General features: G+C 38.8%; 2 protein-coding genes across 5 annotated transcripts; one reads left to right on the forward strand and one right to left on the reverse strand.

Moving 5' to 3' along the window:
* Positions 1-1,205: 1,205 nt before the first annotated feature.
* GJB7 (gap junction protein beta 7) lies at positions 1,206-18,282 on the reverse strand. Its single transcript, XM_058734651.1, has 3 exons — positions 18,172-18,282; positions 3,229-3,386; positions 1,206-3,102 (listed from the first exon to the last, which is right to left on the reverse strand). Exon 3 carries the CDS (start codon positions 3,073-3,075, stop codon positions 2,212-2,214), a length of 864 nt encoding a protein of 287 aa, XP_058590634.1. The 5' UTR covers positions 3,076-3,102; positions 3,229-3,386; positions 18,172-18,282; the 3' UTR covers positions 1,206-2,211.
* A 22,364-nt stretch (positions 18,283-40,646) lies between these two features.
* SMIM8 (small integral membrane protein 8) lies at positions 40,647-52,851 on the forward strand. Of its 4 annotated transcripts, none has more exons than XM_058734654.1 (3): positions 40,647-40,745; positions 50,125-50,282; positions 52,388-52,851. In XM_058734654.1, the coding sequence occupies exons 2-3, from the start codon at positions 50,148-50,150 to the stop codon at positions 52,544-52,546; spliced, it is 294 nt and encodes a 97-aa protein (XP_058590637.1). In that variant the 5' UTR covers positions 40,647-40,745; positions 50,125-50,147; the 3' UTR covers positions 52,547-52,851. The 4 variants fall into 4 exon arrangements, with proteins under 4 accessions (XP_058590637.1, XP_058590638.1, XP_058590636.1 ...); XM_058734655.1 differs by having other exon boundaries at positions 40,700-40,756; XM_058734653.1 differs by lacking the exon at positions 40,647-40,745 and adding an exon at positions 40,752-40,882.
* Positions 52,852-53,254: the final 403 nt, after the last annotated feature.

Raw genomic sequence — 53,254 nt, forward strand, 5'->3', positions numbered from 1 at the left:
AAATTAAGAAGACACCTGTTCAGTGATCCGGGAAGCCCGATGAGGTGAGGAAGGTTTAAGAAAGAACTATGGTTGATTGGTAACTTGGCTTTTACTGGATGAATATCCCTGAAAAAAGGGACTGAATTTTTGGGTCTTACCTTCTTCATCTCTAAGGTTAATGTCTGCTCTCTGAGCACCAGTGTTGTGGGGGGGAGTCAGGTCAAGTGAGGTGACCAGTGAGGACCAGTGGAAGATACTCCACCCCATCTTAACATCCATGCTCCCGCATGAAAGTGGAAATTTTCTTACAGCCGGAATTATATATCTCTGAAGGTGCATAATGCAGTGTCTTGTTCCTGCTGATCATAGCTCAATAAAAATTAATTTATTGATAAGAGACTAAAGATGCCAAATTTAAATGCCAGTTTCTCTCAGTCAAATGCTTTGGGTCCTCACAGATGCCAAGACTACCTCCAGAGTATTCTTATAGGAAACTCATTTTATAAACTAAGCTTAAAGGGGAAAAAAATCATTCCCCTTCCTGTCTAAACAACTTCATTCACAGCTCTTGCTCCCATTACCTCGTCATTTCCTCTTAATGCAAAGTGGAAAGAGCAAAAAATGCACATGTCCCACCAATCCTTTTCCCTACAGCAGCACTGGTCATAACTGATGTGAAGTCTGAGTTCCTCAAAAATATTTTTGGCTACAAACTTAGAGGGAAAAATCATCTTGCCTCCATTTCACTTCTGTGCACTAAAACCCTATTTTCTAGATTTTATGCCATGATGAAGGCCTCAAAAATCTCAAACCTCTTTAACCCCCATCGCTGTCAAAAACGTGTTTATATTCCTTTAAATCCTTTAGTGGTTACCTGCATTTGCAAAGATTGGCTGTTTTCATGTCAAATGAATGTAAGCTCAGGAGTGCAGCAGTGAGGGATCTGGGATATAAATTGAAAGAAGGGGAAAACCTGCATGAATTGTAGTGACTTTATGCTGAAGAGGGCAGGACCATGGAAGACATGACATAATCAGTTTCAGTTAAAATTACATTTTTATGTACTGATTTCTCATTAAAAAAATTCCCAGTGGACAAGAATGATTTCTGAACTATTTTTATGAAGCAGGGCTGCAAGTCCTGCTCTAAAATTGTCAGAAAAGTTTTATTTCACAGAATAATTGTACCCGTGCAGTCAAGTAACAATATCAAGGACAGCCAAATAACACAACAAAACCACTGCATTTTTATTCTGGAGAAATGCACGTCTGTTAGAGTGTTAAATACAAAGATAATATATGATTTTTTTTTAAATAAGAAAGAGCTGGTCTCCAAATAAAGTAATAATAAGCATCCTTATTTTTTTTTTGCATTTTTCAAACCAATGTAACAGCATAGTACACATTTTATTATCCATTCTAGAGAGAGATGTACTAGTAAATTGTAGGCAAACTATGACATATTGTATAACACACTGTGAATTCCTGATCATAAAAAGGTCCAAAAAATACAGAAATTTACAAAGTATTCAATGTTCAGTGGTTAAAAGAAAAGGGTTAAGTAATTATCAAGTGGGTATGTTCCTTTTCTGGGTCCTATCTGCTCCCTGTCTGTGTAGTTGGTGGGACCTGCCTTCTGGTATGACTGGAGTGACCCTTTCAGGTATCTGCTAGGTTCAGGCTTAAGTGGGACATGTCCCCAGTAATATTTGTATTAACTTGGAAACCACAAATTATGGCTTTCTTCCCTCTCCCCTAGTCCATTTATATCCAGGGAGACCTAAACTGCAGAGGCCTGGGCTCTGTGGTCATTTCCCCAGGCCAGGCCTTCTCACTGAGTGTGCTTCTGTTTGCCTTGGCTACCTGCTACTGTGCCCTCACCATGCTCTTTCTCTGCAAAGATTGTGTAGAGCTGAGTGAGGGGAGCCTTGGCTGCCACTTTGGAAAGATTGCCAATGCCTCAACCTCAGCTTGGAAGCCATCACGTTTGTCAGAAATGTCACTTTCTATATTTTCCAGGTGACAGATCTAAGCGTTTAAGAGAATGCCGTTCACTGGATTTTTTCAGACTAATTTGCAATTAACTATTCAAACACAACTCACATATCCACTTGAACCCTATGACAATGAGATCTCTGTCTAGTGTGTACAACTGAGCACATACTGAAAATATTTTTTAAAATTTTCCCAAATGACATTAAGGCTGACACCCTTTGTTTTCCAACACAGCTTAGGTCTTGCTTAGGAAGGATGCAGATTCTCCTTGCCAACCCTCTTGTGAATCACAAAGCAGTTTTGTTTTACCTTGGGAGGGAGGGGGTTCAGGGGTGTGCAGTGTGCTAATGGCTGAGTCTGAGTGGAAATTCTGGAGCAGCGGAGGAGCCCCTATCCCACCACATTCAATGTATCTGAGGTTGTGGCACTCACACACTGAAGACTTGAGTGTCTTAGAGTGTTTTTGGAGATAGCACTTAATAAGGCACTTGAGAACCAAAAAGCTCAGTTCAATGAAATTCAACACAATGCACAGGCATGAGGTAATAACCAAGAAGAAGATGAAGATCGTTTTCTCGGTGGGTTTGGATATGAAGCAGTCCACAGTGTTGGGACAAGGCTTCAAATCACACTTCATAAGGTACGGAACACTAAAGCCATCATACAGCTTGTAAAATAAAACCAGGAAGCCAATTTCAAAACCAGTTTTAACAATGAGACTGATCAGGTAAGTGTACCACAGACCCCCATCCATCACACCTAGGCTGACATAGAGTTTCTTTCTGTGCCTTTTCTCTCTACTGTCACAACAGGCTACATGTAGAACCACAAGAAGTGAAGGCATAGAGACCATTATCAGCTGTAAGGCCCAAAGTCTGACCTGGGAAATGGGGAAGAAGTGATCAAAACACACATTTTCGCAACCAGGCTGTTTAATGTTGCACTCAAACTCTTTCTGCTCATCTTTCCACACATGCTCTGCTGCCACCATGTAGACCAGCAAACGGAAGATGAACACAACAGCCAGCCAAATCCGCCCAATTCCAGTTGAGTATTTATTTACTCCAGTTAGGAGGTCTCTGAGGAACATCCAACTCATGACTTAGGCTCAAAAGAAGGTAAGAGTCTGCAAAAGAAAACAATTTCATCAAGATTCATTTATTTTCATTTTATTGATCATTTCCACTGTCTTACTTGATTATGAATTATGGACAATAAAGTCGAATTTCAACTCTGGTTGTTGAGGACTCACATTCATACAAGGAGATGACACAATTGGTCCACAGATGTAATTGATTCCTTGCCCAGTTAAGTTTGGAATTTAGTTGGTGATCCCACACACACTATCTCATTTTCAAAGAAATCCTTCCAGCTTATTGCTTCTAAGGATGGATGGGTTCTGTTAGTGATCTAGAAAAAAAAATAGATATGAATCCCAAGGTGACATTGGCACCTTGAAATACCCCTCACATACCAGCTTCTTGAAATTGTAATCTCTACTCACTTTCTCTAGTTTGTTAATGCCCCTCCCCAATCCTTAAAGGTTATTTCCTTCCCCTAGCTCCTCTCATGTCCTGTGTCCCATATCCCATACTAACAACTGAGCTCACCTACAGTCCCATAGTGAAAAGTGAGGGTCTCCAATATGAACTTCTTCAAACTCATGTTTCCTCCCCCCTGCAGGTCTACTTACATCAATGCCCAACTTAACATGCTCTACACAGTTTAGAGGGAGGGGTCAGCCTCATCTTGCCTCAAAATGATCATTCCAACTCTACACCCCACTCTTGATTTATCCATTTTCCCTGCTTCTGTATCTTCAACCTTCACTGGTTCCTTCATCTCAGCATATAAATGTGCTTAAGTTGTATCCCTTATTTCTACTATTACAACTATCATTTACTCTTCAACTCACTGAGTCTAGTTTTTCTGCTCATCATTGCATGCTAAAATTAGCACTACCACTGACCTGCCAATCTTCTGGACACTCTGGATCTCACTTAATTTTTCTATGATACTGTTGCCTGCTCTTGTGTTCTCGAAACTCTTTGAGCCTTGACATCCAGGATCATCTTCTTTCTATTGTTTCTATCTTCTCTATTGTTCTGATTCTCTTGATTGTACCATCTTAGTTTTCTTTGTCTAATTCGTAAAAGCTCTGTCCTCTGCTCTTTTCTTACTCCATATGCTCTCCCTAGAAAATCTCATTCACTCCCAGGGATTCATCTACCATTTTCAGATTTCTGACTCTCAAATATTTGGCTTCTCACCAGATTTCCATATCTCACTGCCTCTTGGTTATCATTTAAATATGCCACAGGCCTCTCAAACTTGAAGTATCTATAGGTGAATTTATTATCTGCTCTGCTCTTTGATTTTATTGCTTAATGGCATCACCAATACCCAAGCACCCAAGTTGGAAATCTCATATTCATCCTGGACCTCTCTCTCTTATGACCCTTTAAAATTTTTTTTAAATATTTATTTACTTATTTTGAGAGAGGGGGGTGAGGAGAGTACAAGCAGGGGAGCAGCAGACAGAGGGGGAGAGAGAGAATGAGAGAGACAGAGAGAGACAGAGAGAGAATTCCAAGAAGATTCCATGCTGCCAGTGCAGAGCCCAACACGGGGCTTAAACTCAGGAATGGTGAGCTCATGACCTGAGCCAAAACCAAGAGTCAGACACTTAATCGAGTCACACAGGTGCCCCTTTTATGACCCTTCTTAATTATTCACAATATTCTTCTGATTCCTCCCTCCAAATATCTCTCAAATTCATCTCCAGGTCACTGCTAAAATCTCTCTCACCTGTACAGCCTTCTCACAGCTTTCTATTTCCAGTCTTACCATCTCTTCCCCTCTCCTCCTAATATGTCCTTGATGCTATTTAATTATCTTGTACCTCTCTCCATCTCTTTTGCCCTTTTCTATATAAAAGTTGAAAGGAAACTAGAGAGCCTTCTTTTTTATTTCAGTGATGTTGTCTTTCTGGCACACTCCGCTTCCATCTTTTCTTATAATTGGATTCCCTGATTTATGTTTGTTGGGCCCATTATATACACAGCATTCTCTGTTCAGTGCTTTTGAGTTGGTCTCTCCCAACTACCCTGGAATGTGGGGGTTTTGTTTGTTTAGTTGGTCGGTTGGTAGGTTTGGTTTGTTTGTTTATGGTGGTGGATGTTTTGTTCTTTCAGATGAGAAAGCACACTCTGAAAAATGAAGCCACTTTCCCAAGGTCACAAAATAAGATGCAGAGGGTTCAAATCTAATTTCCATCACTCTAAAACAGAGCTTCTCAACGGTGGCACCATTGATATTTGGGGCTGGATAATTCTTTGTTGGAGCAGCTATCCTATGCCTTGTAGGTTGTTTAGCAGAATCTCTCGCCTCTACCAGCTAGATGCCAGTAGCACCACCTCCCCATTTTGGACAACTAAAAATGTCTTCAGACATTTCCAAATGTACCCTGTGGAGATGAGACAGAATCTCTCCAAGTGAAAACCACTTCTCATAACTCTCTGCTATAATCAGAAGATGTGGGCTAGAGCTCCAGGTCTGCCACTAATATACTTTGTGATTTCTTAGGTGAAATTCTTGCCATTTTAGTTCTTGTTTTCTATTACAAAAATTAATTACCTTTTGCTTTCTCTCTAACTCAGCTGAAAGAGTATCATGGAAATGATCATGTGAGAGGAATGAGGAGGTTAAGAAAATTGGGATATTGTTAATAGCAGCACACCTGTTGGAGCATGGCACATTACCTCTTACAGGGGAAACAATATGTAGCAAGCCCACACGCAAAAGCCCTGAGGAGATGTATGAAGGTTAAGAGATGTTTTCAGAGAAAACAAACATACATGTACACAGTGGTCTATTGAGCAGGGAATAAATACTTCAATGTCCTTGGGTTTTCAGAACACAAACAAAATTGTATTAAATAAAAAGGAGTCTCAAATCCACCTGAAAGGTCAATGTCTCCATGAATTATTAAAACAAAGTCCCAAAGATTAAAAAGGGAAAACAAAAGGTATTATGTTTTCCTACAACATGTGTCATTGGGAATTTGTCCATATTATTTAAAAGGATATTTATGTAATGTTACAAAACATTTGAAAGTACCCTGCTGGTCATTTTAGAAAAGGGAGGAAGGCAAGAGTAGATCCAGACTGTTTTGCTAAAAGAAAAGCAGTAAGAAAGAAACTGCCGTTTGAATAGAGTTAGAAGACTGACACCATCAAATGTGTAAGAATCATGAATTTCATTTGACTGATAAATGTCTATCCTATTTTGAAATTCTCTGCTGATAGAAAGGCAGTGGCTTTTCTTAGGAGGGAAAGGTGTTCTAATATTAGTCCAGTTTTAACAAAGGTGGTTTAGTATAGCAGATAAGAGCCTGGGCACAGCATTGAACTCCATGGGCTCAAGCCCAAGTTCAGCTGTGATGATAATAGTACTAATCACGTGGGGCTCAAAACAGAGTCTGACACATGGTAGTGATCAGTAAGCATTATTGTTATTATTTTGTCATCAAAAGCCTTTTCTTGGTATCAAATTGGAAGGCTTTCCAATTGCAAGTTAGTATGTTTTTTTCTCTAACTTTTTTCCTTGAAGGTGGATAAGTTAGGAATCTTTATATAATAGCCCTTTAAGCATTTGAAAGCAGTCATTAGTTTGAAGTCATTAGCTCATCATGTTTATCTCTTAATAATAATTCATATTGTCTATTTTTAATAAAGGTCTTTAATTTATCCCTTTTCTTAAGTCACTATGGATTACTCCCAATTTTTAAAGAGTTTCTACTTGCCAATTCTAATGTACCGATTTTCCTATGACTTTCTCTTTTCTCTTGAGAACTAGCAGTTAAGCGCACAGGAATTTCATTTGGAAAATTCAACTAATTAAATATTTTCAGAAAGTAAAATATTCAATATTGCCAATATCATGAATAATTTTGGGAATTGAAGATTTCCCCCAAACATTTCATCTAAATTAAAAACGGAGTCTGGTAAGTTTTAATATCCAGAATACGTAAAGAACTGCTAAAACTCAACAACGAAAGATAACTCAAACATGGACAAAAGATTTGAATAGACATATCTCCAAAGAAGATATACAAACGGCCAATCCATAGGTGAAAGGATGCTTAACGTCATTAGTCATTAGGAAAATGCAAATCAAAGCTATAAGAAGGGGCGCCTGGGTGTTCAGTCGGTTGCGTGTCCAACTCTTGATTTCAGCTCAGGTTATGATCTTAGGGTCGTGGGATCAGACTCTGCGTCAGGCTCTCTCTCTCTCTCTCTCTCTCTCTCTCTCTCTCTTTCTCTCCCTCTCTTCCTCTCTCCCTCTCTCCCTCTCCCTCCCTCTCCTTCCCTCTCTCTCCCCTCCCCTGCTCATGCTCTTTCCTTCTAAAATAAATTTGTTTTTAATGTTTAAAAAAAGCTACAATACTTACTAAGATGGGTATAGTTTTTAAAATATAAAATAACAAGTGTTGGCAAGGATGTGGGGAAATTGGAACTCTTGTACAAAGCTGGTGGGAATGTAAAGTGGGGCAGCCACTGTGGAAAACTGTTTGGCAGTTCCTCAAAAAGCTAAACATAGCATTACCATCTGACCCAGCAATTCTACTTCTAGATATATACCCCAAAATTGGAAATAGGAACTCAAAGAGATATTTGTATGACAGTTTTCATCACAACATTATTCTCAATAGTCAACATGTGGGAAACAACCCAAGTTACATCAAGAATGAATATGCAAAATGTGGTATACACATACAAAGGAATATTAGTCAGTTAATGAAGTTCTGATCCATGCTACAGTGAGAGTGAACTTTGAAGACATTATGGTAATAAAATATGTAAGATACAAAAGGACAAATATTGTGTGATTCCACTTGTATGAAGTCTCTAGAACAGTAGAACAGGGAAATTCATAGAGATAGAAAGTAGATTAGAGACTACCAGGGGAAGGAAGGAAGGAAGGAAGGAAGGAAGGAAGGAAGGAAGGAAGGAAGAAAGAATGGTGAGCTTTTGCTTAGTAGTTACAAATTTTTTGGGGGGTTGAAAAAGTTTTGGAAATAGTGCTGATGGTTGTACAATACAAATCATGTAATTAATGCCACTGAATTGTGCACTGAAAAATGATTAAAATGGAAAATTTTATGTCATATGTATTTTACTACAATGAATAAAGTTCCCCCAAAAAGTAGGTGGAAGGAAACTATTTAGAATAGAAGGAAACAATAGGGGTCCAAATAGCCTGAACATTTTAGGAGAACTGTGTTGTATAGGGAGTAGAAACAGGGACAAAAGAAAGAATAGTAATATAATATAATAAATATAATACTCATCAATGAAATAAGTTCTTATATGATTTTATTTTGTATGATTTTTGTTGTCCATATTTTTTCCAATAAGATTGTACAAAATTAAATCTGAAAGATCTAATAAAAAATAAACACTAATAAATCAGAGAGCTATCACTGTTCGATTTATAGAATGGATGTTTACAAATCAAACCATATCTGCAAGGTTACTATGTAAGAAAATCATGTGGTGAATCCTTTTCAATCTCTCTTACCTCTACGTATGTGTCTATAACTCCCAAAATTATGTATGTCCAGTCCACACCTGTCTCCTTGTCATCTCTACTAGGATGCCATCTCATAAATTCAAAATGTTTGAAAGTGAACTCATGGTGTTGCTTACTCCACCCTCCATCTCCCTGCAAAAGCACGGCACCTCAGTAGATTGTACCACCATGCAACTAGCATTGAGCCAGAAACTTCGAAGTTGTTTTTCACCTTCTCCCTACTCCAAACCCCACATCCAATCTATATTGAAGCCCAAAGTTTCTACCTTTGAAATATATCCCCCAAATTTTCACTCTTTCATCTATACTGCTTCCACCCTAATCCAAACCTTCCTCATCTCTTGCCTGGTATACCATAAAAGCTTCTTATCTGTCTCCCCTTTTCTCATTCTTGACCTCATCCAACCTGTTTTCCATCAATAACTAGATTAACATTTAAAATGGAGATTATAGGGGTGTCTGGGTGGCTCAGTCAGTTAAGCGTCCAACTTCGGCTCAGGTCGTGATCTCACAGTTTATGGGTTTGAGCCCTGTGTCAGGCTCTGTGCCTGACAGCTCAGAGCCTGGAGCCTGCTTCGTATTCTGTGTCTCCCTCTGTCTCTGCCTTTCCCCCACTCATATTCTGTCTTTCTCTCTCTCTCTCAAAAATAAATAAACATAAAAAAAATAAGATGGAAATTATAGGGGTGCCTGGGTGGCTCAGTTGGTAAGCATGCAACTCTTGATTTGGGCTCAGGTCATGATCTCATGGTTCGTGAGTTTGAGTCCCTCATCAGGCTCAGAGCTGACCTCGCAGAGCTTTCTGAGGGTTCTTTCTCTCCCCACCTCTCTCTTCTACTACTCTGCTTGTGCACACTCTCTCTCAAAATAAATAAATACACTTTAAAAATTTTGCAAATAAATTAAATGGAGATTATATCAGAAAGAAGTCAAACTTTCACTATTTGCAGACGGCATGATACTTTCTGTAGAAAGCCTTAAAGACCACCAAAAAATGGCTAGAACTGATACATGAATTCAGCAAAATTGCAAGATATGAAATCAACATACAGAAATCTGTTGCATTTCTATATACCAATCATGAAGAAGCAGAAAGAAAAATCAAAGAATTGATCCTGTTTACAATTGCGCCAAACATCCTAAGATGCCTAGGAATAAGCCTAGCCAAAGAGGTAAAAGATCTGTACTCTGAAAACTATAGAATACTTATGAAAGAAATTGAAGGGGACACAAAGAAATTGAAAAACATTCCATGCTAATGAATTGAAAAACAGACACTGTTAAAATATCTATACTATCCAAAGCAATCTATTATATGCAATCCTTATCAAAATACCACCAACATTTTTCACAAAGCTAGAACAAACAATCCTAAAATTTGTGTGGAACCACAAAAGACTCCGAATAGCCAAAGCAATCTTGAAAAAGAAAAACAAAGCTGGAGGCATCACAATTCCAGACTTCAAGCTGTATTATAAAGCTATAGTCATCAAGACAGTATGGTACTCATTGAGGAGGGCACCTGTTGGGATGAGTACTGGGTGTTGTATGGAAACCAATTTGACAATAAATTATATTTAATATAAAAAAAAGTATGGTACTAGCACAAAAACAGACACATAGATCAGTCAACAGAACAGAAAACCCAGAAAAGTACCCAAAGCTATATGGTCAACTAATCTTTGACAAGGCAGGAAAGAATATGCAATGGAAAAAAAGACAGTCTCTGCAACAAATAACGTTGGGAAAACTGGACAGCAACATGCAGAAGAATGAAACTAGACCACTTTTTTACACCAGTCACAAAAACAAATTCAAAATGGATTAAAGACCTAAATGTGAGACAGGAAACCATCAAAATCCTAGAGAGGAACACAGGCAGCAACCTGTTTCACCTCGGCCATAGCAACATCTAACTAGACACATCATTGGAGGCAAGGGAAACAAGCAAACTTGAATTGCTGGGACTGCATCAAGATAAAAAGCTTCTACACAGCAAAGGAAACAACCAACAAAACTAAAAAGCAGCCTACAGAATAGAAGGAGGTATTTGCAAATGACATATCTGATAAAGGGTTAGTATCCAAAATCTATAAAAAATGTATCAAGTCAACACCCAAAAAACAAATAATCCAGTTAAGAAATGGACAGAAGACATGAACAGACATTTTTTCTAAAGAAGACATTCAGATAGCTAACAGACACATGAAAAGATGCTCAACATCACTCATCATCGGGGAAATCAAATCATAACAACGATGGGATACCACCTCACACCTATCAGAATGGCTAAAATGAACAACACAGGAAACAACAGATGTTGGTGAGATGCAGAAAAAGAGGAGCCCTTTTACACTGTTGGTGGGAATGCAAACTGGTACAGCCACTCTGGAAAACAGTATGGAGGCTCCTCAAAAAGTTAGAAGTAGAACTACCTTATGACCCAGGAATTGCACTACTAGGTATTTACCCAAAGGATACAAAAATACAGATTCAAAGGGGAACATGCACTCTGATGTTTATAGCAGCATTATCAACAATAGCCACATTATGGAAAGAGCCCAAATGTCCATTGACGGATGAATGGATAAAGAATATGTGATATATATACACAAAGGAATATACTCAGTCATCAGAAAGTGAAATCTTGCCATTTGCAAGGATGTGGATGGAGCTAGAATGTATTATGCTAAGTAAAACAAGTGAGTGAGAGAAAAACAAATGCCATATGATTTCATTCATATGTGAAATTTAAGAAACAAAACAGATGAACATAAAGGAAGGGGAAAAAAAAGAAAGAGGGAAGCAAATCATAATAGACTGTCTACTATAGAGAACAAACTGAGGGTTGGTGGAGGAGAGATGGGCATGGGATGGGCTAGATGGGTGATGGGTATTAAGGAGAGCATTTTTTATGATGAGAACTGGGTATTATATGTAAGTGATGAATCACTAAGCTCAATATTACACTATATGTTAACTAACTAGAATTTAAATAAAAATTTGAAAAAGTGCACATAGAAATATAGATTAAAAAATTAAAAATAATAATGAAAATAAAATGGAGAATATATCATCTCGTTCTATCATTTCTCTGCTTAAACCTCTAACCCGACTTCCCATTGCACTTAGGGTAGGAAAAAAAGGGAAAATATTTACCAGACGATGAAGCCTTGCATAGTGGTGCCCTTGCCTGTCTCTCCAACCTCATCTTGCACATCCCCAAGGTACAGTGAATTCCAGGCATGCTCCTCTCCTTTCATTTCCTCCTTTAGATCCTACATCCATTTTGTTCCTCCTACCTGAGATGATCTTGTCTCCCTCACCTGAATGAGAGAGGCTTTTTGTGACCCCACCAATCTAAATTAGTCTTCTTTGGTATTCTTGTTTACAATATTGGCATCTTTTCGTTCGTGCCATTTATAACTTATAATCACTTATTTATATGACTAATATCTGAAGATACTGTGTGTTCTATAAGAGAAAGGACTAGGGATGCCAGATTGAGCAAGCAAATAAAATGTAAGCTGTCCAGTTAAATTTGAATTTCAGATAAACAATGAATAATTTCTTACTGTGCCATCCAATATTCAGGATTACTTAAACTGAAAAAGTATTCCATTATTTTTTCTTAATTACTTTTAATGTTTATTTATTTTTGAGACAGAGGGAGACAGAGCACAAGTCGGGGAGGGGCAGAGAGAGAGGGAGACACAGAATCGGAAACAGGCTCCAGGCTCTGAGCTGTCAGCACAGAGCCTGATGCAAGGCTCAAACCCACGAACCGTGAAATCATGACCTGAGCTGAAGTCGGAGGCTTAACTGACTGATGCACCCAGGCGCCCCAAAAAGTATCCATTAGTTATCTGATATTCAAAATTAACTGGACAATCTATATTTTATGTGGCAACCTAAACAAGTACTTTGATTGTCCTCTGTTGTGTACTCAGTGCCTAAGTAACAGTGCAAAATTCAGTAACAAATGGGAACACAGCTTGCTCTAAAGCTCAGAAACATTTGGAAAACTCAATCATTCTTCTCCTTATACCCAGCCTCTCTATCTCCACCTTAATTAAATTGCTATGTTCTCCACAAAACTATGCAGTCTGCTCTGAGGTCCCCACTTCCTGTAACTTCTGGGTGGACCTGAGATTCAGACCATCTTGCTTCATCTCTGCAAGAAAAGTAAGTGGGAGATACCCCCAGACTTTCTCCTAAAATCCACTCCACGCTTTTGACTGCTAGATTAGAATGCTGTTTCCATCCTGTTATTCTTCTGCTTGGGAATACTCTCTAGCTTCCATGAGACTTCTGGAATAAGTTTCCGAGTCTCACCTTCATGTTCAAGATCTTACACTCTTGTGTCTACCAACATTCACCAATACCCACTTTGGTCAGATGGTTCATCCTCCCACCCACCTACCTATGTCTTCCTGTCTCAAGGCCTCATGTTCTTCTCGTCTCCATGCACTTGCTCATGCTGTTCCTCCCTCCTCCCTGCCCTACCTCACTATTGCCCTCCAAGTTGTGATTTTTCTCTCTTCATATTTGTAGCCCTTAAGCCTTAGCACATATTTTAGCCCTTGGTGGCTCTCATATAGACTTTGGTGTTTCTCACCAAAGAACCTTATGCCTTGCTTTAACATGCCTTAAGACCATGTTTGTTACTTGTTTTGTATACTCCAAAGTGCTTAGCATAAAGTGGCTGTTTAGTAAATGTTTATTAGCTGCATGTAGCTAAAGAAACAGCAAAGTTGTAGGTGCCTAATCTGTGTTGCACAGCAGTAAACAAAATAGACAGCGCTCCTTCTCTCAAAAACTTACAGCATAGAGGTTAAATAAGTATGTTTTTTTTTTGTTACCTAAATATGCAATTAGAAATTATGACAAATATATGCTCTAGGTGCAAGAGCAAGCTAGGTAGAGAAGGACCTCGCTCTCAAGGAGCTTATATTCTAGGGAGTGAGAGAAACAAACAAGAAACAAATGCATAAGATAATATCAGATAATGATGAAAGCTGTGAAGAAGCACAAGCAGAGTAATGTAATTATGATGGGTCCAGGAGAGCTTCTTTCAGTTGGCCATGGGAGGCCTCTCTGATGTGGTAACCTTTGGATCGAGCCCCAAGAGACAAGGAGTCAGCTCTACATGAAGATATGAGGAAGAACGTCCTAGGAAAATGGAATGGCTGGACAGAATGAATTTGAGGAACAGAAGGCCCATGTGACTAGACCTCAGTGAATGAGGGATGGATGGCCTGAGATGAGGTTGGAAAAGGAGGTCCAGCCAGGTTACATGGCACCTTTGGAGTGGGCTTTTCCATGCTATGTCACTATAAACAAGAAGTTCACTCTTGGGAGGGTTCAGTTTCCCCATCTGTAAAGGGGGATACTAATATTCTCCAAGCTGACTTCATGAGGTTTGTTGTGAATATAAATCAAGATGAAATATAAGAATTTCATAAAGCACACACACACATAAGAAAAGAAAGAAATAGCAAAGTTGAATGTTGACTCTCAGGTGAAATATTCAGTTTCAAATTTTTTTGCTCTTTGACATAGAATAAGTCACTCATACAGTCTTTGAGGACCATAATTCTTTCCATTGACCACGTTAAGAAAACTGAGCTGAAAGATGAGAAATTAAAGTAATTTTCATATCACTTTGCTATTATACTTAATACTAATATTAATAGAAAATATCCATTCATTCCTATTTACTCAACAAATTCAAATGTTAAACTTACAGCAAGGTTTTGGTTTTTTTTTTTTTTTTTTTAGGATTGGCATCAGTGTTGATTGATTCAAATATTTCATAATTCTGTTAAAAATCCCAAATGAAATGTGTGTGGGTGCACACGTGCACATGCACTATTGTAATGAGGAGTTGGAAGGCCCTAGTAACATTGATGAATTGTTTTAACTCTTACCTTCATGGCAGAGATCTAATCATCAAAATGCAGACTTTGGAGAAAAATGTGTAAATGTAAAAAAAAAAAATTTTTTTGAGAAAAAGAGAGCGCAAGCAGGGGAGAGGAGCACAGCAGGGAAGAGAGAGAGAATCTTAAGTAGGCTCCATGCTTAGCGTGGAGCCCAATGCAGGGCTTGATCTCACGACTGACCATGAGATTAAGAGTTGGATGCTTAACATACTGAGCTGCTCAGGCGCCTCTGTAAGTGTCAAATTTAAAATAACTATCCCCTGTGTGCCACATATTTCAGAGTCACAACCAAAAGAATGCATAGAGGAAAAAAATTTGTACACATCACAGTCTACTCTCTTAGAAGGAACTTGCATTAGTATAGCTATGAGTAAATAGATACAAATGAATAAGTTCATTTGAAGCAGTTAGGATATCATCTGATATATAACAAATATGAATTTAAATATCATCATTATGAACTTAGTGAAAGTTGAAGGACCCAAAAAGACTTGACTAAAAATCTTCCACCAACTATACTAAGTTTCTACTAACTGATCAAACAACAACAACACCATGAAGAATACAATCACGGGCCTCCATAAAATGTGACATCCTGGGTGGAGAGCATAGTCAGACTAAAGTAACTCAGAATTTGGAGACAAATACCTCCTTTGAGTGTGAAATGAGTAAAAAGCCTCATGGGAAAGGATTAGCAATTTGTAGAAGAAACCTATCCCAAAGAGACCATCTGTCCCATATTCCTGGGAGCTGGAAAACACTAGAACGTTAGTAGATATAAAGGTGTAAAATTATGTAAGACCTCAAACATAAAGGTGAGAATTAGAAACTTATTTTCCCATATAGTTCCCCACAACCAGAGGGTACCTGAGTAAAATGGGTAGAAGCTAATCAACCATGTGGTCCTGCACTGGCATAATGATATGGAAGCAAAGTTTAGCAGAAGAGTAGAGCTCTGTGTGAATGATACGTGAACAGAAACCACATAGACCTTCTCAATGTCTACATCAGTCTATATACAGGGAAAATATCATCTGTACATGTGTAAAATACTTCATCATTTTCTTCTGCAACCAAGGATTCTGGATTTTCTGGAATAACCCTATTGCAAGCATGCTAAACTGATGTCAGAACTAATGAGAACATGTACAAGTTTTGGGTTGAGAAAATGAGTTACAATAACCATATAGTAGCAGCAAGGATAATTAATAATGTGACTTTTCTACATCCTGATTAAATGTCTGTTACAATCATTTGATTCTCCTTCTTCCAATTAACCAAGCAACCTCTGAGTAATAATTTTCTTGCTGAGGAGATTCCTTAAACTGTGCAAGGGTATTCTCCTGAGATTACATACAAGAGTTCCAGTCCCTGGAGAGGCGCCTTACAAATCAGGCTCCTCTGGGTTTGGTTAATGAATCCCTTAAAGCTGATTCAACTTGGGGTGAATCATACACTTGAGCTTTTGAGCCTTTGGGACTGAACACCAGCCCACCTGTCCTTCACTTATTACAGGACGAACCTTTATGCCAACAACTTTCCTGACATGAGTCTTCACTACTTGTGTGGTTCAGCCATCTATAAGCACATGCCTTCTCTGTGCCCTGAATGGGCACAAAAACACTAAGGAGCCCTGGCACTGTTGGGAGCCGGAGTCCTGCTCTGAAGTTATTAAAAAGTGCTATTTTGCAAGTTGAGTTTGAGGGGCACTGGATTTCCAATATCCTTGCAGACCACCATGACAAGCCATGAAAAAGCTGCCAGCTTCATAGGCAGCCTCTTTCACGTCTCAGTAATAACAGTGCCTGTCCTTGGATAGTGCTTGAGCGTTTCTGAAGAGTTTCACAGCATCTCATGTAACCCTCACCTCCATCCTCTGGGTTGGTATCGTCTGTGGTATGGCCCCCAATGTAGTGATGAAGAAATGGAAACTCAGAGAAGGGGGCTTGTGCAAGACTCCTCCAGAAACTCAGTAACAGAAACTCCTCAGTAGAAAACTCAGCAGCAGAACCCAGATCCCGAATGACTGGTCTCCAGCTCCCCCTCAGCAGGCTGGATTTTCTGGTTCATTAACAACTCTGTGCTACCTTGTACACAAATTATTTAACCCCTAAAGAATAGAATTTCCTCTCAGATTCTCTTTCCACCACCTGCTGACTCTTGCACCACCTGCTGACTCTTGCAAATTCTGTAAAATGCCCTATTTGAATACAAGGCATTTTCACTCGTAACAGTAGCCTATTTGGAAAATCCCTAAAGCAGAGTGTTTCTAAACCCAGGATCCATGACCCCTGAAGGTCTGTCATTAGATTCTCAAGGATCTATGAGAAGTTTATATGTGTGTATTTTGTATTTTGTTTTTATGATCTTAAACAAACAAAACAATGCTGGATGACTAGTTCATAACCAAGGACTAGTTCATAGCCACAGTATTTCAGTACTCATATTTACCAGTGTTTGGCAAACTATACAGCCTGCAGGCTAAATCCAGTTTTCCACCTGTTTTGTAAATAAAGTTTTGTGGGGACACAGCCATGCCCATTCATTTACTATGGTCTATGGCTGCTTTCATGCTAAAATAACAGAGTTGACTAGTTTCAGTAGAGATAGCACAGCCCTCAAACCCTAAATTAATTACCATCTGGCCTTTGTAGAGGTCATTTGCCGACCTCTGATATTTATGTCGTATTTGAAATCATACTGGAACCAAGTTGCAAAACTTTCATTATCTGGGCTTCCAAGAAACAACACATGATGGGTCCTGCTCAAGAGAAAGCTATGTGAAGGCATATTGACAGCACAGCGTGAATGAAGCCTGCTGGCAGTTTGAATGGAGACAAGTGAACAAGGAACAAGCCATTACCCAACCCACAGTGGGTCCACAGCTTCAAAGAATCTGGGCTTCTGCAGTCAGTATCTTATTCTCTTAGTGAGTAGTAATTTAATTTTAGCCAAACTGTGTCGTTTGTCCACTAAACTTGAATTAATTTTAATTTTATTGGTTTTGTGATATTTGATTTTTCTTTTGTAAATACAGTTGCATAAGAGCTATATGTCTAAGGATTAGCCTGTGGCTGTAAAATTATTTCACATCTAATTTTAGGTCTCATTACATATAAATAACAGTATACTAAAAAAATAAATTGTCAACATTGAGGGTACAGGAACAATGCTGAGTAAAACAGTATCCACACAGGCCGACACCTGTATATATATATACCTCTTGCCAGGTATTTTAATTTCCTGTATGAACAAAGGTATTGACATTTTTAGAGGGTCCTCTCTTCGGAACAGTGCAAAGGTTATCCTGAAGCCACACAGAAGGGGCCACTGAGAGGTCCTGGGCTGTTCCACTATGCCCTCAAATTCCACTCATTCGCATTCTGTGCTCAAGCCAGGTGCTCTGACTTGGCCACAACCACAAAGCCCCCAAGTCACTCACACATTCCAAATGGGCCATTTACTTAGAGGCAGCTTATCCAGAAAGGGTGTCTGTGATGCAGCACAAAACTGGATAGCAGTGCATTTAGTTTGTAATAATTAGGATTACTTCTCTCACCAAAACTTTTTGGAAAGAGGTAATGACTACCCAATTACAAGAAATGCCATCTTCCCTTGCATAAACAAATCCTATTATAAGAGAAATAAGCTTAACTTACCCATTGGCACAGATGTGAAGATTAAGAAGAGATCCAGTCAGTTGTTCATTTGATTAAAAAAAAATCATGAGTTGATTATATTATTTCCCTGAGAGGAAGCTAGTGCTTTAAGCTCAGGCAAATGGAGTCTAGTGGTTTCCAAGGTAGCATAAGCCAAACAGGTGTAACCTGATCGTTTGTTTTGGCTCATAACTTAGATGAGAACTCTTGTGTCTCTGCTGTTCACGATATATGTTAAAAGAGAATCGAAACTGGAAAAACTAATTCGAAGCCATTCACATACACACAATTCATTGAACATCTCTTTTTATAAAACCTTGTCATTATTTACACAAAGAAGTTGGAACAATGAGAGAAAGGTTTTCATCTCTTTAAAGGATTGAGTTGATTGAGAATAATTTAAGTCAGTCTATCTTTGATGAACTTACTTTAACTTTACATCATATACCCTATTCTTAGCAATCCAGAAAGTAAGAAAGCATAGTAAAAATCACTCTCACAAACCCAGAAAGCATCAATAACAGACTCTTTGTAAGTACATAACAAACAGATGAGAGAAAGCAGGGGAGAGGCAGGAAGAAGGGGAGAAAGAGAAAGTACTTTATCTTTTTATTTCTGGGTACAAATTTGGTTACAATTAAAGATATGTGGAAATTAAAATATCATTTTTCTCTTGGAAGAAGAATAGCTTAGAAACAGAATTTCACATTTGGAAATGATATTAAATTTATGAAGTTTAAGGCCTTCATTTTATTTACTTTTTAAAAAAATTTTAATGTTTATTTTTGAGAGGGAGAGAGACAGCGCGTGAGTGGGGGAAGGGCAGAGAGAGAGGGAGACACAGAATCCGAAGCAGGCTCCAGGCTCTGAGCTGTCAGCACAGAGCCTGACAAGGGGCTTGAACCCACAAACCGTGAGATCATGACCTGAGCCAAAGGCAGGCGCTTCACCAACTGAGCCACCCAGGTGCCCCAAGGCCTTCATTTTAATGATGAGAAAACAGAACCACAGACAGCAGCCTGTGTCAGGTCCCAGAGCTAGGATAGAGAGTGTAGGAAGTACCTGGGAATGAATGCCAAGTCTCAGAGATCTTTCCTTTACTCTGTGATAGCCACCTCTGCAGACCATGTGAACTTCCGTACAGGTTCTCTCTTACTGCTCTTAGCATTTGTGGCCTTTAAAATGATCCCATATATTGATATATTCAATCCAAAATTCAAAGAAGAGTGCAGTTTATTTTGAAAAATCATCTATTTTCATTATTAATTATATTACTGGATAATTACTGGATAAATCTTCTCTATACCCCCAAAAGCAAATCTGGTTTGGTTTGGTTTTTACAGAGATCTCAGGATCCCAGAATAGTGGCCCAGTTTCCAAAGGGTTACTATCACAGTAAGATCCCAGAGTCTTGTCTCTGGAATCGGTCACCCTTTTCAGTTCCCACTCCTTTGTTTATAATTAGCGCTTACCAAGCTTTATCCATACTCTTAAAACATTAGCTGTTTGTACTGAGACACCTTCTTCCAGGAGCACTTGGTTTGAGGTAGTTGGTTTTTAGGGCAACCTTCAGGGAGGCCTTACTGAATCCTTGAGCACTAATGATTCAGAGGATCCCAGTCTTCCAGTAACGTTAGCACTAACCCAAACAAAGGTAGGATTCACAGTTCCCTACACAAAGGTCCCCAAGGATCTTGCTCAAGGATCTTGTAGCACCTTACACAGAAGCCAGGGGAGGGAGAAATTGCCAGGGGCAGGGAGCAATCAGGAGAGGCTCTATAGAAGAGGTAGGACATGGGATATGGATCTTTATGGAATAAGAGATAGGAACAGGGGTGTGTTCTGGACAAAGTGTGTCTGCTGAACCCTATACCTTCTCAGTTACACTCATGACTTTTGGCTATGCTTTTGACAAAGACATTTAATTCTTCCACCACCATTGTTCATTTAGAAGAAACAAACATAATAAAAACTGCAAAAAGTGAGCTGTCTTGTTGAAATAACGTCATTTCAAAGCCCAGGTTGGGGAGAAATAAGAGAAGGCAGAACTAGAAAAAGAGTGTAATGAATACCATAAACCTTGTTCACCTCTGTTTCTGTTTCAGACTCTGAGTTCAGAAAAACCAGAGTTGGGATCTTGAGTCTAGTTTTTACTTAACTTTGTGGCTTTGTTCAAGATGCTTGAGCTCTCTGAACCTCCATTTCCTCATTTGCATAATAGAAAGGCATTCCCTACCTCTGTGTTCTTATGATGGTTAAATGAAATAATAACTGCTCAAAAAAATGGTAGCCACCATTATCTTTGTCTACTGAAAGCGGCACTGACCTTGGATTATGAAATTTCCTGTCCAAAAAAAATGGTGCCAGAAATGAGAGACATATGCATAGAGTTGACAACAAAAGTTACCTTTCATGTTGGGGGGAACTTGGCTGCACATCTCTGAACAATTTCTGTACCATTTGCGAATACAAGACACCTTACATGAGGAAAAAAGTAATTCTCAGTTACACCAGGAGCTTGTAGGAGATTTATAGCACCTAAGACAACTCCAGGAACATACTAAGTATTACTTAATAATGATTGGTGTTGGCAATATCAAGTGCTTCTGAAGTTTCCTGTTCCAGTAAGAGTGGTTTGAGGGGCTCTGTGCTTTCAGCTGCTGTCTCTTCTGGTGCTATAAGTATTTATTACTCTTCTGACTGATGTAGGAAAGGATCAAAGTAAAATGCCCCATGGGTACAGAATATCTCAGGGGTGTAGGAGAGGTCACATTTTAGCACCATTTCTTTTCTTTTCTTTTTTTTTTTTTTTTAATTTTTTTTTTAACGTTTATTTATTTTTGGGACAGAGAGAGACACAGCATGAATGGGGGAGGGGCAGAGAGAGAGGGAGACATAGAATTGGAAGCAGGCTCCAGGCTCTGAGCCACCAGCCCAAAGCCTGACGCGGGGCTCGAACTCACGGACCGCGAGATTGTGACCTGAGCTGAAGTCGGACGCTTAACGACTGAGCCACCCAGGCGCCCCTTAGCACCATTTCTATATCTAAAATGAGTTTTCAACATTTTTCAAATGAAAATGTGAACATTGCCTCCTTGATTTTAACCTCTCTTTAATTAGCCCTTTCTGGACCCAGTGGCAATACAGAATTTGCCCCACACCACAGCTGGCTGTCAGCAAGCCACAGCCCCAGACCCCATCGAGATACCATGTCTCCTCCCATGTCATTGAAAGGGTTCATAATTTCAATATTTGCATTTAAAGCATCAAATACTTTCTAAGCATTTGCCATGTCCAAGAAATGTTTGTGAAACTGTTTTTCTAAGGAAAAAAACCTCACCTATCATGAGTGTAGCTACTGCTCTCAGAACTTTCAGAATTTGACAGGGCTCAAAGTTGATAGTTGCCTGTGCCTCTAGCTCTAGTTAATTTTTCTTGTTGTTAAGTCAACAAATAAAAGGCCATATTTTACTTATGAGCATTTTGTGCACCTTTACTTAAGAAAACAAGTGCACAGAATTGGAAAATATTTAAATCCAACTGATATGTTCACAATATATACAATATAAAAGTTATTACACTTGTGTGACATATAAGCCTAAATTTTTATCTCTCTTCCCTTTTATTTGAATCTTCTTTAAAAGAAATAATATGAATAGTTTTGTGTGCATATAGATGTTAATGCATATATTGGAGATTAAACAACAAATTTTATCTCTTCTCCACCAACTTTGGCTAAATAATTTAATTGCTTGCATAACCCCCAGAATATTATTTTAAAAGTTAAATTTTAGCTGGATGCATAAATATAGGCAAAAAAAAATCTCATTTCTATAGAAAATATATATAAATTTGTAAATGTAACCTGGAGATTAATAATGTGAAATATACATGCAAATGTGAGTAAAGATCTCCCACTCCAGGATGGTTGGAATAGGTTGGACTCATTGCAACTATAACTTCATTATGTGCTTGGGAATTGTTAGCTCTGATTATCTGGCAATAATGTGAAAGTATTGGGTAACAGTGCCCAGGCATTTGATAAATGCTATTGCAATTTGAGTTTGAAAATTTGAGGTTCACATTTGAAAAACAATCACATGTTAAAAGTAGTAGCATTATTGGAGAAAGGGGAACTCTTTTGCACTGCTGGTGGGAATACAAACTGGTGCAGCCACTCTGGAGAACAGTATGGAGGTTCTTCAAAAAATTAAAAATAGAACTACCTTACGACCCAGCAACTGCACTACTAGGTATTTATCCAAAGGATACAGGTGTGATGTTTTGAAGGGACACATGCACCCCAATGTTTATAGCAGGGTCACCAACAATAGCCATAGTATGGAAAGAGCCCAAGTGTCCATTGACAGATGAATGGATAAAGAAGATGTGGTATATATATACAATGGAGTATTACTTGGCAATCAAAAGGAATGAAATCTTGCCATTTGCAACAACGTGGATGGAACTAGAGGGTATTATGCTAAGCGAAATTAATCAGTCAGAGAAAGACAAATATCATATGACTTCACTCATATGAGGACTTTAAAATACAAAACAGATGAACATAGGGAAAGGGAAGTAAAAATAATATAAATACAGGAAGGGGACAAAATATAAGAGACTCTCAAATGTAGAGAACAAACTGAGGGTTTCTAGAGGGGTTGTGAATGGGGGGATGGCTAAATGGGCAAGGGGCATTGAGGAAGACACTTGGGATGAACACTGGGTGTTATATGTAGGGGATGAATCACTGGATTCTACTCCTGAAAAAATTATTGCACTATATGCTAACTAACTTGGATGTAAGTTAAAATTTTAAAAAGTAGTAGCATGATTTCTTCAGATCATAGGTTAGTCCAATGGGGTAGATGGGCAAAAGTATTAATATTTAACATTCGTAATTATAGAAGATGAAATAATTAGGTCAAATGCTTCCTCCAGTGTTTACCTAATCTTAACAACAACAACAACAACATAAAAAAGTACCTTAGTCAACTATTTTTGTGGTTCAGATGAAGTACACACACTTCAAATCCCATTCAGGACTTAAGGTCTATGGATTGCACCACTCTGCATGTTGCCATAACAGCTCAGCAGATGGTGTTCTGTAAACACGGACATAATATAGCCATCCGTTGTTCTAAGTTTTAATGCCCAAGTACGCTTAGATTTTTCTTCTTGTGGTGAAATAAACACAGCTAACTTTGCACACAGCCTTTATATGTTTGTACATAGAATTAAGACTATGGCACCCAAAGTCAACACTTTGTAGCCAAACACTGAAATCCCAGAGATTTGAACATATTTAGCCTTTTGGAAAAGTGAAGAGGTAAACCCAAGGTGTATAATGGCCTTCCCTCAGGCATTTGAGAGAAAGTAGAAGGATTAAAAGCTAATCCAGCGGGTTTGTGGGAGAAGTGGGGAGTAGAGGGAGGCAAGGCTTTATTCACTCCAGTCTTCTGTGAGGACAATGTATTTCAGAATGCTCTCACCACTCTTTGTCCTCTGAGAACTTTGAGAGTAGGAAAGAAGAGAGGTAGGAGCAGTATATTTGACTGGACATTTAGAGAGAGAGAAGGAATTTGGGGAACAATTATTGTTCTCTTGCCCCTTCCCTCAGGAAGCCCTACTGAAATGAGACAGTTAGGGGACATGGTTTGATGCGGTACTGAATCTCCCTAAGACCATGTGTATGAATTTATATAAAGGGCAAGGATTTCTTAGTCTAGGATTATTCCAGAGTCCACATTCTTTTCTGTTTTTTAAATTTCAGCTATCTTATTTATTTTTTTTTAAATTGAAGTATAATTAACATACATTGTTATATTAGTTTCAGATGCACAATGTAACGATTCAACAACTCTATACATTATTCAGTGCTCATCATGATAAGTGTACTCTTAATTCTCTTTATGTATTTCACCCATCCCCAACCTGCTTCTCCTCTGGCAACCACCAGTTCTCTATATTTAAGAGTCTGGGGGTTTTTTTTGGTCTCTTTGTCCTTTGTTCATTTATTTTATTTCTTTTTTTTAAAAAAAGTTTATTTATTTATTTTGAGAGAGAGAGAGAGAGAGAGAGAGCGTGTGCAAGCATGAGCAGAGGAGGGACAGAGAGAGATGGAGACAGAATCCCAACCAGGCTCCACGCTGCCAGAGCAGAGCCTGACACAGGCTCTGACACCAACCGTGAGATTATGACCTGAGCTGAAATCAAGAGTCCAACACTCAACCAACTGAGCCACCCAGGTGCTCCTGTTTTATTTCTTAAATTCCACATATGAGTGAAATCATATAGTATTTGTCTTTCTCTTATTGACTTATTTCACTTAGAATTGTACCCTGTAGCTTCATCCATTTTGTTTCAAATGGCAAGATTTCATTCTTTTTATGGTTGAGTAATATTCCACTATATATGTATGTATGTATGTATGTATGTATGTATGTATAGATAGATAGATATAACTATCACCTCTTCTTTATCCATCTATCTATTGATGAACACTTGGGTTTCTCCCATATCTTGACTATTGTAAATAATGTTGCAATAAGCATAGGGTGCATATATCTTTTTGAATTAGTGTTTTCATTTTCTTTGAGTAAATGCTCAGTGGTGGAATTATTGAATCATATGGTAATTATATGTTTGATTCTTTGTGGAACCACCATATTGTTTCCAAGTGGCTACACCAGTTTACATTTCCACCAACAGTACACTAAGTTTCCTTTTTCCTAGAGTCCACATTCTAAATGAGCTACCCTGTGGGGTGGAGGGGGGTCTTTAATAATATTTAAATACAAGGTATATTTACTATGAAGCTTAAAAAGCCCTTCCTCACCTGCCCAGTGCCCTCCAATGCCCTGGAAATGGCCCTAGCAGTGTGTTTTCATAGACATATATTTCTATAAAATTTGCAAATTTAAGATATTTTAACTGATAAGATAATCACTTGAGATTGCAGTCTCTTTCTATTAGAATTTCTCCTTTGTTGCACTTCCCCTCTTGTCAGAGTTTGGAGTGGCCATGGACATTTTGAGGATCCAGCTAAGGGAAAGTTGTTTTAGGTTTAGTTTTGGTTTAGTGAAATAGATTTGTGTGTTTCACATTCACTTTTGTTTAGAGTTATTACAAAGTGTTCCAGTGTAAGGATGGCTTTCAAGAATCATCCTATTGCCCCTTGTGCCCACTCACCCATTGCTATAACAAAGGTGCAGAGATTGTGGTCTCATTGCAATTTGAATGTGTCTAGTGAAACCCAGAATTAGAGGGATCTGGGTTATGGAGCAGAAATAAGGTTTGAAATATATCAAGGCAAAATTTTGGTCTGGGAAACTCTTCTAAATATGGTGAAACTTCATGGAGGCTTTCTGCAAAATTGGCAATAACCTCCAATGTATATGCTATTAGTAGAAAGTAATTAGAAAAATGTTTTTGTAATTTTTTAAAATTTTATTTATTTTGAGAGAGAGAGAGAGAGAAGGAAGGGCAGAGGGAGAGAGGGAGAGAAAATATCTGTGCTGTCAGCACAGAGCCGGTGCAGGGTTCCATTTCATGAACCATGAGGTCATGATCTGAGCCAAAATCAAGAGTCAGACACTTAACTGACTGAGCCACCAAGGTGCCCCAAAATTATCAATAATAAAAAGCAAATTTTGAACCACTATGTTAGGTAAATGATTGGATTGTCTCTGTTTATTCTCTGCAGAAAATTTAACAAAGTTATTGTCATATGGAGAGGCAACAGAAGAGTATGCAGACAATATAGTTTTCTGAAGGAATTCAGTCAAGTGGAAGCCAGAGATATTTCTAGGCTTACACACATGATTACAGCATAATGAGAGAGGATTTTCTCATGGGATAAACATTGAGTCAGTGGTGTTCCTCACTCCTACTGGACAGGTGGAGTGAAGGACTTAAGAATTTTGTGGGGACTGTTCAACTGACCCTGAATCCAGGGCCATTTTTTTGTTGTTGTTTATTTTGCATATAAAGATTCTCCAGAGAAGAGGTGATCATTGGACAAAGGGAGAAGATAACAGGTGTTTGTACAACTTTGTCACCAGAATTAAATGTTCTTATCAATTCAAAGCAAGGGAAGGAAGGTACTGAGAAGTCAAAGATAGAATCAAAACGAATAGAAGAGTACTCCTCCTTTCAACTATAGCAGATTAACTTGTAGCAAATCAATCACCTAGCTGAGAACAGCTAGAAAGCTAAATACAATACAAAAATAAAACAAGACAAAATTGTTTGAAGGCATCAGACAGCCACCAATGTAATCAGGACTTGAGGAGCCAAGATCCCTGAAAGAAAGGAAACTCATTGGGGTAGTCAATATCCAACTTTTCTGTTTCCCTTAGGCATGTACTGATATGGAAGCAGCACAGATCAGGAGAAAGAGAACTGCAAGGAAAGTAGATATTAGGAGACTGAGAACCTTACATAGAGCTACCAGCATTGCATAGTTCTAGGGAGTTAAACTTGGTCTTCAGGGTTTGCCAAGATATAGAGGTCCTGCTATAGACTCCCAGGCTTTCAGTAAGAAAACAAGAAATAGACTAGGCTTTTAAAGGGCTGAAACTTAACTCTGAATCAGATCAATTCCTTATTAGATGAGGATAATATGATTCTATTTTAATGGAGTCTCAGAAGCTTAAAAAAAAAAACAACCTCTCTGGAAGGAAATAGTATTACCAAGAACTTCTACAGTATTAAATACACAATTTCAGGCATTGAATAAAAAATTACCAGGCATACTAAAAGATTTGAGAAAAATGAGAACATAAAGCAGACCCACAGGTATTCCTAAAATTGGTGTTAGTAGATACAGACTTTAAAATAGCTATAATTAATGTGTCCAAGGAAGTAGACAACAAGATGGAGAATTTCATCAGTGTACTAAAGTATATTAAAAAATCAATTAGAATTTCTAGTTAATATTCAATATCTAAAATTAAGAATGGACTAGATGGCTTTAACAACAAATTAGCTGTTTGGGGGGAAAACCTCAGTCTTTCCTCCTGTGTGTTTCCTTTTCTGTCTCTCACACACTTCTGATACCTGATGTGGGTTTTTTCCCCACTAAGCAGTTCTCTTTGACACCAGCTGGGTGTCCTACAATTCAACAAAGGCTGATACTTCATACCTGGAGATGATATCAGATCCCACAGGTTAAGGACTCAATCCCACAAGACTGCTCCCACTTGACTTCAGATGCCATTTCAAGTCCAGATCGTCCCCTATGCTACTGACTATCTATAAATCTGAGGTTCCTGCAAACCCCTCCTTGGATTTCATTTATTTGCTAGAGTGGCTCACAGAACTCAGGGAAACACTTATGTTTACCAGTTTATTTAAGGATGTGATAAAAGATACAGTAAACAGCCAAATGGAGATATATATAGGGTGAGATCTGAGAGGGTCCTGACTGCAGGAGCTTCTGTTCCTGTGGAGGTGCAATATATCACCTTCCTGGTATGTGGATATGTTCACCAACCTGGAAGCTCCCTACTATTGGGATTTTTGTGGAGGCTTCCTCATGTAGGTATTATCAATTATTAACTTCATGTATAGGCCTTTCCTCCTCTCTGGAGGATGAGGGATAGAGCTGAAAATTTCAAGCCTCAATCACTTCTTGATCTTTGTGGTGATCAGTCCCCATCCAGAGCTCACCTAGTATCACCTTGTTAGAAAAAAGATGATCCTAGTGCTCTTATTACTTAGGAATTTACAAGGGTTCAGGTGCTCTGTGCCAGGAACTGGGGGAAGTTTTATATATATATAGACATAGATATAGATAGATACATATAGTTTCACATTAGCTGAAGAGAGATTTAGCAATCTGAAAACAAGTCAGTAAAAAATATCCAGATTGAAGACTGAAGCACAGAGACAAATGAGGATAAAAAAAGAAAGAAAGAAAGAAAGAAAGAAAGAAAGAAAGAAAGAAAGAAAGAAAGAAAGATTTGGAACCTAAAGAAAAGTTTTAACATATACTTATTAGAGTCCCAAAAGGAGAAGAAAGAGAAAATGTGAAGAAATAATATTTAATTATTAGGCAAGAATCTCCTAAACCATATGAAAATTATCAAGACACAAATTTAAGAAATTTTATGAATCCCAAGCAGGATAAAATACATAAGAAAACATACTTAGGTATATCATAATAAGACTATAGAAACCCAAAGACAAAAAGAAAATCTTAAGAGCAGCCAGATAAAAAGATGCATTTCTTTTAAAGAACAAATAAGAGTGATTGCTGATCAATTAATATTAACAATGAACTCCAGAAAACAATAAAATGACACACAAAAGTGTTGAATGAAGTGACAATGTAATACTCTAAACCCAGTGAAAATAATCTTATAAAAAACACATCCCCATCTCTTTTTCCTCAAAGAAAGAACAAAAATATTTAAATAACTCTGAAGTAGCTTTGTACTGTGTCTGTTTGGCCGGCTGAACTACATTTCCCAGAATGCTTTCTTTTATGTTCCTGATTAAGGTGAGCTTCCAGAGAGATACTTGGGAGATTTGGAAGGTAAAAGGGAAGCAACAGCTACTGTAGCTAATATGCTGATTCCCCTTGCTGTTGTGAAGTAGCAGCTGGACCCACAATCACTTCACCTTCTCCAGGATCCTTCTTCAACTTCCCTAACTCCTGGGCCAGGTATGTGTTTATCTCTGTGACTGAGGGCTGAGGCTTCAGCAGGATGCCCCTGTCACCAAGGTCAGAGGCAACAAGAACAAAGGTTTCAGTGTTCCTTGTGGGTTTCCAACTCATGTTTGTGAGTTCCAGCCTGCTTCATGATCTTCTCTTCCTGATTGCCTGCCCTATGGACTTCAAACTCCAACATCAGACAAGGAGATGACAGTCTTACAGAGCCTGCTTAACCAGCTCCCACAATTACATAAGCCAATTCCCTGAAAGTCCAGATGGACTCACACATATACAGTTCTTAATTTTTTACAGTGATAGTACTGCAGCACAACAAGAAAAGAATGGCCTTTTCAATAAACAGTGCTGGTCAATTGGAAATCCATATAAAAGAAAAATGCATCTTAATTTTGACCTCACACAATAAACAAAATATGACTCTAGAAAGATTGTAGATCTAAACAAGAAAGAAAACAATAAAGATTCTAGGGTTCTAGAAGATAACAAAGAATATTTTCGTGGCCTTCCTTGATGAAGGAAAATCTTTTCTTTTCTTTTCTTTTCTTTTCTTTTCTTTTCTTTTCTTTTCTTTTCTTTTCTTTTCTTTTTTGAGAAAGACAGAGAACACACATGAGTAGGGGGGAGAGGGAGAAAAGGAATCTTATGCAGGCTCCATGCTCAGTGCGGAGCATGACATGGGGCTCGATCCCACAACCCTGGGATCATGACCTGAGCCAAAATTGAGAGTCGGACACTCAACCAACTGAGCCACCCAGGAACCCCTAAAGATTTCTTAAACATGATACAAAAAGCACAAATCAGAAGGGTTAGTAAAGTGAATTTCAAATTTTCAAGAAATTGGTTAATTTCATTAAAATTAAGAACTATTCATCAGAAGATACCACTAAGAGAGAGAAAACGCAGTCACAGGTTGGGAGAAGATATTTGCATACATCTAAGAAGAGACTCATATCCACTATCTTTATAGAATCCATGCAAATTAAAAATACAAATTAGAAAGCCCAATAGAAAAATAGGCAAAAGAACAGGTATTTTTGCAATAGGATGTCTGAATGAAAAACAAACATATAAATGGGCAGCAATAGGCAAAAAACAAACAAATAAAAACTCAACCTAAACCTTGTACTTTATCCAAAAATTGACTCAAAACAGATTATAGAGGTAAATATAAACCATACTACTATAAAACTTTTAGAAGAGAACACAGGAGAAACTCTTCACCAACTAGGGATAGGCAGAGTTCTTAGAAATAATACCATAAAGCTCTGGAAAGGAAAGGAGAGGAGAGGAGAGAAGAGGAGAGGAGAGGGGAGGAGAGGAGAGGAGGGGAGGGGAGGTCTCCCCCTAAAAGGGGAGGGGAGGGGAGGGGAGGGGAGGGGAGGAAAGAAAGAGAAAGAAAAGAAAAAAGAAAAAGAAATGGATTAATTGGGGTTCATCAAAGTTTAAAACTTTTGCTTTGCAAAAGAGCCTATTAAAAAGATAAATAAGCCATCGACTAGGAGAAAATACTGACATTTTTGATGACAAATATTTATATGACATATAAATTGACATATATGACAAAAAAACTTGTATCCATAACAGAGAATTTTCTAAACTCAACAGTAAAAAAAAACAATCCAATTAGAAAATGGGAAAAGACATTTCACCAAAGAAAATGGGAAAAGTTCAAACTGGTCTGGATGGTCTGGGACGGCTGGAGGTCTTGTCAGAGCAGTTGCTATTGCTCTAGGGGTGGTTTTACATTTACCTGAGCTAAGAGATAAACTGGAAAGAAAAGCTTAAGGAAAATGTGGAGCAAATATTGGCGAGTACAAGAAGGTGGGTACTAAAGGTCAAGTTTTGGGGCCTAGCTGGTGACATTAGTAAGTAGTGTCCCTAAAAGGGGGTATTAGGGAAGAGTATTTTTAGGTTTGGGGATTCTGAACTCAGGTTTATGACAGGTTGTTCACACTAGGGAACTGGTTGGAACTGGATGAAGTTCATGACACAGCATTTTAGAATTGATGTTCATGGTTATAATCTGGAGATGAGTTTTATGAAGAACAAACTATTATCCTGATAAGTGAGTTGTTTACCCAGATAAGAAAACTATTTGCTTATAGGAATTGGTTTCTGCAATTTTCCTGATACAAACTGTTAAATTTTATTGATCTGCGACTTTATCTTCCTTGGCAAGAATTTCCTGGGGGATAAAGGCAGTAATATTGACACAGGTGGTCTTAGCAATCAGTCCCATCATTAAGTTTATGTAGGTGCAGGCAATCTCCATTTAAAAAAAAATTTATTTATTTATTTTGAGAGAGAGCGCACGTGCAAGAGCGAGCCCAGGGGAAGAGCAGAGAGAGGAAGAGAGACAATCTCAAGCAGGCTCCACACTCAACACAGAGCCCAACATGGAGCTCGATCTCACAGCCATGAGATCATGGGGTGAGCTGAAATCAAGAGTCAGATGCTTAACCAGCTGAGCCACACAGATGCCCCAAATCTCAATTCTTTTTAAAAAAAAAAATTTTTTTTAACGTTTATTTACTTTTGAGACAGAGAGAGACAGAGCATGAACAGGGGAGGGGCAGAGAGAGAGAGGGAGACACAGAATCTGAAACAGGCTCCAGGCTCTGAGCTGTCAGCACAGAGCCCGACGCGGGGCTTGAACCCACAGACCATGAGATCATGACCTGAGCCGAAGTCAGACGCTCAACCGACCAAGCCACCCAGGCGCCCCCCAAATCTCAATTCTTAATGCAGTGGAATGAATACCCTATAGCAATGGAAATGAAGAACTGATAAATGCATCAATATGAATAAATTTTAAAACATGAAGTTTAAAAAATTAATATGGTGATGGAAATCAAAATAGCAGTTAATGGAGGAGGGAATGGATAGTAACTGAGAGGAGGTATGATAGGATTTGGGGATGCTGGTGGTATTCTAGTTCCTATTTTAGGTAGTGGTTACTTGAGGGGGTTCACTCTAAAATCCATCAAGGTGTACACTTAGGATTTGTATCCTTTTCTGTTAGCATTCTGCTTCAATTAAACAAAATGATGATTTAAAAAAACAGGTAAGCAAAGGAGAGGCCTAAATTCTGACATCAGTTTATATTTTAAATAATTGTAATTGAAAATAAATGTAGCAATACTACAAAGACAATTTGAACAAAAGAAAATCATTCCTCAAAATTACAAAATCCTGTTGTCTTGTTTGCCTTGCCACTATTCTGTGACTGTGTCACTCTGCCTTACTCCATCAGGCGTTTCTGGTCTAGAGCAGAGCATCCTTTCTCTGCCTGCTTATTCAAATTGTATGGATCAAAACGCTTCCTCTTGCAAAACAAAAACAAAAACACATGTAAAATTTCTTTATGAGACATGGCAGGAAGACATTCTTAGTGGCTTGGAGTGAGTGGTAGAGGTTTATTAATTTTAAACAGAGCGAGCATTTTGCTCAGAATAGAAAACTCCAACTCCTGTTAATATATGAGACTGTCCTCTTCTTTAGATTTTAATCTTTTACTGTGGTTCTTAACGACTGCCATCATTAACAAAGAAAAGCACTTAGCTTGTCAGCAGGTTACCTTAATTGAGCACATTTGCAGCTTTACTGTGAATAAAAACACTTAGCTGTAATCCACAAATAACCCTGCCTTGTGCATCATCTGTTGTAGAACAACTTCCAAATGACTTGAGGAAAAACTCCAAGTGTTTTCGAAAGAAAGAAGGAACAAGGGAAAAAAGAGAGAGAGAGAGAGAGGAATCACAGAAAACAGAAGACAAGGAAATATTTATTACTTGTTTGAATTTAAAGAGACTTTTCATTTTTGTTTATGGCATTGCAGGACATCCTTGTAGAATTTTTATAAGAGAAGACTTTTTTATATTTTATGCATCTGAAAGTGAACTTCAACTATACCTCCATTTTATCTGTACTTTCTAATTCACTAAGTTCTTTCCAGCTTATTTCTCTCTCTCTCTTTTTTTTTTTTAAAGTTTATTTATTTTGAGAAAGAAAGCACAGTAGGGGAGGGGCAGAGAGAGAATCCCAACTAGTCTCTGTGCTGACAGCACGGCACCACTCAGGGCTTGAACGCACAAAGCCATGAGATCGTGACCTGAGCCAAAACCAAGAAGAGCTGGACACTTAACCGACTCAGCCACTCAGGTGCCCCAAGACAGAACCTTTCTAAAATGGAGTCCCTACAGCTTCCCTACCTCAAAACCATATAATAAAAAGCAATTATGTATTATTTGGCAATTAAGAAGGAAAGTGACACAGATCAGTGGTTCTCAAGGTGTGGTCCTAGGAGTGGTGGAGCAGCTCCCAGATTTGAAACGGAATTTCTCAGGCCCCAGCCCAGACCTATTTTGTGAGACCCTCTGGAGTTGGGATCCTGTAATCTGGGTTCAATAAGCCCTCCAGGTGATTCTGATGCATGCATACTCAAGTTTGAGAACCCTTGATGTAGGATAATGCTGAGGGTATATGAATGACCAATTGGCAAGCTTTCAGAAACACTAAGCAATCTTATGAGTGCATCTGTTAGGCTTTGGGAACTCTAAGAGTTTGTATATTTTGTGATATGTTGCATTTCACATCTATGTTAAAACTGTTTTATTTCAAAGGTATGGTGCCACAAACAGCAGTTTCTATTATAACCCAAATATCCTCATGTTTCTCTAGTATCTGGATAAAAATAAGGACACTTGAACATTGATACTGGCATATCACTGACTTATTGGCGGAGTTTAGGACCAATGCCCTCCTTACTCAGAGGTGTGGCTAGTTACAACAGGCCCACAACAAAGCCTCACACAGGCCACTGTCTACCTCTGATGCCTTCCCTCTCTTTTGGGAATTGAGTTTGTGCAAGGGTGGACGAGTAAGAGTGGTTTGGGGGTTTGTGTTTTTATTCACAGTGATGGGAGCAGGTTGACAAAGGAATAAAAGATGCCTCAGTATCTACAGATAAGTTGATTCTGTGGCCCTCCGTGCTATTTTTTTTAACTTTTATTTATTTTTTAAATGTTTATTTATATTTGAAAGAGAGAGAGAGAGCACGCAAGGGGGAGGGGTAGAGAGACAGAGACAGAATCTGAAGCATCTAGCTCCTGGTTTAAATGGCTTCAGTAACTTCCCATGACCTTCAGATCTTAAGATCCCATTGCACTTGAGTTAGTTTCAGTGATTTGCAGCTGAAATAACCGTTGTATGCTGAATCTCCCAAGATCCTATATCCAAAAAAACTCTCCCTTGTGCTTCTACCATCTCTCCAGGGGGTCAGATCTTGTTCCTTATTGGCCAAGGAACAAGTAACCCTGCTCTTCTCCATTTCTTCTCTATCTATAAGTTGATGCACAAATATCATCCCTCCCACTTAACCAAGAAAGACCATTTCCTTGCCTGTCACCTACTACAAAAGACACCACAGTTTTTGGATGGGCAGGAGCAGAGTTTGCTGGCTCCATGTGCTCAGTCTCTGCAGGGGCTCAAGATTATCCTGCTACACTTCCCAGCTTATAAAATAGCTGCAGCTTCTAGGCCTTACCCAAGAATTGAAAAGGGGAATGCTTTCTTCTGAAAAGGTATGATTCTCCTCCAAGAGTCAGCTTCCAAGAAATCATCTAATTTTTACACACCAACCATGGCTGAGCTGTGAGTATGATGTCTCCTCTGATTAACTTTATGGAATAAGGAATGAGGCAAAGGGCAGGGACAGGAAAGGGCATCCCAGCAGGAAATGTTGAACAGAAGAGTGACATGATTAGGCTTGTATTTTAGAAAGGAGGACAATAGTTTGTAGGGGAGTTTGGCTGATGGCAAAGGGGCCTGTGCATTAATCTACTCTCTTCTTAATCATCTCAGCTTCCACAGCTTCCAAGACACTCCTGTCCTGTTCTTCCTCACACCATTCTGACCATCCTTTCTCAAACCCCTTCATGATCTCCTCCTGCTCAGCTCACTCTCTCACTGTTGATGTTTCCAGTGACATTCGTTCATTCATTCATTCATTCATTCATTCATTTCTTGTGTGAGAGAGAGAGTGCAAGTGGAGGAGGAGCAGACAGAGAGGGAGAGAATCCTCAGCAGGCTCCTCACTGTCAGCTCAGAGCCCTACACGGGGCTTGATCACAGAAACCATGAGATTATGACCTGAGCCAAAATCAAGAGTTGGACACTTAACCAACTGAGCCACCCAGGTGCCCCAGGTGTTTCCAGTACCTTGTAGTGGCCTACCATTCCTTCTCTGCCTCCTCTCCTTACATGCTCACATCCACTGTATGGTTTTACCTATCATCTGTATTTGATGATTCTTAAACCTTTATCTCTCCTGAATATCATGGGCATATGCTCAATACCCTTATCAGACTGTCATTGGTCACAGGCAACCCCTGAAGGACTGGATGAAACAATTCCCTGAAGCCACGAGAATGTCCAGCAAAGGAGCCACTGGGGGTAGTCAGTGGCAGATCTTTCACAAAGCCCCAAAGAGGGGATCTTGGCAGAAGGTCACAGGTCCACTACATTATCCTAGTTTCTTTTTTCCCTTCGCCTCCTGCTTCTCCTGCCCCAGTCAAAACAAGACCCCAATCCATCCCATATTCTCTATACTTCCTATTACTGTCCTAATCCAGGACTTCATTCCCTCTCTCCTAGAATACTGCAGTGGCTTTTTTAACCAGTTCTGTGTCCATCTTGTTCTCAGAGAAATCTATGTAAAACATACATATGACCATCTAGCTCCTGGTTTAAATGGCTTCAATACCTTCCCATGACCTTCAGAATACTGAGCCAGGCCCTTACCATGGATGTGAACCCTCCTGGACTGACCCCTAGCTGTTTTCCCAATTTCATTTCTTTCCATTTTCCATTTTATTATTCACTCTTTGGTGAATATTTAACACACACTATATGGTTTCATGCTTTGAGGACTGTATTCATTCTGTTTTCACTACCCTGAAACATCCTTTCTAACTTCCTTGCCTTCGTTAATGCTTCTGATTCTCTCAGCTCAGTCACCCATCCCTCCAGGCCAAGCTACACACCATTCTCTGTGATTCCAAAGAAACTTGTGCACATCATTGTATTATCACTTATCACATTATGTTGAAATGATCTATTTTTATATTTGTCTCCTTCACAAATCTTTAAGGTCCTCAAGGGCAGAAAATATATCCTAATCTTTAAATTCCCAATGTCCATATAGTACCTGTCACATTGAATGCTCCAAATTTTTTTTCACTAAACTGAATCTAACTGCACCGATAATGGATTCTTGCTTCCATGGCTCAATTTAAAAAAATTTAGAATAAAAAAAAATTTTATTTTGAGAGAGAGAGAGACAGAGTGCGAGCAAAGGAAGAGCAGAGAGAGAGGGAGACACAGAATCCGAAGAAGGCTCCAGGCTCTAAGCTGTCAGCACAGAGACCAATTCTGGGCTTTAACTCATGGACCACGAGATCATGACCTGAGCCGAAGTCAGACGCTTCACCAACTGAGCCACCCAGGTTCCCCTAATTTTTCTTTTTTCTAGTGTTTAGAAATAAAAGTAAATACAAGATTACCTGACGTGGGAAGTATCAAAACCAGTTTTCCTAAAAATATTATATGAAAGAAAAACAGCAGTAGATTGTGATCCTCAAAATAATATCAGTTCCCCATTCTAATTTTTTAAACCTATTTATGTTTCCTACCACTTGATACATTTCATTTCCTTGCCGTAACAGATATTCCTATGATGCCAGACCACAATATAATTTTTACAAATAGCAAACATTTGTTCTTCTTACAGTACCTACTGGAAGCAGATCACTCCTCAAGCTATCAGGCAAATGCTCTTTGATTTCAGCAAATTTGCAGTGGAGTGTGTGGGTATCTATTATCCATTGCCACAATAAAGCTGCACAACAACCAACACACCTGTTTAAGCCCAGCTGTCCTGAGCAGGCTTGTCTGACCTTGGCAGGTAGCTCTGCTGACCTGGGCTGGGCTTGCTCTCATGTCTCGGGCCCAGCTGACTGATGGCCAGTCTTAGGATGGCCTCTGTTGGAATGATGAGGATGACTTGGCTTGGCTGTCTCCAGTTGGCTAGTTGGGGCATAATCACCAGTTCAAACACTTTTTCAGCTTCTGCTTGTGTCATATTTGCTAGTATCATATTAACCAAAATAATTCATAAGGCTGACCCCAGAATCAGAGTGGGAGGGCATGGATAAGGGATGGACACAGGGTTGAGGGGTAAAGTATGGAGGAGTGGAGAATTGGGATTATTTTTGTATTATACCACACATGGCCTAATTTTTTCCAGTTTGTCAGCTAATAAAGCATTCAATGGAGTCAGATATCCCCATGACCCACATTAATGATATTAGCTACTTTGACATTGGGTTGGCTTAATGCTGGGGAAAAGAAGCCAGCATTTGTTTTATAACAACAACAGTAACGACAGCAAACCAGACCGTACTTTTGATAAAACACCAATAAATTAATTTATGAGTTTTATTAAGTATTATAAGACAGCTGTCCGTTCATTCCTGAAAAAGAAGGAAGCAGCACATCAGAGATTCCCCTGATAAGGCTCAGAGACCACTAGCATTGTCCCTGGGACACACTTGATGAACTCCTAATGAAAATAGGTGTATTTTGTCAATTTGAATGTATTTTCACACAGGTGAACTTTTGTTTTATGTAGCTCATCCCATAAAATATAAAATCTCCTAATCCTAGCAAATACCAAATCTCCTGTTACATACTATTAAATATTGATGGTGCTGTTTAAAATGATTATAAAAGCTGATTTCAGACTGGCATCATTCTTCAAAGTAATTTCTTAAAAGCATGATAAAATGGAAAGAACTATTGTTTATTCACACCACTTGCATTTTTCATATCCATGACGTTGGCAAGGCCTTTAGGCTTTTCTCTATTATCTTTACCTACAGTTTATGCTCTTTTATTACACATTCTTTCACCTGATCACTTTGGATTGATCATGACAGTTAAGATAATTTTGTTTCTAAGTGATACTTGGTATTTTGCTGATCAGTGAGGGGAACCCTGAGGGATAAGGAGAAAATATGGGTATATTGATAATGCAACACAAGAATGTTTGTAGCCTGCAGTTGTTCTGTGGTTACTGCACAAATAGCCTTTTCTTTTCTTTTCTTTTTTCTTTTTCTTTCTTTCTTTCATTTTTTTTGTTTGTTTGTTTGTTTGAGAGACTTTTGAACATAATCTGGAAGTTTGGTGTTGTGTTTGGTATTGATTTTATGGGCAACTTCCCCTCCACCCCAGCTTTACTGAGATATAATTGACATATACCATTGTACAAATATGAAGTGTATAATATCTTGATTTAACACATTTATACAGAGCATCACCAGTTAATTTTTTTTAGGGAGAATATTTAAGATCTATTAGCAAATTTCACATATAAAATACAGTATTATCAACTGTAATCATTGTGTTACACATTAGATCTTCAGAAATTATTCATGTTGGGGCGCCTTGTTGGCTCAGTTGGTTAAACATCAGACGTTAGCTCAGGTCATGATCTCACAGTTTGTGAATTCAAGCCCCACATTGGGCTCTGTACTGACAGCGCAGAGCCTGCTTGGGCTTTTTTTTCTCTGCCTCTCTCTCTCTGTCCCTCTCCCATTTATGTGCTTTCTTTCTCAAAATAAATAAACTTAAAAAAAATCATCTTCTAACTGGAAGTTTGTACTCTTTGACCAATAGCTCCCCATTTGTCTTATGCCTTCAGTCCCTAGCAGCCAGCAGTCTAGTCTCTATTTCTGTGCATTCATCTTTTTTAGATTCTGCATATACATGATTTACAGTATTTGTCTTTCTGTCTGACTTACTTCACTTAGCATAATGCCCTCAAGATCCGTCCATGTTGTTATGGGGTGCCTGAGTGGCTCAGTCTGTTGGCCTCCAACTCTTGATTTTGACTCAAGTCATGATCCCAGAGTTGGGGCATTGAGCCCTGCTTTGGACTCCACACTGAGCATGGAGCCTGTTTAAGATTCTCTCTCGTGGGACACCTGGTGGCTCAGTCCGTTGAGTGTCCAACTTGATTTCGGCTCAGGTCATGATCCTGAGGTTCATTGGATCGAGTGTTGTGTCAAGCTCCTCACTGTCAGTGCAGAATCCTGCTTGGGATTCTCTCTCCCTCTCTGCCCCTCCCCCACTTGATCTCTCTGTCCCTCTCTAAATAAATAAACATTAAGAGGTAAGGTTCTTTCTCCCTCCACCCCTCCCCTTGCTTGCACTCTCACTCTTTCTCTCTCTAAAAAAAAAAAAAAAGATCCAACCATGTTGTCACAAACAGCAGGATGTCCTTTCTCAGGGCTGAATAATATTCCACCACACATATATACCAACTTTTCTTTATCCATTCACCCACTGACACTTAGGTTGCTTCCATATTTTGGCTATTGTAAAAATGCTGCAAATGAACATTGTGGGGTGCAGATATCTTTTTGAGATAGTAATTTCATATACTTTGGATATATATCCAGAAATGGAATTGTTGCATCAGATGGTAGTTCTATTTTTAATTTTTTTGAGGAACCTCCATGCTGTTTTCCACAGTGGCTGCACTAGTTTGCATTCCCACCAACAGTGCAAGGGGGTTCCTTTTTCTCTGCATCCTCATCAACACTTCTCACTTGTCTTTTTTGATTGATGGCCATTCTAACAGGTGTGAGATGGTATCTCATTGTGATTTTGATTTGCATTTCCCTGATGATTAATGATATCGAGCACCTTTTCATATCGCAAACAGCTTTTAAATAAAATTTAACTTATTTTGTCATAATCTTGCCTAGTAATACCAGATGGTGATGAACTTTTAGAAATTAAACCTCAAGTCAAATATAAAGTTAATTTGGCTTGAACGAACCAGTTTTAAATTCAAAATTCATCTGCCCAAGCTTTACACAAATCCATGTCCAAATCTGAGCACCTGCTATGTAGGGAAAGGGTTAACATTAGGCAGGGAGAGATAAGGGACCTTCAGGGAGGCAGGCAGCAGACGGGTTGGAGAAAAAAAAAAAAAAAAGATAAACGTATTCAGACCTGCCTGGGCTAGGTGCCATGAGTGGAGGCTCACAAACTTTCTGATAAGGTCCCAATAAAAGGGGACAAAAATCCTCCCTAACTACCCAGTCAAGACCCCTCTCACTCTTGAGAGCTTCATACTTTCTCAATAAACTCACTGCTTTGCTCACTCTCTGTTATCCACCAGATTCATTCTTCCACTCTGTGAGACAAGGACCAGCGTCTCTCCCAGCCTCCTGTAATACTGCTATTCTATTTTGTTTAATACAACTGCTATACCAACAAACTTTAAAATCGGGAAAGTACGTGCAGACCAACAACCTTATCTATTCTTATCACAACCATAGCTACAAATGTCTTCTATCTTGAAATGTCAAGGCACTAGTAGAACGGCAGAGTATTAACTGCACATTTGAATGACTGTGCCTCTAAAATTTGGGCAAGGAGGATACCAAATCCCAGCCTTCTCCCCCGATTCAGAATGCTTTCCCCTTCCATTAAATAAATGTATATGTTTCTAGATGATGTCTCCTTTTATTTATACAAAACACAGACACATGAAACTGGAAGGTTATTTGAACCGTAGGAGGCTGAAAACTAAAGGTAAAAAAGGAAGACGCTAAACACGCCCCTTGCAAACTCCAGCAGGCAAATCCGCAGGCGGCCCCAGGGCGTAGGAGGTACCCAAGCAGGGCTGGCCTGGGTCCCACAGCCCACGAGCCTAGGCGTCGCAGCCTCCAGGCTGTAGGGGCCGCTGTGGCGCTGACCCGGCTGGGCGCGCTGGGCCGCTCTCTCCCGCCGGCAGAGACGAGGCGGAGCGGAGAGGGAGCAGGTGACCTCGGGGTAGGTGTTCGGCGGCGGGTGACCGGTGGCGGGGCCGCGGGCTGCCTGCAGGAACCGGACGGCAGCCCCACCGCGCGCTGGTGCCAGGTCTTGGCGGGCCCGGCCGCCCTGCAGCCTTACTCCCAGGTGCGTTGGACCTGACGGCGTTCTCCCGAGCACCCCGACCCCTCGGCACTCCGTGGGCGCTCTGAGCGGTCTCGGGGATCTGTGGCTCCTCAGGACCTATTTCCCGCCCCTTACGTGCTAGGAGCCCGGGCCTCTGGTCAGTGCCCTGTCCACGGACACCTCCACCCCAAGAACCCTCCCATTTCCTGTACAGTCACTTGGTGTCCCTGCTCACCAAACTCCTGTTTAGGGGGAAATGGTGTTGTAATTGTTTTCACTGGAGGTGCTCTTTCCTTTAGTAACTGTGTTAAAAAGTCTTATGTTCCACTTTGCAACACCGTGTCTGAAACTTAATTGAATGCAGTTTCTTTTTCTGGAGGCTTCAGATGCATCTGTCTTCGAGAAATAACCAGCTGTAATGTAGGTACCACAGTATGGGGAGGGAAGTAGACCTTAATAATACTTTACAGCCCTCAGATTGTAACTAGGCCATTGTGAAAATCTTTCTCCCTTACTCAGGTAAAGTAAATTCAAGAGATGGAAAGATACTTTTTAAACAGTATTTTTTTTACACCAAAAACAACAAATACGGAATCCATTTAAAACATTTAAGTGATTGCAATTTTATGTTTCATAATTCTGGCAATAACTTGTAGATGCAACGTCTTATCGATTTTGAAGTAAGGTGAGGTCAAGTGGTGGAATAGGGGTGGGCTTGGACATTGAGAGACCTGGATTATCTTACTCCTAATGGCAAAGACACAATCTCTTTGGGTCTAGGTTTCTCTGTTAAAAAAAAAAAAAAAAAAAAAAAAGGAATTGGACTAGATGGTAAGCATGATAATGGCGACCATTTACTCAACATCTGTTATATCTTTTAAAAAAATATTATCTAAAAAAAATGTTATCTCAATCTACAGAGCAGTTCTATGCAGTAAGATAACTTTACCCCTTTAGGTGGAAACTGAGGTCCACAGAGGTTGTCACTTATTTGAAGACCTCCAGCTTATAAATAATAAAGTTGTAATTTGAGGCTATGCTACCTCCCCTCAAGACATAAAGCCCTTTGATTCTAACCCAAACTTGTTTATTCTAATTTAAATTATTTTTAAGGTGTTTTGTTCCAGACTTCAAATGTTTTTTCTAACATATTAAGATAGGATGGTATATGAAACTAAAATAACAAGTGTATTTTATATCTCATTATTATGTCAATTTTATAATTCCCTAAATATTTTTAAATTAATTTGTTTTTAATTTACATCCAAGTTAATTAGCATATAGTGCAATAATGATTTCAGCAGTAGATTCCAGTGATTCATCCCCTATGTATAACACCCAGTGCTTATCCAAACAAGTGCCTTCTGTAACGCCCCTTACCCATTTAGCCCATCCCCCCACCCATAGCCCCTCCAGCAACCATCAGTTTGTTCTCTGTCTTTAAGAGTCTCTTGTGCTCACTTTGGCAGCATTTATACTAAAAAAGAATCTCTTATGTTTTGTCTACCTCCCTGTTTTTATATTATTTTTACTTCCCTTTGCATATGTTCATCTGTTTTGTATCTTAAATTCCACATATGGGTGGAGTCATATGATACTTGTCTTTCTCTGACTGATTTATTTTGCTTAGCATAATACCCTCTAGTTCCATCCACATACTTGCAGATGGCAAGATTTCATTCTTTTTGATTGCTGAGTAATATTCCATTGTATGTGTATACCACATCTTCTTTATCCATTCATCCGTCAGTGGACACTTGGGCTGTTTCCATACTTTGGCTATTGTCAGTAGCACTGCTATAAACATTGGGGTGCATGTGCCCCTTCAAAACAGCACACCTGTAACCCTTTGATAAATAGTAGTGCAATTGCTGGGTCATAGGGTAGTTCTATTTTTAATTTTTTGAGAAACCTCCTTAATGTCTTCCAGAGTGGCTACACCAGTTTGCATTCCCACCAGCAGTGCAAAAGAGATCCTCTTTCTCTGCATTCTTGCCAACACACGTTGTTGTTGCCTGAATTGATAATTTAGCCATTCTGACTGGTGTGAGGTGGTATCTCATTGTGGTTTTAATTGTATGTCCCTGATGATGAGTGATGTTGAGCATTTTTTTATGTGTCTGTTAGCCATCTGGTTGTCTTCTTTGGAAAAGCCTCTTTTCATGTCTTTTGCCCATTTCTTCGCTGGATTATTTGTTTTTTGGGTGTTGAGTTTGATAAGTTCTTCATAGATTTTGGATACTAACCCTTTATCTGGTATGTCATTTGCAATATCTTCTCCCATTCTGTCTGTTGCCTTTTAGTTTTGTTGATTGTTTCCTTTGCTGTGCAGAAGCTTTTTATTTTGATGAGGTCCTAGTAGTACATTTTTGCTTTTGTTTCACTTGCCTCTGGAGGCATGTCGAGTAAGAAGTTGCTGTGGCCAAGATCAAAGAGGTTTTTGCCTGCTTTCTCCTCTAGGATTTTGATGGTTTCCTGTCTTATATTTAGGTCTTTCCTCCATTTTGAGTTTATTATTTTGGGATATGGTGTAAGAAAGTGGTCTAGGTTCATTCTTCTGCATGTCGCTGTCCAGTTTTCCCAAAACCATTTGCTGAAGAGACTGTTTTCCACTGGATATTCTTTTCTGCTTTGTCAAAGATTAGTTGGCCATATGTTTGTGGGTCCATTTCTGGGTTATCTATTTTATTTCACTGATCTATGTCTGTTTTTGTGCCAGTACCATACCTTTTTGATGATTACAGCTTTGTAATACATCTTGAAGTCTGGGATTGTGATGCCTCCAGCTTTGGTTTTCTTTTTCAATATTACTTTGGTTATTTGGGGTCTTTTCTGGTTCCATACAAATTTTAGGATTGTTTGTTCTAGCTCTGTGAAGAATGCTAGTGTTACTTTGATAGGGATTTCATTGAATATATAGATTGCTTTGGATAGTATTGACATTTTAACAATACTTGTTCTTCCAGTCCATGAGCATGAAGTATTTTTCCATTTTTTTGTGTGTCTTCTTCAATTTCTTTCATAGGCTTTCTATAGATTTCATTGTATAGATTTTTCATCTTTTTGGTTAGGTTTATATAATTCCCTAAGTGTTAAAGGAAAGGCTCTGATTATTGCTAAGGTTCCTTCTCACTAACATGCTGTAATTCTGATAATTCTGTTTTGGCATCTCCTATTGAGATGCTGATTTCAAAAATGAATACCTGAAGATTAAATTTTTCCCTAAAGTAACTCATAGTCTTTTTATCTTGGTCTAATTTCCATATATAATATAATATAGACAGTCATGCCAGTTTTAGGTCAATGAATTGTTTTATGTCAGTTTGCAGATACATTCTGGATCATCCCCCTGAGGAAGAATTTTACTAAAGGAAGGAAAATCATCAAAAAATGAGCAGTCCTGGGGCACCTTAGTGACTCAGTCAGTTGAGCCTCTGACTCTTGCTTGATCTCAGCTCAGGTCTTGATCTCAGGGTTGTGAGTTCAAGCCCCACATTGGGCTCTGTGCTGAAGCCTGCTTAAAACAAAACAAACAAAAAAACGACCAGTCCTGACTCTGTCTAGCACTATCTTGGACTATCTTATACAGCCTCACACATTGTGTATTATTAATTCCAGGAGGGCACCATCCTCACACTTTGAGGTGTGAATGACCCTCATGGAGTTGCACCCTTTATCTCTTCATATTTCCTTCACAAGAGGATGGGCAGAAGAAAAAGGTAAAGAACTTTTTAGCAGGGTGGGACATATGAAGTAAATGCAGCTTAATTTACATCATTTATACAGATACGTATGAAAAATCCTCTATTTCTTTAAAATTTAGAAACAACAGTTTTTTTATCATTTGTCAATAAGGGAACAAGAAATGAGTGATGGAAAGATGAAGAAGAAATAAGAGTACGGGCTCCTGGACAGATTTCACCAACCAGGGTGGCCCTGTGGATACCTGATTTATGGAGTATTTTCCAAGTGGGCCCACACACAAACTAATCACCAAATTGCTTAGCCAGGAGCAGTACAATGCCAAGTTTCCATCATCCCTGCCAGACTCTGTGTGTTTGTTTTGTATGATTCCCTTTTTAACACTGTACATGAAATTTCTTCCCTTAGTTTAAAAATAAACCTATCTTGAAAGTGAGTATAACTAGGGGCACCTGGGTGGTTCAGTTGGTTAAGTTTCCAACTTGATTTCGGCTCAGGTCAAGATCCCATGGTTTGTGAGTTGCAGCCCCATGTCAGGCTCTGTGCTGACACTGAAGAGTCTGCTTGGGATTCTCTCTCCCTCTCTCTCTGTCCTCTCTTCTGCTCTCTCTCAAAATAAATAAATAAACTTTTTTTTAAAAAGTGAGTATAGGGGCGCTTGGGTGGCTCAGTCGGTTGAGCGGCCGACTTCGGCTCAGGTCATGATCTCGCGGTCCGTTAGTTTGAGCCCCACGTCGGGCTCTGCTGACAGCTCAGAGCCTGGAGCCTGTTTCAGATTCTGTGTCTCCCTCTCTCTGACACTCCCCCATTCATGGTCTGTCTCTCTCTGTCTCAAAAATAAATAAACGTTAAAAAAAATTAAAAAAAAAAGTGAGTATAACTAGAGATTGGTCAATATCATATATAATATAAAATTTTGAAAAAGAAAACCAATATCGTATATATAAAATTTTTTTAAAAAGTGAGTATAACTAGAGATTGGTCAATATCATATATAATATGTAATATAAGCAAATAAGCAAGTGCTGGTTACTTGCGGTAGGAAACAAAGAGTAAGGAAAAAAGTTGGAGAAAGTGATGAGAAGACAAGAAGTTCTGAAAGAAGTGTGCTAGATGTTCAATAGATATTTTTGTCTTAAGTACAGTTCATTTGAGTGGTAATGTCCAAATAGATTATTGCTGTGCTTTGAATTTTTGATGAGTTTCGCAGCTTTTAAAAGTGGAATTTATATTAGCTGTGCACTTGAAAATAGCTAATCAGCTTTTAGTTCTACATTAAAAGTTTACTTTTGGTGGGGGCGCCTGGGTGGTTCAGTTGGTTGAGCCTCCAACTTCAGCTCAGGTCATGGTCTCACTGCTCATGGGTTCGAGCCCCACATCGGGTTATGTGCTGACCACTCAGAGCCTGGAGCCTGCTTCGGATTCTGTGTCTCCCTCTCTCTCTGCTCTTCCCCAGCTCATACTCTGTCTCTCTCTCTCTCTCTCTCTCTCTCAGAAATGAATAAACATTTGAAAAAAATCAATAAAAAAAAAAGTTTACTTTTGATGTAGATATTTGTTTTCCCAAAGAGTTTTGACAATGAACATATCTGTGAATAAACAACTAAGGCTTTATACTCTATATACTGTGCTTATTCAACCAACATATCTTGAATTTCTACTCCAGCCATGTATGTAGATCTTTGTGGGTCAGGCATGTGAAGAGATTCTAAAGAACTTTACACATGGAAAAGATTTTGTGGTGTTTTGTTTCTTCTATTATATATAACAAATTCTTGGCTACTAAAGCCCATTTTGGCCTCAATAATCTACATTTTTTATTTAAAGTATAGAAGGTTCTTAAGATTTTTTTGTTAGTTCAATAGATGGTATAAACAAATTCATATAATTTTGGGAGAACTATTGTCACATCTTCAGTGACTGTGGCTCATTAAACAAGCAATAAAATTGAGTTGTCTTTTTTTTTTTTTTAAAGTTTATTTTTGAGAGAGAAAGAGACAGAGTGTGGGCGGGTGGAGGGGCAGAGAGAGAGGGAGACACAGAATCTGAAGCAGACTCCCGGCTGTGAGCTTTCAGCAGAGAGCCCAACGTGGGGCTAGAACTCACAAACCATGAGGTCATGACCTGAGCCAAAGTTGGACGCTTAACCAACTGAGCCACCCAGGCGCCCCAAGCTGTCTTATTTAAAGACTGATATATAATAGAAAACGTTGTCTGATAAAAGGCTGATATATAACGGAAAATGTTACTTATATACTCTGCAGAAAGTATCATAAACAATGGAAATTATGGTATATGAAATCTTTAAAATATAGCATATAGTGTACTCGGTAATCCCTTAATTTGTAAATGTCCCTTTAATAAACACTTCTGGTGGCTTCTAGCCCAGATATTTTTTTTTTTCATGTTTTATTTATTTTTGAGAGAGACACAGAGACTGAATGTGAGTGGAGAAGGGGCAGAGAGAGAGGGAGACACAGAATCCAAAGCTGAGCTGTCAGCCCAGAGCCTGACGCGGGGCTCAAACTCATGATCTGTGAGATCATGACCTGAGCTGAAGTCAGATGGTCAACCGATTGAGCCACCCAGGCACCCAGCCCAGGTATTCTTTAATTGTCATTTCTGGTAAAAAGTTTAACATACATAGTGAATTGTTAAGGCGAATATGGATGTCTGGAGATTGTAATATAAGGAATACTGCCTTGGTTGCTTATTTCCTTGATTCATTACAAAGCAAACAGGTTCTGCTAAGGAAGAGAGGAGACCAAGGAATCTTGCAACTAAAATGAAGTCATTACAATTCATGTGAGAACACTCTTAATCTGTAGTTTTGTTTTTTTTTAATTTTGTTTTAATGTTTATTTTTGAGACAGAGAAAGACAGAGCATGAATGGGGGAGGGTCAGAGAGAGAGGGAGACACAGAATCTGAAACAGTCTCCAGGCTCTGAGCTGTCAGCACAGAGCCTGACATGGGGCTCGAACTCACGGACGGCGAGATCATGACCTGAGCTGAAGTCGACGCTTAACCGACTGAGGCACCCAGGTGCCCCTATAGTTTTTATAGACATTTCATATAGGTTGAATTTTGACATCGAACATTACTATATCCCTTTGACTTTAAAATAGTGAAATTTCCCTCCCTCTCTCTCTCATTTTTTGGACTTGAGGTAAGTATTGAGTTAATCATCCTCAATTCTTGGCACATTTTCATCAACACAGAGTGTGTGTGTGATAACTGTGGTCTGAGGGCCCTTCTGTGCTCTACAGTATGTGCTGTCTATACCCACCTTCCCCATTACCTTGTTTTTCTTCCCACTAGACAATTTTAAACCATATTCTACTGGTTATCTTTGTTTTAAATACATGCAGCAATTTCTCAATAATTGAAGGAAAATGTCTCTTTGTCAGTTTATGGTTATAATGACTTACCTTTGTATATTTGCTTTTTCAGGCCTTCCTACTATTTTTATATAATGCCCCAGTTTCAATTAGGGGTATACTGTGAGGCTGTGATTCAGTCCTAACAGCGTGGATATTGTGTTAACTGTTTCCTGCCTCACGTTTTTTTATGGGCATGGCTGATTTACAGACTGTAATATCACTTCCACTTTAATGATTGCTTCTTTCTGATATTTTTTCCCTCACATTACAGTCAATCATGTTATTAGCTTAAGTGGAAACATCACTGGCACCTAGCTTAGGCATCTGGTGACCACCATGTGTTACTTAAATTCTAAATACATTTGCACATACCATCTACCCTGCTCTCATGGTTGAGAGGGAAAGAAGAAATGTCAGCAGTTTTCATAGAAGGAAAAGAAAGCAACAGGAGTAGTTTGTTCTCATAAGAAAGGAGGAGTAGCAAAGGAATTTTACATCCCTCCCCCTGTATTGTTGACATTATTGAAAGGTAAGGCCATAAATGAGGAGGAAGTTATAGGGATTCTGGGCCTAACGCAGAAGCATATGCCAAGTCCCCGTTACAGCTGGTTTTGTGTGGTATCAGGAAGTTAATACAGGAAATGGGCATGTCGACGGACCTCCTGGTCAGCAGGAAGCAGTGGATTTTTTGCCACCTTTGGGCATGATGAGTTTCAAGCAAGTGTATGCTGACTGAACAAATACCAGGCATGTTATGGAATTGTTGCAGAAGTTGTCTGTAGTGAAAAAAAAACAAAACAAAACACTGTTCCAGTGGAGAAAATGAGTAACTTGCATACAAGAGAAATAAAACAACAACAACAAAACAATTGCTAGTTACAGCTTGACTGATGTTTGAAATGCTGATGAAGTGTTCTATGAATTGCTACCTCATATATATGTCATGCCCAAGGTGGACTTTGCAAAAGAAGTAAACAAAGACTGATGATTGTTCTATTCTGCTGAATGCATCTTGGATGGAAAAGGTGAGACTACTTGTCATTGGCAAGTAGTTTACCTTCAGTGCTTCGGAAATGCTCATTTGCTCCCCTGTGATTATCAAGCCAGTACATATACCTATAGGATGAACATTTATTTAATGAATGAGAAATGCTGGCAAGAGAATGAAAGGAGCAAAATACAATATCCTCCTGCTGATAGACAGTCGGTTGCTCTGCCTACAACACACTCCTATGCTTAGATCATGCATGTGTTGAGTTTTTCCCATTGAACTGCACAGCCATTCTACACCCATAAGATGGGGGTTAATTTTCACAGTGAAAGCACACTGCTGAAACAACTCTTTCTAAATCTGGATGATGAAGGGAAAACTGTGAAAATAAAATGAAGCAAGCTATTGGCATGATTGCTGAGACCTGGTGGTCTGTAGAGCCATCCACATAGTGAAATTTTGGGAATTTTGGGAAACTCATCTCCCAGACCAGTTTGATTTTAAAGACTTTGTGGCTAGAGATAGCAGTTGAACTATGAACTATTTTCCAAGAGTTAGCAAATCCTAAAATTGATATATGAGTGCTAAGTAATATCAAAGTGGAACCAGAAAGTGATGTTGAATATCGTGACAACAATGAAAATCATCATCCAGTGGATGAAGGAATAGGAAACAGTGGACATTTCAGAAGCCCTAGCAAGTGTAGAAAGCATTGAGAAGTCCTTTCCCTTCACGTAGGTGTTCCTGATGAGGTGTTTATGCAATTAAGTGGTATAGATGAACTAACCACTTCAACAAAGACAGTTTTGAAAAAACTGAACTAGGGGCGCCTGGGTGGCGCAGTCGGTTAAGCGTCCGACTTCAGCCAGGTCACGATCTCGCGGTCCGTGAGTTCGAGCCCCGCGTCAGGCTCTGGGCTGATGGCTCGGAGCCTGGAGCCTGTTTCCGATTCTGTGTCTCCCTCTCTCTCTGCCCCTCCCCCGTTCATGCTCTGTCTCTCTCTGTCCCAAAAATAAATAAAAAACATTATAAAAAAAAATTAAAAAAAAAAATAATTGACAACCACTCTTGGTATGTATCTGGACTGGAATTCAAAAAAAGGAATGCATGTAGAATGCTTTTTTTTTTTTTTAAAGAACATTATCAGAAAAACTGTGAAGAAAAAAAAGTCTCTTATTTTACTTCTAGGTAATAAATCATCATTAGTCAAGATGTCTTCAGCACCAGAGTCTCCCGGCTTTAAAAAGGAACCACCCAAAGAGAAAGACTTTAAAAACCCAGGGCTCAGAGGAGTCCGCACGACAACCTTATTTCGGGCTGTGAATCCAGAGCTGTTCATTAAACCTGTAAGAAATATACGTAGGATAAGACATGTTCAGTTTAACTAGGCTATCAGAAATAGAAAGTGTTTATTTTCCTGTCACATTTGATTATGTCATGAAAATTTTATGTTGACTAATAAGGCCTCTCTGATAAAAGCAGGTGAAAGGGATCTCTTAAATGCTATCTGTCTATACATATAAAACTAATTATTTTGAGGTATTTGAGAACTTTAACAGAATACAGTTGCACTTTGATAGATTAACTTCTCAAATTCCTCTTTAATATTTTATTTTAATATTTGCACCAATTGAAAGAAATTTTTATTGTTTGATCAGGTACTATTACATAAATAAGACCTTTCATTGAAATAAAACAAAATGAAAATCTGATCATTTTTATAGACAATTCTAGCCTTTATTGTATTTTTACCTAAGGGATATTGCAAGTATGAAAAATTTCAAAACATACACTAGTACACTGTAAGGGAGTTAGCTAATCATTTATATTTTTGTTGCAAATTACTGAATATATTTGACCAGTTTTATTTTAAAATAAATATAAACTTTATTTTTAAATAAATGTAAGTAAAATCAAATTATTATATATTTAAATGTATTGGATTTGGTTAGAATTTTATTTATTCATTCATTTATTTTAAAGAAATCCTATGGACTGAGCATTTTATTTTAATTTTAATTTTATTTTAGAGAGAGAGAGCATGAGTAGAGGAGAGGGTCAGAGGGAGAGAGAGAGAATCTTAAACAGGCTCCACACTGAGCATGGAGCCTGATACAGGGCTTGATCCCACAACCCAGGGATCATGACCTGAACCGAAATCAAGAAATCGGACGCTCAACCAACTGAGCTACCCAAGCACCCTTTGGTTAGCATTTTAGTAAATCTATTTTTTAAATGTTTGTTTATATATTTTGACAGAGAGAAAGAGAGTAAGAGAGAGACAGAGAGAGAGAGAGAGAGAGAGAATTCCAAGCAGGGTCCATGCTGTCAGCACAAGCCCCTTGGTTAGAATTTTAATAACATAGTTGCCAGTGTAAACTGTTTTAAAGTTAAATAGGTCAATTTAACAAGCAAGTAATTAAATCAAGGTAGAATGTTTTAAAACCTTTGAACTAATAGTTGTTTTAATTGCCAAGTGCATGTCAAGATTTATAGATTTAAACTGCTTTGAGCCTTGTTATATGTCCATCCAGGTTGAAAAGTTTGACCTTTATTCTTTTGATGATTAAGATTTGAAATAGTAGTAATACAGCAAGTATTACAGAAGCAGAAAATGCTAATTGAAACTTGTATCACTACCATGCACTCACACTGACCTAAGAAAGGTTCATTTGGGGAGCATGAACACACAGGAAGATCTGAGTTATAGTATAGACAAAACAAAACATTTCTATGGAATTGTAAACATCTTTCCTATACTTAAAGGCTTTTTTTCCCCCAGTGTCAAAGTTCTATTGCTTAGTCTCTCAGGGTCTTGGACTTTTCAGCAGTAAATCAAACTTAGTATACAACAGCATAGTATCTGCTCCAGTCACACAGTTTCTTAAGGTTATACAGTAGGTACCCAGAGGAGAGTGTATGTGTTGTCATTCTTGCCGCACTTATATATATGACATGAAAATTGAAGGCTTTTTGCAAGTTATCCATGAATTCAGGCAAGAAGAATAGCATGTTATACTTCATTCCTCACTTCTTAATAAGATTAACTAATTGAAGGTTTGCCAGTAGGGAAACTTGAGCTCAGGAAAGTTGAGCAACTTCTCCATGTCACACAGGTAAAAGTGAAAACTTGATCACTAGACCCATTTCTGTGTCTCATTTCCCTCGCCCCTCTCCCAACTACCACCTTTCTGAAGGTGCAGGCCTGAGAGGCTGTAGGCAGGAGACAGACTGGAGAGGAGAAGCAAGAGCCTTCTATAATCTCTGAATTATCAGGAGTTGAGTTAATTGAATAAAGAACTGGGTAAATTGTTATAATGGAAAATATCACCATAGGAATGCTAGTATGGCAGTAAAGACTTGGTATATCAGGAGGAAAGTACAACAGATATTTGGGTCTCCTCAAATGATTAAGTCTTAATGAGGATTTATAATTTCTTTTCTTTGACAGAACAAACCTGTAATGGCTTTTGGACTGATAACCCTTTCCCTTTGCGTGGCTTATATTGGTTATCTACATGCATCCCAAGAGAATACAAAGGATCTCTACGAAGCTATTGATAGTGAGGGACACAGTTATATGAGGAGGAAAACATCTAAATGGGATTAACAGTGCTGGATGCTGCAGACGGAGCTTTGCTAAAGGCTCTGAAATCTTCTAATGGAAGACTTTGTGAGTGCACAGTATCATGCTCCTTGTTCTAGAATGTGTTAATGAGGAAGGAAGGTAGCAGTTGTGAACCGGCCACTAGACTACATCTCATCCTGCAGCCCTTACCCCATTGTTTGTTCACAGCAAGAGCTTCTCAATATTTTTCTTTCATGAAGTCCTTGTATGAAAGTGCCATTAAGAATGGAAGTTGTTTTTGTGAATTAACTTCTATATAATAAAAATATAGTGCCGGTGCTGTTAAATTTGTATGGTATTTTTAATATTTACAATGAGTTGTGCATTTGCAACTGTTTTAAGGGTTTAGTTTTGTTTTGCTGTTTAGAAAGGCATTCATTTTTTCCTGGCATAGAACTTATGTTTATGACAAAAAAAAAATAATTGTAATTATTATGAAGCATACAGTCAACATTCAAGACAAATAATTTTTTTAATGTTTATTTCTGAGAGAAAAAGAGACAGTGTACGAGTGGGGGAGGGCAGAGAGAGAGACACACAGAATCTAAAGCAGCCCTGAGCTGTCAGCACAGAGTGTGATGTGGGGCTTGAACCCACAAACTATGAGATCATGACCTGAGCCAGAGTCAGATGCTTAACCAACTGACCCACCCAGGCGCCCCCAGGACAAATAATTTTTATAGAGTCACA

Source organism: Neofelis nebulosa, chromosome 6, assembly GCF_028018385.1.
Source record: "Neofelis nebulosa isolate mNeoNeb1 chromosome 6, mNeoNeb1.pri, whole genome shotgun sequence".
Lineage (NCBI taxonomy): Eukaryota > Metazoa > Chordata > Mammalia > Carnivora > Felidae > Neofelis > Neofelis nebulosa.

What these genes read in the sequence shown, in the direction of transcription:
- SMIM8 (XM_058734654.1), top strand. Translation starts at nt 50,148, where the DNA reads ATGTCTTCAGCACCAGAGTCTCCCGGCTTTAAAAAGGAACCACCCAAA. An exon ending in CAGAGCTGTTCATTAAACCT is followed by an intron (nt 50,283 to 52,387) that starts GTAAGAAATATA and finishes TTTCTTTGACAG; the next exon opens with AACAAACCTGTAATGGCTTT.
- GJB7 (XM_058734651.1), bottom strand. Translation starts at nt 3,075, where the DNA reads ATGAGTTGGATGTTCCTCAGAGACCTCCTAACTGGAGTAAATAAATAC.